This window comes from Carassius auratus, unplaced genomic scaffold (assembly GCF_003368295.1).
Source record: "Carassius auratus strain Wakin unplaced genomic scaffold, ASM336829v1 scaf_tig00217086, whole genome shotgun sequence".
NCBI lineage: Eukaryota > Metazoa > Chordata > Actinopteri > Cypriniformes > Cyprinidae > Carassius > Carassius auratus.
Genome location: NW_020528888.1, coordinates 1 through 59,346, shown reverse-complemented (window position 1 = coordinate 59,346; position 59,346 = coordinate 1). Strand labels below are relative to the sequence as shown.

Below are 59,346 nucleotides of genomic sequence, written 5' to 3'. Positions count from 1 at the left end.
GTCAGGACTGCCATGGTTTTAATGGCATGTGGCATCCTCTAAAATGGGCATCTGTTAGTTTAGAAAAGACGGAGGGGACCGCGTGAGTTGCTTTGGCCTATAATAACCGCACATTTAGAAGCCTTCTTTATATTGGCTGATCCATTATTTTCTTCACTATTTTAATTTTTGCTCTTAATGAATCTCTAGAACCCCTTTACCAATTTTAGCATGGCAAGAGTCATGATGGATTTGAACAAGATGTGTTCAGCATGCGCTAATCATCCCGAGCCATTTTCGATGGGTCCATCACCAGGTGTGGTGTCAGAATGTTCTGACCTTCCACTAACGACACGTTCTTGATGTAATTATAACACCAACTGTCCACACCACCACTTGTTACTGTCATTCTGAGCCTCCGTGTCCCTGCTGGTTACCGCTTGGTCTGTTCATTCCCACTCTGTATTGAGCTTTTCTAATCCTGTTCTGCTCACCGACCGTGTGGAAAGTACTGGATCATTACACCTCTTTAGAACAAACTTGCGATGTGGGCTGGGTGACCTGTCTATTTCTCCAGGTCTTTCATTCAAAAGTGACGTTATCGCAATGAGGGATGGTGGGTATTTTCTTTTCTTTTTTCTTCGCATTACACAAATATCCAGCATTGGGCAGGTGACTTCAGTGGAGAATTACCTCTTGATAGTCCCCCCTAGGTGGTTATTTTTTGTGGTAGTAGTAGACATCAACAGGTATGCACACACATGCACTGACCACACACACACACAGAAGGGTTTGGTGTGAAGCTCCAATGGAAATGTCTGTGGCCTTTCGAAGGACTTAGCAAGATACCTTTGGAAAGACACAATCTACTTAATTTTGGGTCTTTTAATTGATGACCTGGATTCTTGAGTAAACACTGCTTTGATTTACAGCTATTTTTGAAAAAATGTCTGATGACACTGGAGCCAGAGGTACTAAACTGTTCTGAGTTTCTGAAGAAATGCTGACCTAGCGCTGCCCCCCATCCGACAATCAGTCAGGAACAGCGGGCATGCTGAAGGAGGCTGGCAGCAAAGCCCCGAGCAGCCGTCTTGCGCATTCAAAAACTCATACGACAGCCATCCCAGCACCCCCCACCCCCCAACATACACACCTCCTCTTGAGTTTCAGCCAAAACCATGCTGGCGAGAATCAAAACTTTCAGTTATTGACTTTTGCCATGGTTTGTTGAATATGTACATATACACCCACCCCACACAAATTTCCAATGGAAGTCATACGTTTTCATAAAATAAGCAGCCTGAACCCTGAACCTATGCAAATAGGCATGTAAAAAGCACTAACTTAGGTGATCTATGTGCGAGTTAGATATCAGAAGAAAATGATTACTGCAAATGGCTACGTGGATTCCTTCACAATGCCGTTATTTCCTGCAGCGTATTATGAGAGATAATATGCTCAGGAGGCCATGAAAGGTCTCTGTGCTCCGTTTATGTGGGGCGTGCTGTGCTCTTAACAATTGATTTGCAGTATCTTTGGGGTTTCAAAATCTGCAACATGGTGTGGTTTATAACCCAGGGAATGAGCTGTGAGACTACTCTGAACCGAGGCACTTACTGTATTACGAAAAATGCATGAAAATCCGAATTTCACATGGAAATGTGCCAACTTGGCTGATTGATTTCTTTATAGATCCATTAGAGGTGATGATTTATGTGCGTCTAGGAAGATCCCACAAATTATTATAATTTTTTTTTTTGCCATGGACAACTGATAAATTAATATTCAAAGTAATAAAACAACAACAAATAATGTTTATTTAATATTGGCAACCTGATGAAATCAAATGCAAGTGCCAAGGTTGTCCCGCGGGACAACTGCATACTATTCTGGGTAAAGTGAATTGAAATTAGCGCATGAAGCTGGGCTCTTGCTAAAGGCAGCTATTCTCCTTCAGCAGCACCGTAGATGACAGAAGGAAGTAGTATCAGGAGCAGACACTTGTCAATGCAAAGAAACCCTGACACTGCCTCCAATCAAAGCGAGAGGAAAAGTCATACTTAGCATGGACGGATTTGTCCCGTTTTCCACAAATCCCGCGGCAGCGTAACGTAAATTGAAAACAGGGGTGGATAATCAGTGAAACAACTCTGTTGAAAAGCTAATTGATCTCATATGCAAACAGAATTAAGTTAAAAGCTGTTGGGCTATGTCTGGTGCTCTGTTACCCTCTGAGCCTTCACTTTCTCACTTTTCCAGAGAGAGACGCAAGGAAACATTGAAAGTTCTGGATGAGGGACAGAGGAGATGGAGGAACGGGGAAAGGCTGAATGGATGCAAAAGGAGAGAGAGGTAAATCCACCCCAAATGATACATTTATTCAATTTAAGATTTCAAAAAGCTTGAAGAAATTGGCAGAGGTTGGGGGGGACTCATAATAGAATCACTTCATCAGGAACTCAAGTACTTGAACGCATCCATCTGTTCAGTGTTTCGTCTGATTCCCCCTCCTATCAACCTCCTCCTTCTCTTTTCCTCCCTCACCTCCCATTTGTACCATGTAGGCCTGGTTTGTCAAAAATTGGCTCACAGGTATGTGTGTGTGTTTTTCTTAACAGAACTGAGGGAACGTATAACTGTGTTTCATTACCGCAGTAAGAGACGTTAAGATAATCATTCAAATCGCTCAGAGTCGAACCCCACCCGGCTGCTAATTCAATCTGCCCACAGCAAAACATGCCAAACAACATCCATTATGGTCACACAGTTAATTGGCAGAGGGTGGGGGCTCAGGCTTGAGTCACGGGGGAAGCGTTGCAGCGGACAAAAGCAATCTTGTCTTTTCGCTGATTTGAGATGGCAGAACACCAATGCTCTTGCAGTGCTTCGTATTGTCATTGGACAATAGACAAAGACACACAGGACAATAATATAAACAGCTGGTGGGATGATGTTAGACAGAAATATGTTTGAACCGTTCATTTCTCTGTTTCTGTTCTACAGCAATAGTTCAAATATACATGACTGAATAATTCCAGGCTCTGTGAAGCAATGCATTTTTAGAATGATAAATGTAGGCTAGTTATATATATATATTAGGTTTTATTTTAATTATTTATATAATTTTCTATATTTCAATTTTTATTATTCAGATTAGTAAACATTATAATTGTGCTTCTAAAATATTACTTTGCAGCTTTTAAAGTTAATATAAGTGTTTATAATTAAGATTGTAAATCATTAATTTAAAAGCCATTGCTTTTGAGCCAGATAAATACTATTCTGGTTTTAAAAATGTATTATATTATCTAATCTATCTTATTTTAAATAGTCTTCAAAGTTGTTCGCTAGTTCTTGTGCATAGCTCTCAAATTTGTGAAAGACACTTAGAAATGAAATACTTTTAAAAACTGACTGTATATTCATGACTATAAGAAACGGGCAAAATGTAAAAAGTCTTCATAGAACTTTCAAAATAAACTGTTATGCTTGTATATTTGACTAAAAATTTACTTTAATTGAATGCATGGAGATGGAAATTCTTGTGTTCCTGGAAGTTTATGTTCAGAATGGTTCATTATTTATTTAATCTGTGTGTGTGTGTGTGTTTTACACTATCTGACCCTCAAGCACACAGCACATGCTGCAGGTTTCCATCGCTGTTTGATCCCGGGCACATGGCCAGCTCTCTCCTAGGTCCACAGCTAAAAACAAACAAACCTCAGTGTGCCATACACAGCTACAAGCAGCCGCCACCACAACCTGTTCGCCTTCCCCACCATGAAGTCTAGTGTGCTCCAGCCCTGTCAAAACTTCCTGCTTTTAATTGCCATCCAACACTCTAAATTCAATCAGTCTTCTGATTTCTGCTCTTTTTCTTCTCACTTCCCCACCCTCTCGTGCATCGGAGTGACAAAGGCCTTTGAACGAGGTTCTTAAATGTGAAACACTCCGTCATACAAAGTCAGTGAGGAAAAGGCTGTGTAATGCAGGGACAGTTGTAACGAGCAGACCGGGGGTGACAATTAAGACCAAACAAAAATAAAAATAGTGTCACTGCTGCCATGGTATTACAAACGGTGACATTTACAGACCTGTATTTAATTACCAGCTCACGCTGTTCGCCAGGTACCCCATTACACCATGTGATAAATCTTTTATAGCTGGAAGTGTATGTGTGTGTTGGGTCGGGTGGTGTTATACACTGATGAATGTATATAGGCATTGATCAGCAAAATAAATACATGTATAGAAAGAAAGAAAGACAAATATTTGGGCAAGGAGCAGGGAGCCTCTTGAAAGGTGCATGAATGCTGAGTGTGTGTAAGAGCATTTGTTTTTGCATGGTGGTGTTGCCTATTGAGGGACTGCAGCTAGCAGCCATTAGCTGTCAGCAGACTTTCTGTAGATGCATCTTTTCAGCATTGTAGTTCTCAATGGAAGTGGAGTGGATCTAGCCTCCACAATTTTTTTGTACGTGAGCCAAAAGCATGGAGAACATTTGAAGCGTGTTCATAGGCTATCATCACCCATATGCTTGTGGTCTTGAATGACACAAGCATGTCAGCTGTGGCAAGTGCTGGAAATCATTCAAGCTCCTCCGCATTTGTGTATCTTGCTCAGGACGACAGATGGAAAAAGTATACGGAAATTAAATGCACCCAATTCTCTCTCATTGCTTTCATTTTGCTAAATGGAAGATCTAAAATCTTTTTTTTATTTTTTATTTTTATAAAATATTGTATGCCTGATTTCCATGCAGAGCACCTGATTTCCATTATTAAATGAGCAGATGTTCTTGTAAAACATAAAGTTGTGAAAAATAAGTCATTATTACTTAAGAAAATCTCGGTAGCACTTTATTTTACAGTCCTGTTCCGCATGTACATACTATGTACTTATTATAGTAATTACAATAACTATGTAATAACTAGGTACTAACCCTGAACCTACCCCTAAACCTAACCCTACCCCATGCAGTTACTGTACCTTGTATTACCAGAACATTCTTAAAGTGCACCCAAAATCTCTATTTTCCTTTTTATTTATCATTTTATAGATCCATGATACAAATAAAACCTTTAACCAAAACACACACACACACACACACACACACACACACAGACACATGTACATCATTTACACTATGGAAGAGGTCTCAGAGTATAAATAAAATGAGCTAATTGTGAGTTCAAAATTAAACATAAAATTACAATTGAGATATAAAGTCACAATTACAAGAAATAGAGCTAAAATGATCTTTTTCTGATATAATTAAAACCTTTAACCAAATAAAATATTTTCAATAATGTGAAAAACTTTGCTTCAATCATGCATGCAAATGAAGAAAAAAAAAGAAAAGAAAAAAAAAGCTGGTTAATTTCTGTGCATTATTTCGTCTTTTATCACCCTTTTTCCTCATAATTATCTGCTGGATTCTTAGGCAGCGTCCCTCCTGCTGTACCCACCTGCCCCCCTGCATATGCCGGGAAAATGAGAATAGATTGGCCCATCCATGGATGATGCCAGGTGGCATTTAGACCCCTATGAAGATATGAGTGTAGTCTATCTACCTCACAGTGACAGACGTTGGGCCTGGAGAGAGAGGAAAAGAGAAAAGGAAGCAAGTCGGAAAGGATGAAAATGTAGGAGGGGGAAAGCAGAAAAACCCTAGTAAATCCAGGCAAATGTGTTGTCCTGCTGAAGGCATGCTTGTTTTTTGTCATTATCTTAAGCTGCTCTTGCACAGTGAACCAGATGTACATGTGGGAGTACGCAAACAGGCTAGTGACAATAGGGATGTGCTTTTCTGCATTGCCATGTAATCTTAGCCTTTTTCCTTGTTCTGAAACTGTACTTGAGCTGTACCAATTGGATTCAAAATCCTGTTATATGGATTAGTGAACACTTAAACTTTCCCAAATAATAAAAAAGGAGCACAGATGGGATTTTGGAACACACATGCTTAAAGGAAGATTCCAGTTTTAATACAAGTTATGTTGAAAAAAAAAATGTTTTGACTAGTACATAATTTTTGAATAATAATAATAATATATACTATATATATAGAAATATAAAAATATAAAAATATAATATAATTAAATGCCGTCAGAAAATGAGAGGATTTAAAGTCAGGAGTATGAATGTATTGTAATTTTATAAAAGCCCTTTCATCAATTTTTCTGTAAAAACTTGAGTTTTATTTGAGCTGCAGAACTATTTAGATTATAGTTTTTAGCATCACCTTGGTCATGGCAAAAAAGTTTAAACTATGATTGCATATAACTTCTATAACAAAGAAAAGGTTAGTGAGCAAGTTTCCATACTAAAATATTGTTACTGTGCATATTGGTTATATCTTGAGGATATACTTTTGAATTAGCAAATATTGTAATGTTATGTATTTACGTGTTACATTGATTTTCATGGTAATCAAGGTCATGCCACAATGGCTGTCATTGTACTGTACTGTACCCGGAATATTCCTTGAATTCTGATGCTTTGTCAACAGGACAGCATTGGAAGTCCTTCTACATTCTGAGCATGTCAGCTCTTGCAATGTGTGTTGCAAAAGAATATTAATCATGAAAAGAGGATGGTGAAATGGTGTCATGTCATTGTTTCCATTGTTGGGAAATACCTGTTTTCCGTGTTCTGCGATCCGTTTTCCTCATTCAGAGCAAAAGCCATGACTTCCTGCCATCTGGGTAAGCAGTTTTTATTGTTTTCGAGCATGAAAACAAGAACTCTAATTATAGCACTGGGATTGTGCTAAAGTATGCCAATGACCATGATACCCCTGGCACAGGAGCTGTTTCTATGGGTGCAGAATGACTCTTTAGTGGCTAATGTTGTATGAGGCTTTTTCAGGGTGATTAATGAAAAGGATGGGGAGGACAAGAGATAGGGAGATAGAAAGAGAGGGAATGGGGGAAGGGTGATCGTGACAAATCGTTTGGGGTTCTCCAAAACAACACTGGGAGATAGATGGCAGCAGTGTTTGTCTTTCATTATTAGTGACCCCCTGTTCAATCAATGCCAGAGAAAGACGCCCACAGTCCAGAGAACAGGGCTACAGGACAAAGTATCATCTCATTATCACTCAAGTCCCCCTCTCTTAACACACACACACACACACACACATATCTTCACAAACACTCGCCTCTACCCCTCAAACGACCCCACACACATGATGAGATGTAAGGGTTCTGACCCCAGACTGGATATGCCCTCTTCCTCCTCAGGACCCAAAGAAAGTGCGCCATCCATGCAGGTGCCATGGTAACACCGTCATGGCAGGTCGAGTCTCATGAACGATGGTGTTGGTGATGTCATCAACCCCTGTAAGAGGAGCATCCCATCAGTTTTCCCATAATCACCAGCTGCCTGTTTTTATCTGCATTCAACATAATTTTTATTGGTTTAATTCCTACCGTAATTACAATGTTTTTCTTTTTTTCTTTTTTAATGTTTTTCTTTTTTTTTCATTTTTCATTTCACTTTCATTCTCTGATCTACTATAATAGTGAAACCTTATCAAGTCCCTTATGGTGTTTCTGTAACAATATTTCACTGTACTGAGCTTTACTTTACTTTTACTTTGGCTTACATTTTTAAGTATAATCAGATTGGCTGTACATATTATTTGAAATTTATCATATTAAATTACATTAAACTGACTTTAAAAAAATGTAGTTAAATTTTGCTTTATCTAGTTTTAAAGTCTGCAAGATGGGTTATATTTAAGAGAAAATAAATTTAATAATAGCAATAATAAGTGCATTTTTGTATTACGTTCTGTTTTCTGTAGACTCCGCTTTCGAAAAATTATTATTATTATCATCAAAATTATTTTATATAGCTGACAGCCCTAGTTTTTAACAGAAGCCTCCTCCAATATATATATTTTTAAGTTGAATACATTACTCTTATAGTGGGTAGAGAAATTATACTATCAGCCTAATACAAGAAAAATATGTTCCAGATAATGTTAATATGAATACAATATTTACTTTGGCTTCAGAACAGTGTCAACATAAAAGCCAACTATTTAATAAATATCCTTATATTATGCTTAACATTTATCTCAGAGACGATATAAATAGGTGTGTGTTTAAACGAGTGTGTGAGTGTGTGTGTGTGATGTTGCTAGCAAAAATAATTTCATAAATAGATTTTATTTATCAATTATGTGCCACAGTTCTTCTCAGAAGAACTTCAGATTTCAGAAAAAAAATATATCCAGGCCCTGGTACCAAAAAGTTTGAAAATTACTGTTTTAATAAACCAAGATGAGAAAGAACAAGCGATGAAGAAAAAAAACTGATAAGGGGGGAAGGGTAGGAGGGCCTCGGATGTCATTATCACCAGCCTCAGTTGGGCACACTGAAGCTGATAGGACGGTTGATTTCACAGTCAGATTTTTGTGGTGAACCTTTTGCTTGGCTAAATATAAATTAATATTAAAAGAGCTTACATTAGCAATGCACACTTCGTGGAGCAAGGGCCAAATAGTGGAAATGGTTTAAGGCGGAAAACACACACAAACAGGCATGGGAGGAGGAGAACATTTGTGGGCTAGCGCAGACTAGATATGGTGATAGATTAAGCACTGTGCCACCCTCTGAAGCAGGTATCATCATTCAGAAAGGCAGCCATTCTGTGAGCGCTATAGGACTACCTGCTGAGGATCCTGCAGTAATACAGCTGCTCCACATAATCATAATCTACACAACAGCACTAAAACAGGCAAAGAAAAGAACAAAATACATTGAGAACAGAAGAAAGCGTTTGTCAGACAAAATGGAACATCCTAAAAATTAGGGACTACATTGAACAAACACCAAAATTGTACCAATCTGGTGTAACATAATTTCAAGAGGGAAAAATGTACGAGAGGAGAAAGATGGTGCTCTCTTCCTCTCAATCTCATAGCGAAGCTGTGAAACAGATGCTAGCAGAAGCTTTAACAAAAGAGCGGAGCTTCTGACCGCGAGCCCCCACGCTTGGCAAGTCCTAGAGGTAATAATGGTTAGCAACCTGAAAAATGTTCTTATCTGAAAAAAGCCCCAGACAGTAATAAATGAAATAATTGTACTAAACACATTAATCCATGTCGGTGGCCCCAGGAGGAGGGTCTGTGAGTGTTAGAGGTAGTGAATGGCACTAACCTGCCAACAAAAAGAGTCTCTCTCTCTCATTCTCTCTCCCTTTCCTTTCTCGACCCTCTGCAAACAGTGTATTTTTTGCCCTGCCTTTCGGGAGGCAGGGGTCGTTATTAATCTTGCTGGCTTGCTTAGCTTCAGGCATCACAGCAGGGCAGCATCTGGGAGTGTGTGTGTGTGCGAGTGTGTGTGTGATGAGAGTGTCTGAGCCAGGATATGGATAATGCATGGGCAAAGGCTGTGTATGTGTTTATGTGTGTGTGCACTAGTCTGAGTCAGAATGAGACAGACCAAGCATCTTAAGTCATGTGTATCTCTTAATGGATGTGTTTAAATGTAAATTACACCAGTATGCATACATTCTCATTAGTGTTACGGTGTGCAAGTCACAGGATCGTGCATGCGAGTGAAAAAGAATACAATTCAGGACATTTGACTATGATGAATTGTAGAATCAATTCTTATTGCATACATACTTGCTTAGGAAAGTCAGGTAAACTGAAAAAGAGAAGGGGTGTAGATTCAAATGAATGCATTTGAATGTGACAGAGAAATAATCAAATGTGCTGCATCTGCAGCAAGGTCCATTTTCACTGGGTAGACGTGATGTAAAGCCTGGTACCCAGTGGTTACTTGTAAGAAAAGAACATGATCACCACGGCAACCATCACAGGAAACATTGCCATGCACTGTGGACCTTAGTACAATGCATCCCACCAGTAGTACAAGTGTAATTTTCTCATTTTTGGAAGCTGGAGTGGACACTATAATGGACAGGAGTTTAAGGGAAAACTATAAGGCCCTGTAGAAATAGAACAATAGTAAACAAAGGTGTTTTCACTATTTAACTACTAAAAAAAAAAAAAAAACTTTTGGCCATTTACTTTAACCCCATTAAAAATGCATGTGACAATATTGTATTTTTTATATACATTTATCCTGTGCATTAGTGAAATACCATTTAAAAGTTTAAAAAAAATTATGTTTGTTCCAGTATTTCATATATGTTTGTTTTTCATTTTACATGATTAGCAGATATTTTATTTTTTTATGTGTGAAATAAAAATTTTCTTGTATGTTGCTTTAGAACAGTGCCATTTTTTTTTTTTTTTTTTGCTCTATATTTGTTACATGGCAAGTTCAGTTGATTTGTGTAAAGAAAAAGAAAAAAAAACTGTCAATTTTTATCATGAGAAATGCATACATAGTGTCAATGCATATGGCCCTAGATGCATTTACACTTTTCTGATTTGTGTCTCAGACTGATCAGTGGTCAGACTGCTATCAGGCTGAAATGCAAATGCATTGGGTATTTACACTGGTTGTCAAGACAGGGAAAAATATGCAATAAGTAACCATGTGTAAATACCCCCTAAAAGGCACTTTTCCGCTTCTTATCTGATCAAACTACTTTATATGGCCAACGTGTAATTGCAGTCGCACGTCTGTTGGATGCATTCCATAATGTCCAATCTAATTTGTTATGTTGCCAATAAAATATATCCTGTAATTGGCCGACAATGACAGGATTCATGAGATTAACACTGAGAGAGAGAATCTGAATTCAGTAATTCCTCATGAAATAAAACACCCCGTGCTTCACGTAAGGTTTTTCCAGACAGGCAAAGGCGGAAAATATAGAGTTAAATATCATATCTAATAATCATGTTTTTAAAGGAAATTATATTAAGGTTGCCAAGAGGTACGGCACCAAATGTCAGAACAGTGTTGGTTTCACGCGCTCTCTGACAGACGCGAAGCGACGAGCCGAAGGCGCTCGCGCTGACTCCCAACTCGTGCAGGGGTATTTCCGCAGACGGAGAACAAGAGAGGGAGAGAAGTGTGAAGCCAATCACGTGGCTCCGCAAGGGTAACGCGACCCACGTGGGCCAGGAACCTTGTACTTATCAGCGAACATGCATTGAATCCGCTCTAGCCAATCATCTGGGTCCGAAGTGTTAATCTCAATACGGATTGGCTGGCAGTTTCATACAGCTCTTTATTCATCTCCGTTGTTAACTCATTCCTGCCACAAGGTTTTTGTGTGTGTGTGTGTGTGTGTGTGTGTGTGTGTGTGTGTGTGTGTGTGTGTGTGTGTGACTGCCTCATGAAGCATTTCTCATCCAAGTCCCTTTTTGGGAAGCATTTTCTTGTCAGCAAAATAAATTGCCCGAAGTTTAGGTGCAAATTGTATATAAAACATCCATCTTCTTTTTATAATCTGCATCCATTAGGCCATAAACCATTAGCTTGATTACATTAGGATGAAATTTACATGGGTCCTGTTGATAGGGATGTGTCAATTAGCCCACACACAAAACGAAATGTTCTTAAATAAACTGCCTGATTGAATAGACGGATGTGAAATCTAAAAATACCTCACTACTGAGGGGGAAGCATAGGTCTATTCTCGGTTGTAATAATAAGGCAACAGACCAAATTGTTGAGGGCAATATTTAGCGCCAAGCCTCCCTAGCGTTTTGACTATAAATTCAACAGAGTCATGGGAAAATGACCACTGATTATAAAAGCGTCCGAAGGGACATGTAATAGCCTACACTGATATCTTTTAAAGGTGCATCCAGTAAATTCACATTCACAATTATTTTTAGCGTCACAACCAAAATTAAACATTTAACTTTATATATACTGACACCTATTGGCCTGGATGCCTGATGTTTGCTTATTAAATGTGGCCACTTCATGCTGTGTTGTTTAATTTTATCTGTTGGAAGTTTTATTTTTATTTGTTTCTTAAGCACTAGATTAATTCTCTATATAAAGTCAACACAATATTATTAGTTGTAGTAGTAGGAGGAGTAATCTATTCAAGTTGCATGACACAATTTGTTGGTAAGTAACCCACTGCATCTTTAATAGCTGTTAAGATGTATAAACCGCTCGACTCCTCTTTCATACCTTTTTTTGTTTTTTGTTTTTTACTGGAAGGTCCCGTTTGCAGAGGGGGGCTATAAAACAAAGATTAAAAATAGTCAAGTGAGTATAATCCTATCATGCTCAGTCACAGAGGCACCACGTCTGACAAACCGACAATTAATCTCTTATTTTCTTAAGGGACCCTGGAGAGCCTTATAAGTCAACGTGCAAAGCAATAGTGACACCTAGAGGTCAGTTCGAGGACTGCGTTTGCTAAGGTGCTCTTTCCCGTTTATCCTTTATGAATAATGCAGCAGACAGACATACAATTTAGCTGCTCCTGTGGTGGATGAGGAGGTCACACACAGCCCCATAGCTGTAAGCTAAAGCTCTGGTGGCATCTTTAGCCACCAACCCTGTGCTGATCTGGTCTGGATATCTCCATCTTTGTTCAGATGACTTATGCTAAAAGAAGAAATAGAATACATTAAATTTACATTTTTCATTTACCATACATTTTATCCAAAGTGAATTATAAAAGTGAATAATAAAGCAGAAGGGAGAAAGCAATTACAAGCAGATACCACAAAAATTGAAATGACTCTGCGTGAGTGAAAATAAAAAAATAAAGAGAAATTACATTTAAAATTAATTCATTTCAGAGAAGGTTTTTTTAAATCAAAACATAAAAAAACAATAATACAAGCAGAGGCAGTTAATTCAATGGAGGTAATACAAGTACAAGTAATTCTAAAATACCTAATTTCAGTTAAGTATCCTGCTAGTGTAGATCATTTGTATTTATTTTTTAACACAACCTACCCCAGCCACAATTTTATTGAAACATAGAATTGCTGTTCTGATAGGATAAAATAAGGTTACAGAACCAAAAGACACAGAATTCAGAGTTGAGCAGATGAGGGTGGGAAAATTTGAGCATGGGGTGTGGAAAGGGAGAGACGAAGGGAAAGAGAAGATCACAGGTTGAGAGGAGTAAAGGATAAAAATGAAAGGGATGATGAAGAGGCCGGGGAGAGTGAGAGACAGAAGAAGAAGGAGAGCAAGAAAGAAGGGTGTTATGTATATTGGTGGTATTGGGGATGACAGGGTTGCTCCCGACAGAGCAGGGGAATAGCAACATTGCAGTTAATAGGGTAGAAAAAAAAAGCTGGGGGGCTGTTAACTCTGAAATGTTCATTTTTTTTACTCTAGCTTTTTTCTCCTTCCACCCCCTCCCCTCTTTTCTCTCTCTCTCTCTCTCCCTGACAATCGTGCTCCCTCCCCAGGCTGCGTAGTAATGATAGCTATTTGACTGCCATCAGAGGAGCTGGTTAATGGTCTCTAAAGAACCATTTCAGACTCAACCTGGCAACGCTGGCCTCCCAAAAACATCTGCTTGCTTATCAAGAGGTAGCACCGCACCAAACACACTACACACACGTAAGCACACTCATGTACACACTCATGCGTGAACGCACAATATTGTGTTGCATAGAGTCATGCCTGACTTAGGTAATTCACCACGGGAATACATTTGTGAGCTGAATACCAACAAAAATAAAAGAGGTGGTAGTTTTGTTGTGGTTAGGGTAGGTGAATGATGAAGGGGGCCGACAAATCTTGTAGTAATTAAATGCAAAAAATTACACTAAAGGGCCCAAACATTGATTTCAGGGTATTATTAACCAGACATTTCTGGGTTGAACTGTGTGAGAGAAAGAAAAAAAATCTGATTACTGTAGAAAACCTTGTAATGTTAAACTTTCCTAATGTCTCTGGTAAATTTCTGCTACTCCGCTTCCCTCTGGTGGCACACTCTAGTAAATTATTTTCATTCAGATAGTTTCGGTAGGTAGGTTTTGTGAAACTTGTGCTTTCCAAATTAGCAATATTGTCCACCATATTAGGCATATTGTCATCATTACATGTTCATATGCCTGGAGACCTCCTAATCCTTCAGCCTTCATTCGTGCTTTCATTCAGACATGTGGAAAAAGATACGGTCAGTGATGTAAACTTCAGCATCACTTTATTTGCAGGCAGGAGAATTAAACTGGCTCACAGGTCGTGATAGTTTGCCTCTTTGAAAGTGCAAAGCTCCAAACTGTCAGTTAGGCTGTTAAGGGGATTGCTTGCTATTGACAAGCTCTCAGCCCACTGAAGAAAGCCTAAGTGAAGAGAGATTTGATTATGGCAACAAGGTTAAAGAAGATTCCCACCATTCGGCTTTTACTTAGTACCTAATGGGATATTATTTTTGACTCTCAAAGGCATCATACAGTGATTTACAAGTACTCCACTGACAGCACATCAGTGTTATGCTTGACTGGATTTTGCAGTTAAATCCTTAGCTGCTCACTGTAATATAATTAATGCATTTTTTTTTTACTTTGTTTTATTATATCAAAGCATTTGGCAACAACATAAAAGTGTAAATACAAATGTAAGTGTCATAATGCATGTATAAGGTTAACATCTCTGCTTAGAGGTTCTTTAACAAATGTAAACAAAGGATATATTTGTCTTATTGTTCCTGTGCTTAGAAGAATATGTGTGTGTGTGTGTGTGTGTGTGTGTGTGCGCGTATGTGTGTGTGTGTGTGTGTGTGTGGTTCAGGCTTACCCGTCCCACACGTGGTCAGTCCCTGACAGATGGAAGGTTCTGTGTCCAAGACGCGTCAAAGGAGAAGAGGAGGGGTTTGGGGCTGCTGTGGATTAGATTGGACTAATAAAGTAGTTGAATCATTAGCCCCTTTCACACTGCCATTCCGGCAAATACAGGGGTAAAGTGTTCCTGTAATTGTTCCCTGGTCGCTAGATTTGGCACTTTCACACTGCCAGTGATGACCCGGTATATGTGCGTGCTTTCACACACAACCCTTGAAGATCCCGTAACGACACGTGACATCAGCGCGTGACGTGTAATGTACGAGTCGACAACGCTTGGCACGTTATACTTTAACTGAAGCAAGCAAACGATCTCGGCGTCAGCGCGGAAAGTGGGGAACTAACTGATCTCTGCTTCATTACAGTTTGCACATATGTTTTTGTCGTGAATGTTGGTCTTCCTTCAAAACAGCCGGTAAAAGAGTCGCGCGATAACGCGCGTCATCATTTCGATACGGAATTAGATCTGGCTTTTGTTCACACATCGCTCATTCCGGATCGATTACCGCAATGTTACTAGGTCCCCTACCCGGGTTCAATTCGGTAATCAATTCCGGGACGTGGTTGCTTTCACACAGAAGGCGACCAGGCAATGTTACGGGAATATTGCGGGTCCGACGTGCAGTGTGAAAGGGGCTATTGAGAAGCAGATTAGAGGCCTGTGGAGGAGGCTGTTTTTGGAACAAACATGCTTTGGATTCGAAATGGATTGACAATATGTGTAGCATTACGCAAACATGAGGCAACACGACTAGTGAAATAAGAAACAAACAACTGGAAATGAGCTAGAGAGATGTGTTCACTCACAGTAAATTGGTCTTCAGTGGCTACATGTCAGGCATCTTTGAATAAGCATCTGTTCATTACCTCCAAGTACCCATGCACACATTGCCGTAATAAAGATGAACCACCAAACTCGGAATCAGAGAAGTCATGTAACTGTATCTTGAGTGTACACTAGAAAGCCGATCCCCCTCTAAAGCCACTACCACTGGTGCTGGGGGAGGGCTCTGGTTACCCAGCTTTGTGTCAAAACGCCATCAGCAAAGAGTTAGAGACTGAGGAGGAGGACAAAAGCAGAAGCAATATAGAACGAGTGGATTACTGAGCCTCTATAAAGGGTCTCTAGTGTAAGAATACATCTAATATAGTGAGACAGGAGAAAGGACGTAGAAAAAGATAGGCGGAAAGGACAACAGGTGAAAGGGAGGTAGAAAAGCTGTTGAAGTCAACCTGAAAAGCTGTACTTCAGGTGGCGTTTGTTGACATGGCACAAGCTGGCCTGGCATCTTAGTGGGCACCTTGCACACAGACATGCTGCTATTTTTCGAGGTCTCGGAAAAGAAAAAAAATTCTATTTAAGGGACATACAAGTTCTAAGGATGTGACTCAAGTGAAATTACTTTTTTTTAGGACAAGGAGGAGACAAATCAGATGTCAATCTGAAGGACTGAGACAAGTAAAGCATCGAGAAGAAGTCAAACTGTGTGACTCGGTCTTGAGCGTCTCTTTGAGAGATTAGTAGTCCCACAATCCCAAAGGCAGCCACTGGAGAAGACAGAAAATCACAGGTAAATTGAGAAGGAAAGGGAATGAGACAGAGGAAGCAAGTGAAAGAGGCACAGAGGAAAAGGAACCATTGGGATCAAGGTGACGTCAGGGGCTCTGAGGATTGAAGTGCTGAGTCCTCCTGATTATAATCTGATCTGATTAGGAAACACAGGGGGAAATAGCTCCAGAGCCTCTGCAAGCTCCCCGGGGAGCAAGACGCCGTTTTTACCAAGCAGAGAGGCCAAGGACCAAGAACAAATCCAAAAGAGGAACTTTGGAGCATCCTACTAAAGCAAGTTAAGGCCTGTATCTTAATCAGGACAAGAAGTGGAGCTAACATTGCTGTTCAGCTTCTTCTCTGGACTTTCAACACTCTCTGGCATCCATCTGGGTTGTAAGCCAGGATGCCCTCCAATGGCAGTAAAGCCCTCAAGCTACAATTCGGACTTATTAATTATGAGAATCGCTATCTAACAGCAGAGGCCTTTGGCTTCAAGGTGAACGCTTCAGCTCCAAGTCTAAAAAAGAAGCAGATCTGGACTCTGGAGCAGGATGAGCAGGACGGTCAGGTGGTTTACCTGCGCAGTCACCTGGGCCGCTACCTGGCTTCCGACAAAGATGGCAAGGTAAGCTGTGAAGCTGAAGCCAAAGAGAATGACTGCCGCTTTCTGATTGTAGCACAGTCGGACGGGCGCTGGGCCCTGCAGTCCGAGCAATATCTGCGCTTCTTCGGAGGTTCAGAGGACTACTTATCCTGCTTTGCTCAGACCATTGGTGAGGCAGAACTATGGGCCATGCACCTGGCTCTGCACCCACAAGCAAATCTGCTTAGTGTGGCCCGCAAACGCTACGCCCACCTAGCATCTCCAGAAGGAGAGATTGCTGTGAACGGCAACATCCCCTGGGGTGTGGATGCTCTTCTAACTCTTGTGTACATGGATGGCAAATATTGTCTTAAGACCAGTGACAGCCGCTTTCTGAGCAATGATGGGAAATTGTCCTCTGAAAATGGTCGTGGGACAGGCTACACTTTGGAACTGAAATCAGGCAAGTTGGCCTTCAAGGACTGTGAGGGGAAATACTTGACCCCCATGGGGCCCACTGGAACGCTGCGCTCTGGACGCTGTTCCAAACCTGGCAAAGATGAGCTGTTTGATCTTGAGGAAAGCCATCCACAAGTGGTGTTTCAGGCCTCCAACAACAGATTTGTTTCTATCAGACAAGGTAAGTGTGCTAGTTTAATTTCTTTTGACCTTTCCCCTACAGGAGAACCACATGCTTCAGCGACTAGCCTCATTTTTGCTGTAGAATTGGGTCTTTATTTACTGTTGTTTCCAAATCTGTATGGCTAAGTCTTTGTGTTTTTTCTGTACAATGATTTTCAGTAGGGTCTAATGTTGTTTTGGACAATATTGAGTTTTGTTGTATGGACAAAACAGTTGTAACGTTCTTCAAAATATCGTCTTTTACATTCCACAAGAAGGCATACAGGTTTGGAATGACATGAGAGTATAAACGATGGCAGAATTTAGATTGTTTTTAGATCAACTATCCCTTCAAAAATGATTCAAGGGAACTCTCAAAATAAGGTTTGTCCCATTCCCTAAGCACTCCTGTGGCGTCTTCTGTAACAGATGTGAGACTTCATTACATCTATTAAGTAAGCTACCTCTAATACCTGTTGGATAACCAGAAATAGAAATCTAGAGTATCAAGCATGTAAATGTCAATTGTAATGGAAAGATTCAGTGTTAAGTGAAATTTTCAGACTAAATAATAAAAATATGATTATAGTAGTCTAAGCATGAGTTACATTGTTGTGCTATCAGTTTCGGTCAACATTAGTGTTATGCAAGCAGACCAGAGAATGAGTTTTGCATTGCAAACTATGCACAAAGTCAAATCTATGGAAACTAGCCTAGAGAGCAGGTGAACACGCCCATGAGCGTGACCTCACAGAAATAATATACGCCAGCTGTCTTTTAAGCTGAGTAGGCCAATATGAATCTGCCAGACATGGCCAAATTTTAATTTGCTGGCCATGTGCTCTGCTAACAAACACGCTGCATAATTCTAGTTTCCTGTCTTGACTGAGCAACTAAGTTCTATAATGTAAATCTTGCATGCTAGAACATTATCCATTATCTCCAGCACAGAGCTCTTGGTAAGCATTTTGAGCCACCTGCAATAGATAAATTACTGGAGAAACTGAATGGCTTTGAATATTCACCATTGGAAGCCGGGTCACTAACAGATCCTGTCCTCTCCGGTACACTCATCCATCTCTCTCTCCCTTAGAGTTACGCTCATTCTCACAGATGTACAAATATTTGTGCATAATTTTTTATCAAGTGATACACTTTTAGTCAGTATTCTTATATAAAAGATAAAACTATGCTCTGATATACTCACGTGCACATGTCCACATGCATGCACACACTAGTGGCAAGGTGTGATAAATAATTGAGTGGATGGGGCATTTCAATGATGGTGGAGTCTGCTTTCAGAAACACAAGACTTCCACCACATTTCTTTATCTGGGGACCATGCAATGCACTGGGCTACAATGGGGAAGCAAATCAGAGAGTCCTCGGGGAGCAGGTTTTGGTCCGACCGGCAAAAAAACCCAATGGGGGAAAAGAGGCAATAAAAAGTGTGAAAGTATACAGCAGAAAAGGGAAGAAGACAGGCAGGCACAAAATCACAATGAATAGAGACATAATGCTTTATGGGTGTGGACAGGTGAACGTTATGGCTTTTTTCTCATTGTCACTGTTAAAAGATCATAAATCAAAGATTTCAGCTGCAGTTGCCTAAAGAGGACATGTTGTATTGTCAGTTTAGTTTACCAGTCATTTAACACCAGTTGAAAAGTTTGTTTGAGGTAGAAAAGCATGTGCACCAGGAACCAATTGAGAGCACAACAAATATAATTGAATTTTACCAGTTAAATAGGTTGCAAGGCAGCTATTATACAAATCCTCCAATAAATTTTGAGGTCTTAAATGTAAGCAGCTGACGCCATAGTCAAACACTCTGGTTTGATCGTTATCAAAATTAAGAGGTTAGATGTTTGAGACACACATTATGACTCTTGTTGAGTTCTGCATGGTGTGTTTCTCTTCCTTCAAATGGTACAGTGTCGATTCAACATTTGGAAACATCAAGTATCGACATATTACCAAAAACTTTAGGCATTTCATTATGGGTGAAAAAAGACATGGAAAATGACACAGGCCAGATGGAACATTTGTTCTTAATGACCGAGAAGCATCACTCCCCATCTATTGCAAATTCAGTCTGTGCAAAAAGCAATTAGGTAAAGTAATTTTGCTAATGGATGAAGCAGTTCATTTCTTTTAGAGAGTCTCTACATGATGAAGGGAACCAGAGATGACTTCAGACAGAACTGCCAATCAGCTCTGCAGGTCTGACGTTCATTAAGCCCCAGGCCTCTTACCCTGAGATGCAACACAAACTCACAGATGATCTTTAAATCAATAATGAGTAGTGACATTGCATAGTAGTATTTCAAAAATATTGCTATTATTGGCTGAGGCTTATTAGTTTGCTTTTTCGTGGTGTACATTTTCTGCAGCAGGATTTCTATGGAGCATGTTGTGTGGCACACAAACTTGAGTCGGAAAGATGGCATCCATTCAGACTGGTGGATCTGTTACCATGTTCTTCATCACCTCCACAGTGTTCCCTGGAGCATTCTAATCCGGCCCGGAAGGTGAAAAGAAGATGAGCACAAAGGAAGAGATATTTAGAATGCAAGCAAGAAAGAAAGAAAATGAGAGACAGTAGATTGTGGCATCACTTTCCCATTAAAAATTAATCTCAGAGTGACTGTCTTGGTACATTTGGAGATCACAGCTTTCATTTTGGGCCAAATATTTCTAAGTAGACATTTTCACACAGAATGGGATCCAACTGTCTGGGACTACTAGTGGAAATGCTTGTATTTCACATTTTTATAGTTGAATAAAATCAACTATATACTTATATCAACCAGAGTGAAAGTTGAAAAACTTTAATTTGTTTCAAAATCTCTTTAGTTTTTTATTTATACGTTTCTGCTTTTGTGACACCAGCACTTGAGCTGCATGCATACCAGATTTTTTTTTTTTTTTTTTTTCATTGTAGCCCCAGACTTTTGAACCCCACTGTATACATGCATGTTAAACCAAAACCTATGCATTCTGCAGCGTTCTCCCATATATATTTTTTGTGTTCTCCAATTGGTATTTGACCTGGTACGCATGCAGCAATCTACTTGCCCCAGTTTAGAGAAGGCCCTCTCACTGTCTCTGGGTACTGTTACCATTTCACAGAAATGGGTTGGTAAATTGAGAGGGAGCATTTTGTGATGGGAGTGAGGTCATTTGCAGGAGTCCAGGATTGAGCTCAGTAATCACAATGCCGTGGATGAGGAATGATCAACAAAGGAGATAGAGTGTCCTGCCCCAGCTGGCCTCTCTTTTTCTATCTTTGGTGCTACTAAACTAAACTAAAGCAGAGTCAGACGTGAAATTGGAAAATAAAGTGTAACGGGCCGCAGAAATGAAAACCTGAGAACCTAATTTGAGAAAGAGAAACATGTGAAACTGTTTCTTTTTGGTTATCCCTGATTTTGTCTTGATTAGAAGCTAGACTTTGTTTTTGGTGGCTTTGGCTGGTAGTTGTTCTCTGGTTCCAACAAAAAACAATGCACTAACACTGTGTTGTCTTAATCCTGCATACCACATATTTCTATCACTTAAAGTCATTAAACAGATTATAGAACTCAATTGCAAAGTAAGAGCTGGTAGTGTCTATTGATAGGCCAAGATGATTTGTAAAAATAGTGCATGCAGTATGAAAGAAAATGACTGGTGTAGAGAGAAACACGAGCACATAGCCTAAATCATAGCAAAAAAAGCATTCCACGGTTGAGTGATCGATGGCGGCAGATTCTGCTGATAGGTCTGGTTTCTTTCCCAGCATGTCTCAGGCACCCTGCAGAGTCCCGTCGAAACAATAGTATTACTTCAGCCTCCCGACTGGTTTTCCTCGGAGGTGGAGGATTGCACATACGCTACTCCCAAAAGCTGCTTACTGGGCCCTACAGTGCAGCTTTGTGTCTCTTTGCATGCTGAGAATTAGGAAAGGTTACAGAATTAGAAGGGGAGGGGCAGGAAGGATGACAGTGTGGAGGGAGAAGTGGGTAAGGTGCAGGATCTGGCCTGTTAAAGCCTTAAGAAAATGATCAAGGGATATTTTCGGATACATCCACTTTGAGCCTTAGCCACGACAATCTGATTTGATGCATCTTGAACGATTCTGTCGGTTTTGTTTGATCATAAAGTTGAAACATTTATTTGCCCTAAATAAGTTTGGACACACTTTTTTTTCTTATTTTTCAAATGCATTTGAAGACCTCATAAAATTGGTTACCATCTTTAAAGAAGCTCAATGCAATAATTTATTTATCAATATTTACGATACTTAATTTTTAAAATTGTTTTATAATTTTTAAATACTCACACTACCAACATTTTTTTATAATTATGCAAGAAGTCTCTTATGATCACCAATACTGCATTTATTTGGTAAAAAATACATTCAAGTTATATTTTGAAATTAAATCAGATAATTAAATTGTACCACCTTAATCCAATATATTATACTGCTATTATACAAAGTTCAATATAAAACAGCATTTATTTAAAATAGAAATCTTTTATAACATTATTAATGTTTTTGATCAATTTAATTCGTCCTTGATGGACAAAAGTATTAATTTCTTCTTCTTCTTTTTTTTTAGTCTTACTTAGCTTTTTGAATGGTAGTGCATCACAGTTTCCACCAAATTATTAAGCAAAAGTTGTTTTAACATTAATAATAAGTATAAGATGTTTCTTAAGCACCAAATCAGCATGTTTAAATGATTTCTGAAGGATCATGGAGTAGTGATGCTGTAAATTCAGCATTGCCATCCCAGGAATAAATTACATTTTGAAGTATAGTCAAATTAAAACAGTTACTTTTAATTCGAATTATAATGTTTTTACTTTATTTATCTTTTTAGTGGTCATAAGAGACTTTTTTCAAAAACATTATAAAATCTAAATCATTCCAAACATTTGAACAGTAATGTGCTTACATGTATGTCAAATTTTAAATAATAATTTTAATAAATAGCAAATAACATTTAAAACTCACTACAGTCTCGTAGTTTCTTAGAATAAACAACATTTTAATTGACTGACTAGACTTTTGCCACTTACAAATAAACAAGCATTCTCATGTATAACTTGGTCCTTCTGTGTCCTGTTTTTAAGATGTTTCTTGAACACAGCTATGCTTTAAATTCTGGACTAATAAATGCCATGACAAAGTCCCTACCCAATAGCTTATTCAAGATCAATGGCTTAAAAAAAATGTTACAAATAATACAGTGATTTGGAATGTCTCTGTCATCGTTACTGAATGAGTAAACCTACTCATTTCAAAACATCAGTGATCTTGCATTGAAATAAAGGATGCTTATAGACAGCAGAGCGACATGTTTGGGCTCCATCAGTCTTAAATAAACATGGTCGGCTGTAGACGTTGCACCAAAATAGGGCTCAGAGTCAGGTTGATGCCTGTCGTGCGTGGCAGGGAAGTTAATCTGCCTTCAGGATTCCAAACTAGGGGAAAGATCAGGACAAACAGACGCTATCTTGTTTAAGCGGATACATTTTAGCGGATTGTTTAGCGGATACAACAGACAAGGCTGGGTTTGCTGTTGTTTTGAACTGTACATTTATCAGAGAGTCCTCTTTTTTAGCATATTGGAATGATTTCTGAAGGATCGTGTGACACTGAAGACTGGAGTAATGGCTGCTGAATTCAGCTCTGCCATCACAGCAATAAAGTATATTTTTAATTTATTTTAAACTAAAATGACATTTCATAATAATCACTGCCTTTTTCGATCACAAAAGTAGCATCAGTGAGCATAATAGACTTCTTTCAAATTCATTAGAAAAAATTGAATACAAATTACTTTTAAGTTATAGGGCTTACTGCCTTACTGTATGTCCTTTTTGTTTCTCTGTGTGTTTCAACAGGAGTGAGTGTCTCAGCCAATCAGGACGATGAGACAGACATGGAGACTTTTCAAATGGAAATTGATAAAGACACAAGAAAGTGCAAATTCAGAACTAACGAAGGGAATTACTGGACGCTTGTCGCTCATGGAGGCATCCAGTCAACAGCCACAGAAGTGTAAGATTTAACTTAAAACTTTCTGTTATGAAAAATCTTTATTTTCCACTTAAATGAAATGTGACATGAGGGCAAGCAACAGCCCTGTTCTGTAACAATCAGTAAATGCAACCATAACAAAATAACAGACTGTAAATCCATTTAATTTACTTCTCTTCTCAGTGGGTGTATATGTTTTATGTTTTTCACTTATACGTACAATCTTCCACTGCGTGCAGCGGTGCCAACACCATGTTTGACATAGTGTGGCTCGGTCGACGGGTGGCACTGCGAGCCAGCAATGGAAAATATGTATGCACTAAGAAAAATGGCCAGCTTGCTGCAGTCAGTGACTCTGTGGGTGAGTTCATTCGTGATACTACCCACAAACCAAATCAAAACACCTAAATCAAATCAAATTTTATTAGAAAAATGTATAATAAGACAATATGTCACCCTGGTTTTTCCTCCAGGTGAGGATGAGCGGCTGATTCTGAAGCTGATCAATAGGCCCATTCTGATCCTGAGGGGAGAGAATGGATATGTTTGCCACCACAAGAACTCTAATACACTGGATGCCAATCGTTCAGTCTATGATATATTTGCACTGCAGTTCAACGATGGTGCATACCACATTAAAGGTGAGTTATAATCCAGCCACATTGTCTATTATATTAATCTGTATGTAGTAACTCCTAAACAGAAACTGGAAAGCAATTAACAGCTTTTAATTCCTGGAAATGTATTTAAGGTCAAAAATAGCTTCTGGCATATTTAAAAAAAATTTATTGGTCTTACATATTGTACAACATTATTATACATACCAAATGACAGATGATAAAAAAGAGAGCTTTTTTAGGTATTGTATTTAGGTACAGTTATACAATGACTGTGAGCTTGTATTTAAAGTGAACCTGATTTGATTAAGTCATTATCGAATGTAATCAGTGTCAGAAATGTCCAAATATTTTATTAATTAACCAGGTGGAACTGATTTACCTATAGTACATATAGTATTTTCTCATAACCATAAAAGTAGAATACAAAATTATGAAATATACCAAATGTTAGATTACAAAATATAAATCTGAAACACATTTTTTTTAATGTAATTTTGGCATACACTTTGGCAGTTTTGTCTTGTGCTAATGAACAGATATTAACCAGGACTCAAGTCGTTTATGTTAAGAAGCTGACCCGCATTGTTTTCCTAGGTGCTGGTGGAAAATATTGGTATGTTTCCACCAGTGGCTTGGTGTGCACTGATGGAGACACACCTGAAGATTTCTGCTTTGAGTTCTTAGAGCATGGACGGATAGCTATAAGGGGCAAAAACAGCAAATATCTGCGTGGAGACCAAGGAGGCAATCTAAAAGGAGATGGAGAGAATGCAGAAAGCTCTTCCCTCTGGGAATACTGACACCATCTGGACATTTAAGGAACTGTCACTCACCTGTGTTAAACTCTTGGATTTACATATATGAGAAAAATAAACTGATACAAATAAGGTTTAATAATTCAACATCTTTTTTCCCATCAGTTAGCATTTGATGTAGAGTCAGTATTCAGCATTACGTATGTATTATTTACCATTTCTGGTTTATAGTCCTATACAAAATGACTGAGCCTGTATAAAAAGAAATCCGACATGAGAATAATTTATTATATCAGCTCACTTTGTCACACTGTTAGGAAAAATGTTTGAGGTTATCAATTTGCAAAGTATGCTATTGCTGTGGCAAATCACTTCTAACATCTCTGTTCAACTTCAAATTGACACATTACAAATCATTACAGCTGTTTTTACTTTAATGACCCATTATTGTCCTGCTATTATTTATTATCATGCCAATGTTTGTCAGTTCCAGTAAAGCTTGTTTTATTCTCTGGGGTTACAGACTGCTGTGTTTGTAATACATGGAAATACATGGTATTTAAATATATTTAGGTCTGTCAAATGAACTCTCCTTGTTGTTTCTTTAAGTTTACTAGCAACTGACAGAGAAGCCAAGCAACCAAGAATAGAAAAGGCAATTACTCTGTCTCGCCGAAATGAAAGGTACTAGGATTCAATTTATTTTACTCCATACTGTGATTTATTTACTTTCTCTTTCTTAAGACCATCTGGAAAGGTTTTAGAATTATTACAATAAAATTATTTCTCTTAATTCTGGAGAAATTAAACTCATTTACCGTAACCTGGGTTTAGATAAAACAAATGGGTTGTTCTGCTCTGAATTTAATTGGCTGCCGAGGAATCAGAATTGAATCCTATGCAGTATTTGCTGTTCCTGTGTTTTTTACACCGTTCACATTACCACCGACCGAGATGACCCAGAATTGTTTGTGAAGACTTGCATGTCTTGCTTCAAAAATAAACTACTGGTAGCTGCAGGCAATAAGAAAAAAAAAAGAAACTAAATAATAATTACTTTACGCTATTACGCTATTGTTAACTAGTTTCAAAACAAAAACCTTACAGTGAAATTGTCTATGGTAACCAGTTTCCAATTAAATACTGTAACTGACATAGGATTCCCACTTACAAAGTTAGTGCACTATCATGTGTCTATTTACAACGAATAAAAACGTTTTGGTGAAGATTAAAAAAAAAAGGAAAAAAAAATCAGTATTGTGAACAGTTAAAACCATTAAAAGGTCTCATCTGCCTTAAAAATTTGTAAATATTATGAGCTAGACACAAAAACATATTGGCAAATTCACCAAAGAGCTCCAATACACCACAGTCGCTCTCTGTGCAGAAAATAGAGAGAGAGAAAATTACATGTTTCATAAAATTAAAGTTAATTTATTAATAATCTTATTGTAGTATTAATAAATTTATAAAGTTACATATAATAATGCTAATGTATATACGTACAGTTACGTATGATAGTCTCTCTGTATGCGCATGCGTGGTAGTTACATCCTTTAGCCAATCATAACTCGCGCTCTAAATTTTAAACTTTAACCGGAAGAAAAGACAACAACTAGCAAGCAAGCAAGACACTCGAGTATCTCGGTCTTCTCTCTTATTATTTTAATATTACCTCTCCATATTCAAGAAAATGGATCTTAGTAGTGACGACCAGACTAAAATGTACTTTTATGAGAACAGACTTCAAACGTTCGTTGGTTGGCCGTTTGAAGAAGGCTGCATTTGCACTCCAGAAAACGTGAGTAACGTTAACCCCTTCGATCCGTCAACACAGAAAAATTGTTCTGTATGTGCTGAAATGCATTTTTTTGGTTCTGTAGATGGCCAAAGCAGGATTTATTCACACCCCGTCGGACAATAGTCCAGATATAGCGCAGTGTTTCTTCTGTTTGAAAGAGCTGGAGGGATGGGAACCTGAGGATGACCCTGAGTGAGTCCATGTCTGTTCAACTTTCCGTTGTTGCGTTATAGAGCTGAGAGAGGCTTTGTGTCTGTAATGCAATAAGACGCGGATTTCAAGTCAGGGTTATTTGATTTATTCAATTCCTCTGGTTATTTAGCATTTTGTTCTGATGTGCTTTGGTGTTCTTGTATTATCAGGAAAGAGCATAAAACACATTCTCCTACCTGTGATTTTATCTCGCTGAAGAAGACTGTGGACAGTCTGACTGTGGAGGAGTTTCTGAAACTTCAGAAAGAGAGACAGAAGTTTATCATTGTAAGTATGAGCTTGCTGACACAAAATGTCAAGCCACATTTATTTATATAGAACTTTATACAATACAAACTGTTTCAGTGCAGCTTCTCATTCATAAACAGGAAAATAAAAGTTTGTCTTGTAGAATAAATTTTTTTCTAAAACAAATAATATTTCAGCTGTAAAGCAGATCCTCGGAAGATAATTGTGTCATTGTTCAGCTCAGATTAATTTGTTTCACTTCAGGTGAATATGTTTCAATGCAGAGTTTTATAGAAAACTAAAACCATTAAGTTATTTTTGTTACTTGAAATAATCATAAAATTCATATAATAGTATCTCAATGATACTAATATAGCCTGTGTCAATTTAGCAAAATTCATCAAACAAGTTAAATTAAACTATAAGCACCCCTGCAGGAGACAATGGTGTCATTTATTCAGCTCAAAGTTCAATGTGTTGCAACGTGTAGTTATTCAGCCTAATTCACTTCACATTTTGTTCTCATCTGGTAGTATCAATGCAGTTAAATCAATAATATTACTGAATATTAATTGTCTTAAACTCCCAACTCAGCAAGCCAAAATTGACTAAGGAATCAAAAGTTCATCAGGCGACAGTATTGGACGAGATTTTAAATGTGCATATATATATATATATATATATATATATATATATATATATATATATATATATATATATATATTTATTTATTTATTTATTTTTACAATATTAACCAAAATAATCGTGATTATGACTTATGCCATAATCAGGCAGGCCTAAACGTGTGTTATATATAATATATACACACACATACATCCATTATTTATTTATATATATATATATATATATATATATATATATATATATACATACATACATACATACATACATATGACACACACGTTTAGGCCTACTATGAGAAGGCCACATGACTAAAACTTTAAAGTTCTACATAACAAAATGTATTTTCCGTAAATAAGGTTGCTATAACACAATTCTCAATACCACAGCAAAATACTAGGGTAACTCGTAAGTAAAAACAGTCCTCATTATTGAAAAATAATGTAAAAGTATTCCGCTTAAAAGCCTTATACAGAAATTTAATAATGGAATGTAAAATTAAACCGCATAGTCTTCACTGTAAGATTTAAGTTTGCTTTGTTTTTTGTTAAAGCTACCATGCTCCTACAGTCAAAAGCAGGGAGTGATTTTCTTTGTCATTTGCTGTCGGCTCGGCAGCAGGACTTTCAGCCTGTTGTCACTTTAAGAGCTGCATTTTCAACTGTTTGCATTCACTTAAGACATAACTGATGAGGGTTTCTGTGAATAATCACTAGGCACTGCATTTAGACACATTTTTGCATGTATTTGACAGTTTAGGCATGCACGGTCAGCTAAAAGGTGACTTTACATGTTTGTATTTTCTTTCTCGCTTTTAAAAACACAAATAAATCTAATAAACTTAAATAAATCAAGCATTTTGTGAAAGTCACTTTACCTGATTTTACTGATCTGCACATAAAAATTGGGATTTTATGGAGGAATGAAAGCACACCGCTGGAAAGGGGGCGGAACAGGGCACAATAATAGTTTTATCTCATTTACTGTATTTTTATAATCGTTGGAGGCTAAATCGAAACTATTTCAATTAATTGTACAGCTTGAATACTAAATATAGTGTAAAAACTTCTTTTGTTAGCATTTTGTATACTCTGTGCTTTAGTTTTATAAACTTACCCCTCTTATTGGACATTTAACTTATACTTAAAAAATATATTTCTAGGGATTTCCTTGAACCTTATGTAAACAACTTTTAGACATGTTGTTTTAAATGCCTCTTGACATTTCTTTTAAATTTCCCTAATAGTTGACGAATGAGTAATCTAGATAGTTGTATTTGATTTATATTTTCTTTGTGACAAACTTCATCTTATTTGGAATGTTTTTACAAAAGAACTGCATCTTCCAAGTTTCCATACCTGAACATTAGTATATGATCTTGATTTAGTCCATGTTAAGAGTAAGAATGAAGTAATGTTTTTTGATATCTTTCAGAAAAAAAGGTGTAACCAGGCGATTGATAAATTTGAAGAGGCAGTGAAGATCAAGAGAGCCCAGATCATCCAAACTGCGATGGGGGAGGAGTAGAGTTTCATTTTGCTATGGTCTGATTTTGGTCTGATTCTTAGTGTTCTTCTTTTCTTTCCTTTGTATGTCATGGAACTATGTATGTTCTTTTTAAAATGTTACCTGTGATGAATTGTGTGTCACGCCACCTGTTGAAATTTATATACCTACTTCCTTCTTCTATAGTATTTATTTTAAAATGAGCTTAATAAAAAGACTCTACCATGGCCTCTGTAAAATGTTATAGGGAGATTTTTCAGCCTTATTTCTTGTTCTTGGAGTCTTTTTGTTTGTTTGTCTGTTCAGTATAAAAACTTAAATAAAAAAAAAAATAAAAAAAACTTTTATCTGTAACGAGTTGTCTCTCTTGGGAATGGGAAATCCTGGAAATATCCGGAAATATTCAGGTCAGAATGGAGTCAGAAGATTTGAGAATTAAGAAATTAGATAATGGCAGCTCAGCTCTAAAATATTAGTCTAAATTGCTCATAGTGAGACTTATTTCTTGTAAAAAAAAAATCTTAGGAATTCAGTGTGGAGAGACTTGTTAATAAACACGTACATTCTTGCATGTTTGTTGAATACTTCATAGGTATTTTTGTTTTATGATTATGAAAAGGATGGATGGGTGGTCGGTTGGATAATGTCATGAATGGTGTTGGTTATGAACTGTACGTCATGTTACCTCTGTGCCAATCACGCGTAATCTTGCGCTCCGTGTTAGTTGGACACGGACTGCACACACCGGTGAGGAATAAATGTCCAGGCAACCCAACCTTGCCTTTTAACACCACACAACTTTTTTAGTAATAATACCTTGCATGTCATCTTATTTTGTTTGGCATCTTGCATGGACAATCAACATCACTTATTCCAGCTGTTGGGCAGCGCGTGAGATTTATTCCATGAGCTCCTGGAACACAAGTTAGGAATCTGATCGCGTCTCATAGACAAATGGTAGTTTCAGCGTAGTTTTTGGCTTGTCCTGAATCGGAATCGCATATATTCTGACCGACATGAAAATTACATACGGTTTCGTGGTCATCAGCGGTGGTTTAACGGGTGTTCTCAGTTTCAGCTCTTTAGCGCTCGCCATTGGAACGGAATACTGGTACATCATCGAGGACAAGCGCGCGAACCACACTGACCCCGCGCGCATCAACTCTGGACTTTGGGGAGTGACAGATGGTATGTCGACCTTCATTTTCATTCTCATGTTTTCACCGTGTGGAGCTGTTGCCTTTGATCATAGTCAGATTGTTATTATTTTGAATTGGTTCGTTTTGTAATATCTTGGGCTTTAACTTGTGGTGCAGTTCATTTGACCAATGGATTTCCAGGACTTTACCTTGAATAGTTGTATAAAAATAAATAATTTAATAGAGACTGCACCCACCATACAACATCTAGCCCAATAATTAGTTTAAAACTGAGCATTAAAAAAATTATAATAATTAGTGTCCATGTCTTAATTTCTGTAACTTTCTTGGCGCATTGAAGATTCGTCTTCAAAATGTCTTTTAGCGTCTTCTCAACTCTCTGAAACACTTTTTTCTTCTTTCTTTTTCAGTTTCAGCAACCAAACGCTAGCTAATCAGTTATGTTGTAATGTGTAATTTTTGTCTATATAAGATGTTATAGTCAGCGATAGAGCAGCTGTTGCTATGGTTACCTCCTAAAGTAAAATCTAATTCTGTTCATTCTACGCAGAAATGTAGCGTTATGTAGAATTTTCCTTTTTTTTCTTTTTTTTTTTTTTTTGGTCTTACTGTTGTGGGCACTGAAACGTTTGAAAACGCTGTTAAACAGTCTGTATTAATAAGGTTCGAGCCTTACAAGGGCAGCCATATTTTGCACCCTGTTGATTTGCTTTGTGTTTTTCTGACTGTAGATGTCCAAAGTCATACGGAGGACACTGGATATTCAGAATCAGAGAGGCAGATGGAAAGTAAGCTTGTAAAACCTTTTCATAAACACAATAACTTTAACTCCCTCTAAAAACTGCTTATTGTACTGCAGTGCTGTGTCATTAAATATAATTTCTGAGTGGCTTAACAGATCTAATTTACCTCATTCAGTCATGCATAGCGTGATTGCCATCTTACTGCCCTTGAGTCTGGTGATGCTGGTGTTTGGAGGTATTTGTGGCCTCGTCAGTTCCCTAGCAAGAAGCCGGACACTCCTGATCGGATCCGCTTCATATTTCCTCCTGTGCAGTAAGTCTTACCCATTGAACTCAGAAAGCCTCTACTTTTGTAAACTTAAAGGTACTCCGTTTGTATACTGCTTGCAAAAACAATCTCATGCAAAATAAACTTGTGTCTGCAGACTCATGGGGTACAACATAGATACACAAAGTTCAAGTTCATACAGTTGGCTCTGCAGTTCTTTGAATGTCATTCAGAAACCGGAAGGCTGAAGGCATTACTCACCTAGAATTATTGTAATGTCAGAGTCTTATGGGACTGAAGTTATTGCAGTTTATCGTTTCCTCTCATGAAATTGATAGGATAATAGAGAACATTCCCCCAGATATTTCTATGATTGAAATGGGCAATCTTAAGGTGAAAGAGAAAGAATAATATCTGGGTAGATTTATGTAAGGAATGATAGAGCCCACAGTAACTCTGATCATGCATCAGTCTCTCATTCAAATATTATTGCTTTTGTTCTTCATTGAATGCATGCATGAGCAAAGTAAAATAAAGTAAACTAATAATCCATGCTGAATACAACCAGAGTTCATTTCATGAGACCCCTGTAAGAAATCCCAAAGCAACTTAAGTATCACAGGCAATTTTGCTTTGGTCTTTGAACATACACTCATTGTTGAGACATTGCTGGCTTTAGCCTGACACCAAACAGCATTTCAAAGCCTGTATCTTGAGAGTGTCAACTCACTATGTAGCCTGAAGACATATGACTTGAATAAAGGTTTCTTTAAAAGAGCCAGCCAATGAACCCAGCACTTCAGAGGATGTTGATTGTTAAATGTTTGAACTGAATCATTTATCACCGTGGAAATAAGGACCGCATGGCAAGTGTTTAACACAGTGAAGCTTGGAATATTTTGGCATCAGTCTTGTTACTTACATTGTCTTTATTTGTTGGATTGTTTACAAGAATGTATAGCAAAATAACAAAAATGCAAGTTTGGTCCACATGGACTGCTTTCTCTCATACGATGATGCTTTTAAAGTAACAGTTCATCGAAAAATGAAAATCTGCTCAAAATTAACTTACACGCAGGCCATCCAAGATGTAGATGAGTTGGTTTCTTCATAAGACAGATATTGGGAAATTTAGCTCTTGCTTAATCACTTTACCAGCGGATCCTCTGCAGTGAATGGGTGTTGTCAAAGAGAGTCCAAACAGCTGATTTAAACGTCACAATAATCCACAAACTTCCACATGACTTCATTTCAACAATTATCGTCTGGTGAAGTGAAAAGCTGTTTGTTTGTAATGAATTCATCATTTAAAGGGGGGGTGAAATGCTCATTTTCACTCAATCTCCTGTTAATCTTGAGTACCTATAGAGTAGTACTGCATCCTTCATATCTCCAAAAAGTCTTTAGTTTTATTATATTTATAAGAGAAAAATAGTCTGTGCCAATTTTTTTCGGAAAAACACGAGCTACTGGAGGCGTGATGTGTGGGCGGAGCTAAAGAATCACGAGCGCGAGTAGGCTTTTGCGTTGAAAGCATTTGGAAGCTGTGACACCATGAGGACAAAACCAACCAAAACAAACCATGGCTAACAGTCAGATTCAGCCGTTTATTTATGATCCAGAATCAGATCCCGAGGCTGAAACTGAACGAGAGTAACCCCTCTCTCCCGGGTCCTTTCTGACGCTCCTCGCACTCGCTCCGAGCGGGGCTCGAACCCGGGTCTCCTCTAACAAGAAGGCTAAATGGCTACAGCCACTAGCGTCTGTTGCTAGTGCGTCTCTTGAGATCGGGGAGGTTTACCTGCACAGCACTACTCGCTGGCCTCCGTTACACTTAGCGGTTTTGGAAAATGACTAAGTTCCACTTTATGTCGTCTTTTTTTTCTTTCTTTAAAGGTGTACAAGAGGTTTACTTGATGTGCTTACGCGCCGATAGCTAAGTTAACAACACAGAGATATTTGAAGCAGTTTTACTCACCGCCTGCGGTTCCAACACACGATCGTGACCCTTTTTCGTTGGGACTGCATTATCCTTAAGAAATAAACGATACGCAAATCCGGCGTCAAACTGGGCCTTGTTTGTAAAACAAGCATCTTCGAAACGCAGGGGAACAAACACAAACACTTGCACAACTCCGTCCATGCTCTGTAAAAATAAACTCCGGCCACTGGTCCCTTGATGTTTTTTTTTTTTTTTTGGTAATCTGTGCAGGGTTGTCTTGCCCTCGCAACCAAAAACACACTTCTTTTGTGACAATTCGGTCTCTCGCTCTGATCAGTGAATGTCTGTTGTGCTCTCAGTGCTCTGCTATAAGGGAGCGCGCGCTCTTCCGGCAGACGTGCCCTTAGGACTCATATAAGGAAATTCCGCTCCATCTAACGTCACACAGACCCATACTCGATAAAAACTTTCCGAAACTTGTGACAAAACGGAAGGAGTATTTTTGGAACAGAAATACTCCTTCAAACGTACAACTTAATTTTTGAAACTTTGTCCATGTTTAGCATGGGAATCCAACTCTTTAACAGTGTAAAAAACTCAGTATGCATGAAATAGCATTTCACCCCGCCTTTAAGATATATTTATAAGAAACATGCAGTGTTTCACTTCAGAGGATGATGATCGTTAAATGTTTGAACTGCCATCTTGATGCTGTACCATTCATTGCAGAGGATCCACTGAGTAAGTGATGTCTTGCTAAAATCCTCCAAATCTGTTTCAATGAAGTACATTTTCAGCAAATGTTCATTTTTTGGTGAACTGTTCCTTTAAGGAAAATCAGGCTGTGATTTGTTATACATACACACAGTGCTGTATAAAAATAATCCGTAGTTCCTGGATTGTACAGACTGTTTGTTCTAAATGAACCGGCAAATGTAAGATCAGAAACAAGTCAGTTTGTTCCTGTCTAGATTCTCGGCCATACTAATTAAAAACTGTGTTACACTCTCTGTTTATTGGCTCTTAATTTTATGTGCATATTATGGCTGATGTGGAAATCCATTCTCATTTTGTCAGTGATTTTAAACTGCTGCTGTTTATCCACATCAGCTCATTCTGTTTTAATGAAGATTTGGTAATAATGTCTCACGTCTTGGAATCATCAGACGCACCAGGGGGCCACAGGAAGCTACAAACTACTACCCTGTAGTTTAACTTCCTTCCTGTTTAAATCGCTGATGCTAATGCTTCTCTTAATTCTGAGAGCGGATGCTATAGTCTTGTGTGTTAATGGCTCTCTGCGCTGAGCAGTGTTTAGGGAGACAAGCTCTGTGCGTCTGGAAGGAGAATGTTTTTGTATTCAGGTCTGGTTCAGTTGATTACTGAAAAAGTCAAATCATTTCTGGCATCTTAAAATATGGGCTTATTAAAATAAATCCCTTAGATATTGCAAACATCAAGTTAGGAGGTTTAGCAGTAAAATATGAGATTAAAAAAATGGGAATAAGATCACTGGATGCAGGCAATTTTGAACAGTTGCAAAAATTTTTACAGGCGTTTACAACTGAAGCAAAAGCTTACTGTTTAAGACCTGAAGTCACCGTCAAGCAATCCAAGATGTAAACGAGTTTATTGCTTCATCAAAACAGATTTGGATAAATTTAGCATTAAATATTGCTCACCAATGGATCCTGTGCAGTCAATTAATGAATTAGTGTTTTGTAAAGCAAAAAACTGCATGTTCGTAATGAACAAATGGATCAAGGAATTTTTACATTAAACCATCACTGCTGGCCAAAGTACCATAATCTGTAATTACACTTTCTACAGTGAAAACGTCCATCCCCTGTTGACCTCTCACATCAAAATCTACCTACTTATTTGTTTAGAATTGTCTTATCACTTGTACACAGGGCTTGATCTGTGTATATTTCTCACCTGATTCAGCCGAGATTATACTTTTTCACTGGAAAAAGCAATATTGTGGAATGAGGACTCATATTTTAGAAGTAATTGTTTGAAGTTAAAATCGCTTGATGGATTTGATTCTTACCAACACACAGCTTTTCACAAGACTTTAATTGATGGACTAGAGTCATGTGGATTACTTGTGGATCATTGGGATGTTTTTATCAGCTGTTTAGACTCTCATTTTGACAGAACCCATTCAATGCAAAGGATCCGCTGGTAAAGAAGTGCTGTAATGCTAAATTTCTCTATATCTGTTCCAATGTAGAAGCAAACTCATCAACATCTTGGGTGGCACCTAAGCGGCATTTAATAATATTTGTATTTCAATTCATTTCAAGGTCAGAGCATTTCTCATTCCTTCTTAAAGAGGCTGTTTGATTTAGTTTACCATGTTAGTTTAAATGTTAATTAATGCATTAACTATCAAGCATGTACTTACATGTAGTTAAGGCTGTCAGTATTCATGCCTGAATCCATATGACTGCAGTTATAGTTAAGGATAGCTCTTCACTAGTTTGTGATTAGTTAACACCATTAGTATATGATGAATTAAGCATTAATTTAGGCATTTGTACATGATTATATATGCACCCTTATTGTTAAGTGTTATTGATATGATTGTGGCATTGAAGACATTAAAACCACCACAGCCCACCCACATCAAATGTTCATTCAAGTACTTGTCATTGATTAAAAGAAATTGATAAACATAATAAAGCGACTAAATTTTAAGATCTGCTGATTTAAGACTAATTGCAATTTTTAGCCCACATCTAAATATGTAACTGTTTTTTTTTCTACTGTACACCACAGAGTGAGAACGACAAGGTGTAAAGATAAAGGATGCTTAATTGGTTTTATTTGTCTGTGTGCATTCATGTGTGCTTGTGCATGTGTTTTCTCAGGTCTTCTCACTCTCTCTGGGGTGAGTCTGTACATCAGGTACTCTCAGAAGGCTCTGGAAGAAACTGAAAGGCGGATGGGCCATGAGCAAATGGCTCAAGTGCACACATCATTCGGCTGGTCTATGGGCATGGCCTGGATCTCCTTTATTCTGGAGGTGATCACTGGTCTTCTCCTACTGCTGGCTGTCAGGCTGGTGCCCTTAACCCAGTATGAGGAGTCTGTTGCTCCCATATAGAGACTCGCCACCTGCTTGAACCATACATTTCCATTTCAGGCAAGGTAGTCAGTATTTGTAAAGGTAAGGTCTCCTCTTTGCTTACATTGTTAGCAAAAATGCAGATGAACATTATTGGTCCAAAGTTTTGACACATCTATTAATTTCCATTATGATTGTTTTCCACATTTTAGAATAATAGTAAAGTCATCAAAACCATAAAATAACACAAATGGAAGTAAATTGAAATGGGAAAAAAAATTTGTTGTAAAGATATTCATACAAAAGCATGTTTTGTATTCAAAAATAATTTTACACGCTTAAGATCACGAGAAACATTACTTGATGAGTAGTGCAGAGCTGGACAACCAAATTGCACTTTGCAATATAGTATAACTCTGTTATGTAAAATATGTAAAAAAAAAAAAAAAAAAAAAAAAAAAAAAAAAAGGCCAACTGTCTGGCTCTTCTTTTGTTGAAAATAGCTACTGTAATTGCTAGTGAGTTTCATTTGTTAGTGTTTCTGTAATGTTATTTTCTTCTTTGCTGGGCTCCTGCTTGCCAGTATTTGTGTTTCTGTTTTTCTCTTGCTGTCATTATCCTTGATTTTACATTATGAACAGAGCATGTAACAGGAAGCGTAACTGTATATTTTTTCAGCCATCTATTGTCATTAAATATGTGTAGTTTATGAAAAAGAAATAAAGGATATTTCTGAAAGAAATTATTTTTAATTCTGCAATTTGATTTGCTTTACAGTGGGTGTGGAAAAGAATCCTTTAAAATAAATCCCCCTTTAAAATAATCATATTTTGTTGCTTTGTAGCCTGAAATGAAGACGGACAGTTTTGTTTTATCCAACTGTATTTACTCAGTGCTATTTTTAACAACCACGGGACAGATATAACACCAACGTGTCAGAAAACCCCCCCGAAAAAAAAAGATGACTGATTTGGAAAAAGGATCATCCCCTTGTGTCAGCCTTTTTTGAAAGGCATATTTGCCCACTCTTCTTTGCAGAACTGCTCAAGTTCAGTTAAATTTGATGGTGAACGTTAGTGGACTACAGTTTTTCAGTGGAGTTTAAGTCTGGGCTCTGACTGGGCCATGCAAGGACATTCACCTTTTTCTCCTTCAACCACTGTGTGTGCTCAGGTTTGCTGTGTGCTTTGGGTCATTGTCATGTTGGACAGAGGACAGCAGATTTTCCTCAAGAATTTGACTGTATTTTTCCCCATACATTTTCCCTTCTATCCTGCTCCAGTCCTCCAGTCCCTGCTGCAGAGAAACACCCCATAACAGGACATTACCACCTCCATGCTTTACTGTAGGAATGCTGTTATTTCGAAGATGAGCTGTATTGGATTTCTGCCAGATATATTGTTTGGTGTTGAGGCCAAATAAAAAAATGTTTGTGTCATCTGCCTCAGAATCTTCAAGTTGCATTTTGGCAAAGCTCAGTCGTGACTGCATGTGGCCTGACCTGAGGAGTGGCTTTTTTCTTACAACCCTCCCATAATGCCACATTTGTGGAGAATTTGTGATGTTGTTGTCACATGCACACAATGTCCACTCTTTGTCATAAATTCCTGCAACTCTCTAACCAGTTTCCTCCGAGCTCTTTCATTCAGTTTGGAGTGACGTCCTGATCCAGGGAGGGTCTATGTTGTACCAAATACCTTCCACTTCTTAATAGACTTGACTGTGCTTCTAGGAATTAATAAAGCCTTTAAAAAAAATTGAAATATGCCTGTCCACAACTTTATCCCGGAGATCTTTTGACAGTGTCTTACTACCCATAGTTGATTGTTTGCTTCATTTGCACTACCAAGGACTGAAATGCTCCAGGAAAGCTCTTTTCATGCTAAGCTAATCAAAATGACCACCGCTGATCACAGTTGAAAGTCAAAAGCTTTAGGCGTTTCTCAATGTCAAGGATACTTCCTTGGTAGGACTGATCCTTCCAAGTCACTTCCTTCAGAGGCTAGGTGAGAGTCCTCTTTAGCATACGGAGAACACGTAAATGGAACAGGCTAGCAAGTGCACATAATTGCGTCATTACGTCAGTGAAAAGGTCCATTTGAATAACGCTGTGAATGGTATCATTAAATTACTTTGGACAACTTAACTAGTTATTTATAAAATAAATGCCGTTGACGCAACCAATTGTTAAATGACAGGTCCGGTTCAGTAAACCATTTGTATTTGTATAATTTACTATATCAATACGGTAGTAATTTGTACTGGCATTTAAACGTCAAACTTTACTTAAATTTACTACAGTTATAACAAATGTTTGGTAACGTAAATAAAAACCGTTAACGCTCCGACTACGTTAATGTTCAACATTTTTTTATTTTTGAACTTATGTTAGATAGCAAAGGATTAGGATTGGATTAGGCATAGGATTGTGGGTGATTTGAGAGCGCGAAGGATACACATATGCATCCTTTCCTGTGTATGGCATATTCTTCGAATATTCTTCGGATGTCGATGACGTAGCATCCTCGAAATACTGGCTTCCGAGGATCCTTCCTTGACATTGAGAAACACCTTTTGTGTGCCATTGAGAAAGTGATTAGCTACACCTGATTGATCTTACAAGTAATTTTCGGCAGGAGGGTGATCCTTTTTCCAACTCAGTGACTTTTTTGTTGTTTCCAGATTTTTCCATGTTGGTGTTATGTCTTTCACTTGGATGTTATAAGTTGAGTAAATACAGCTGGATAAAACATCTTTATTTCGGCCTGCAAAGCAACAAGCTGTGTTTATTTTAAAGGGGGATGATACTTTTCTATAACCACTGTATATTTGATACCACTGTATATTTGATGTTTTATACTCAGAAGCTTCAGAAACTTCACTTTTCATTTGTGTGCTGTGAATTTTTTTTTTTTTTTTTTTACTTTGATCAGCAGATAAGTCCATTTAGAAAATATGTGCTAAGATGGATCATATCAAATGATAGTTATTTGTCGTCACATTTCTATCCATTTTACCTGTACAAGCAAATTTTATTTGGAATACCAATATAGAGACATCTCACAATCCCTGAGAAGCTGAATGTTTTTGAATGCTGTTGTTCTTAAAATACTGTTCTCGTAAACAATGTTTTGCTTTTAATAAAATCTTCCCATTTAAATGTATGTTTGAATGCTTTACACTTTAACATGATTCGTAGTTGATGTCATGTTGTTACTGCTTTCAGGGATTGAATTTACTCTAGTTGTTTAAAAAATTTTTTTTAAACTTTATTACAATTTTTATATCAATCTGATTTTGGTTTACGGCAACAGTGAGGAACATTATGCCTTTAGATATTCATCAAGATTAAAGCTTAACTGAATTGCCTGTATGTAAATTATTTATTTTTATTATTTTTTTTTTTTTTTACTTTAGGACACAGCTTTAACAAATCAACAACAGAAGAAGAAATGTGACTCACTGTAGTGACTCAAGGTGCTTTTGGCACACTTAGCTGAGTTTATGAATCATAAAGAATGTATTGTCTTAAATGAGTGCTCTGGTGGGTTTAATTTTTTCAGGCTTACAGTAGCCATAAATGTAAGGGGTCTGCTTTAACACTTTCAGAGGGTGACAAAGCTCTGGTGGAGGCAAGAAATCAGAATCGTTCCACTTCATTTTCAGGTGTGGAAGGAAAGCAGAATGAGATAGCCTTGTTTTGATTCAAGCAAAATATTGGTCTTGATGCTTCTTTCCAAAATGAAATTGATTATTGTTCATTTGCCTTATTATTTCTGTACATTACAGCCATTTCATTTAAACACAAGGCTGGTCTAAAAACTGAAAAAAAATCCAAATGCTGCATCCCAAATGAAAATGTTTTTTTTTTCTTGTTGTTGTTGAATTAATCACAAACTATAAATTGTGCTTTGTTGCCATCCCTATTTTATTTTTTTTTGAGTCAGAATTTGACGTAAACAGAATGAGAACATGGATCCATCATGCCTTGTTACCACTGTGCAGGCTGGTGGTGGTGGTGTAATGGTGTGGGGGATGTTTTATTGGCACACTTTAGGCCCCTTAGTGGTGCCAATTGGGCATCGTTTAAATGCCACAGCCTACCTGAGCATTGCTTCTGACCATGTCCATCCCTTTATGACCACCATGTACCCATCCTCTGATGGCTACTTCCAGCAGGATAATGCACCATGTCACACAGCTCAAATCATTTCAAATTGGTTTCTTGAACATGACAATGAGTTCACTGTACTAAAATAACCCCACAGTCACCAGATCTCAACCCAGTAGAGCATCTTTGGGATGTGGTGGAACGGGAGCTTCGTGCCCTGGATGCGCATCCCACAAATTTCCATCAACTGCAAGATGCTATCCTATCAATATGGGCCAACATCTCTAAAGAATGCTTTCAGCACCTTGTTGAATCAATGCCACGTAGCATTAAGGCAGTTCTGAAGGCGAAAGGGGGTCAAACACAGTATTAGTGTGGTGTTCCTAATAATCCTTTAGGTGAGTGTATGCATCTGTCTGTGTGCCTATTGATTCTAGGGCAGGGTTATTCAAATCTTGTCCTGGAGGGCCAATGCGCAGCAGAGTTTAGCTCCAACCCTGATCAATCACACCTGAGCATGCTAATCAGTGTCTTCAGGATTATTAGAAAATCACAGGTAGGTGAGTTTGATCAGGGTTGGAGCTAAACTCTTAGTTTAGCCCTCCAGGACATGATTTGAATAGGGGTATTCATACAACCACACGCAGCACACATTTTTCTTTATTAAAGAAACCATTAAAACTATTAATTAATTCCAAATGAGATACTATGTAAGTTTAAATATTTCTAAATTTTTTCATACTATAGTTTGATTTCATGTGCACGATTAAGGACTTCACACTCCAAAAATCCTAAAATGGCTTTGTTGGTGGTATAGGTACAGATTAATGCAAACAGGCCAATATCAATATCACTATTTCCATTATTGACAAATCTCTAACTGCACAGTAATTGTTTACTTTTTATTTTTCAAAACAACACTTTCAAATAAATTTTAATTTGCATCAATTGAAGGCAGTACAACTACATCCATGATGTATAAAATACCATTTTAATGTGAGAATTAAGAATGAGAATCTGTTTTGCATTACAGTGAGAATATGAAAAGCAGGTTTTGTAAGAATCACCCACACTCATATCGACGCTGTGTACAAGATTCTGTAAATTATGTACTTTTTTTTTTTTTTTTTGGAAGGCAAAACAAAGCTCTTGGCTTGTCAGCCATAACACTGTCTACCTTGTCTTAACTGTAAATTTCAAGGGCTGTTAATTGGTCTTTAAAGACAGAAAATAATCAACAGAATAAATGATATGCCTAAAACCAGTTTAAGGATATGTAATTAAAAAATACTGTAAATTCAGTCAATTCGTTTCTCCTGCATGCTATAGCAATAAAGTTATCGGTGTTCTCAACCAAAACTAGACCGTGGTCCTGAGCCCCTGATATCCACTGCAGTTAATCTCTGCTTAGTTGTCATGACGATCTGTCTCTACACGACTATGTCTTTTCCTTATGGGGAACTCTTATATAACACTCAATTATAAAACAATAAAAACTAGCCATAATGTGTCTTTTAAAAAGGCTTAAACCGCTTCTGCTGCTTAAAGTATGCATTTAAACAAGATTCAAATGTCAGTGACAATAGTTTATTGTGAGTAACCATTAAGTGTGTGTGTGATAGTGTGTGTACAGTATATACACACACCAAGTAGGCGTACTATACCTCTTACCACTAAATTAAGTGGGTAAGTCTTGGCTGTCCAACTGGAGTGCAAATTAGTTAATATAATTATGCTTCATTGTACAGTTTTACAGCTTTTAAATGGTCCCTGACACCGAAAAACTGGTGTAAGGACATCTCTGATTGGTCAAGGGCTCTTCTCATGCTGCCCTGGTAGACTTGAGCTTGTGCTGGTGGGCCACAAAATGAGCCTTCTGTATAGCCAGCTGAGTGTCTTCCTCGCTGATGCCCAGATGCCACACGGCCCTGACTGTTCCCCCAACATGGGGGAACATCAGAACCTGGACCCCCTGGCCCAGAGCCTTCACCTCTTCTTCATCTACGCCTGCCATCCGCTCGCAGAACTCGGCTGGGCTCATGTCAGCGTCCCGCAGATGGAACCTCAAAATGTTGCTTTCCACAGTGGTCAGATCCACCTGGTACATAGGAGGGTCACACTGTAACAACGCTACAAGAGAAAAGAAGAAAGACATTACATCAAACTCTTGTAATAGAACTTTTGATATTAAAATTTTTAAATTAGATTTTAAATATTCACTTTTTTTTTTCCACATCTTTTAAATAGCTACTTTCAATAAAATGAACAGAGACTGAAGCTTCAACAGCACTATAAAAGTATCACAACTGTAGTCCATAAGACTGGTACATTATATTCCCAGTCTTCTGGAGTCATAAAATTGCTTGTGTGAAAGAAATAATTTCAGTCCAATGGACAGATAACTGCTGCATTTTTTTGAGTGAGTGAATTGAACTCGAGGACTGAATTTGTCAACAGAATCATTAAAACAATGTTTTTTTTTTTTTTTGGCCCTTTGGAGCTTTAAAGTCTCTGTATGAAATTGAAAAGTGCAAAAAAAATAAAAAAAATAAAATAATAATCACCCTTTGTCTACCCTAAAAGGAAGAATTTTAAATTGGTTCCTAAGAACACGAGGGTGACTAAAATAATGACCTTTATTTTTGAGTGAACTGTTCCATTGGATGTATTTATTTAAACAGATTGATTTCTTACAGACTTGTGCTTTCTTTTGTTATGCTTTTAGTTTCTGATTTCTTAAAGAACACTGTGGTAAAAAATCAGGTTTTTATACAGCTTTTAATACACTTAAGGGCGGTTTCCCAGACAGAGATTAAGCCTAGTCCTAAACTAAAATAGCCCTTTAAAACAGATTAACAGAAATCTGCTTTCTCTGTCATGAAGGAGCAGGGAGTCTGAGCTGTTGTGACTGAGTGGAGGTGAGGACTAATTTGCATATTCATGGTGCATGTATAGGATGTAGAGCTACATTAAAGCAATTTTAAGGCATTTAGAAATTATTTAATGAGTTTTTTTTAATACCTTGTTTTCTTTAACAAAGATTAGTTTTAAGGGATGAATACAGTGACTGGGTGGGGTCTACATTCAGTCATACAGGTTTATTAATGAGCATAACTACTGTAGATGATTAACAAAACAGTGGTGGTAACTAACGAAGGGGCTATCTAATTCTAGCTACTGCATATAAGAGTATTTTACAAGCTTAATAATTCCTTTAATTAATTTATAATCATAATGGTCTAAGAAAAAGTCTTAGTCAAGCACAGGCTAACTAATGCAATAAGCCTACAGTGCTTGCAGCATTGTGCGGAGGGTTGAAGGAAATCTATAGGGTTCTATCACCTTGGGCAAAGCTTTTGGCATTCCTGTGGTCCTCCTCCAGTCTGCCAATCATGTCTGACAGGGCAATCTTACCAGCTGCTGCCAAGACACCCGACTGGCGCATTCCGCCGCCAAGTGCCTTGCGGGCACGAACGGCTCTCTGTATGAAATCTTTTGACCCACCTAACATGGTGCCCACAGGTGCCCCGAGTCCCTGCCAAAGAGCAAATCAGATCAGATTTTACAGCTCTTCACTTAGACAAAACAAAATAGTATCTATAAAAGAACACATTTAGTACAGCACAGTTCAGATATGATTATTGTATAGAACTATTGTATAGAATCTTTTTCTGTTAAATTCACCTAAAAGGATCATGACAGTGTTAAAATGTTATTTTCCTCCCTGAACCAGTGTTATTTAGTATATTTTATATACTATTACAATATTTATTAGTATATTTTAAATTGATTTAATTTGTCTTAAAGTTTTAGTAATTGTTTTATGTGCTTTTCTCTCTCTTTAGGTTTTTTTTTATAATTCCATTTCGTTTAATTCAGTTTTAATATCTCAGTTAGCTGATAAGGCTGCTTTTTAAAGTTTATTTATGTGACAAAAACAGTCCATTTAGTTTTTCATGATCATTTTCCACCCTCTGTATGAACTTTAAACTTAAACTGGCACTTTTTCAAATAAGTAACATTGGGTTGGTCATGTGACCTTAACATCTTAGCGCCTATAAGGCAACCTACTCCATGTTAAATAAAACCTTTCCCATCCCTTATGAAACTAAAATATATTGCAGTATATTGGAAAATATAATGTTATATATTAGGAATATATTCTTATATATATTTATATTGAAAGTGCCAATCATTTGTATATTTTGCTATATATTATATAATATATGTATCATCAATATATTATTAAATGTATTCAAATATATAAAATATTAGAAAATAAAAAGGGAAAATAATATATTACAATATATCACAATATATTTTAAGAAATATATTGGTAAATATATTTTCCTTTCCCAAGGGATATGAACACCCCTAAAATATCTTCGTCATATTTGCATTTATGAATAAAGTATAATGTATACTACACAGCATTAATGACAACCTACAAATCATTCAACTATATTCACTGAAGTACTAATGCATCAAGTATAATCAAACAGCTGCTTTAGTATATGAGCATATGAGCAACGTTTATAAAGGACACCTGGAATTATGATGGTTGCTTTTTCCTTGAACGTCTGTAGTCAGGACAGGCAGAAGTCATTTGATATTCAAAACAGTGGTCTTTATCTATAAGCCTAAATTACATTTTATGTCTTTCAGCGAGAAAAGAGGAAAATCAGTGACAGAGAGTAGCCGTCTTCCAGCTAGATGCAAACTAGTTCTGTAATTAAAATGCAAATACGTTTCTTGACATCTACTCCAAGGATTTTTCTGAGAGTGGAGAATCATTAGGTTTTACTTCAGGGTCTCTTCAATCGACTTTGTGTGTATGTGATGATCTGAGCTGTGATGTTGAGTTCATTCTGTGGGAAGTAATGAGGAGGATATTTTCAAATCCTAGACGATACAATCTGATTAGAGGTGTGTTATCAGAGGAAAGTACCATCAATCTTTGATGATGCGATAAGACTAAAATATCGAAAATAAGACTTGATCATCTGGATGTGTGAGACACCTTCAGGTTATAAAGCATAGGAGCACTGACTTTACAAGGTCATTTTCAATGCCTCTCACTTAAACTGATTTCTCCTGCTTTTGGTGGAAGACTACAGATTCTGTTTCTCACTGCCTGGGGTTGTTTTGTTAAAAATGACTGAAATAACTTTCCTGGAAAATAACTTTCTACAGAACGAAAACTACTGCTAGCTTATAATAAGTACATTTTTCATATTATGAAAATCTCACTACTGTGTTCAAGGTTAGGGGTTGCTGCATTTACTATACAGTTTCAATTTTCAAATTATGTTCTCCCTTTCTCTCACATAAAGATTGTATTTGCCTGCTGGCAGCTACATTAAAACAACCTACATTTTGCTGAAATAAAGACTATCTATTCACAAAAAATTATCAAAATAAACACACACACATTTTTGTTAAGAATTTTGGAGTCAGGCTTCTTTTTGAAAGAAGACTCAAAGGTTAGTAATACTTAATATAACTCTTTTCTATTCTAATAAATGTAATTTATTCCTGTGATAGCTAAGCTGAATTTTTTGCAGTCTTCAGTGTTACATGATCTTTCAGAAATCATTCTAACATGCTAATTTTGTTCTTAATCATTTTTTCAGGATTCTTAAGTAGAAAGTTCAGAAGAACAGCTTTTATAACTATGTAAAAGTTTTGTAACTTTACTGTCAGTTTAATGCCTGCTTGCTGAATACATTTCTTTAAAAAAACACTGACCCCAAACCTTTGAAAACTTGTGTTATTTAAATTAATCTATGTTTAAATACTTATCTATACTAAATTGAACATGTTTAAATAACATCTGTCCTATAAATATTTTATTTAAATTCATATCAAACATAATTGTTCTGAATGTAATATGTAGCTATATGAGCTTCAAATATGTGTTCCTGTAGCTCAATTGGTAGAGCACAAGCGCAAGGTTGGGGGTTCGATTCCCCGGGAACAAATGATAAAAATTGATAGCCTGAATGCACTGTAAGTCGCTTTGGATAAAAGCGTCTGCTAAATGCATAAATTTAATTTAATTTAATTTAAATATAAAATAGCTATAAAAAAAAATTGTATTATAGTACTGTATTATAAGTGAACCCTAAGAGAAAGTGAGTGCTTACCTTGGACAGACACACACTGACAGAATGGCAGTGCTGTATTATAGCAGAAGGTTGGACACCCAGGGCCACAGCTGCATTCATCACCCTCGCTCCATCCATATGCACAGTCAAACCAAAATTATCAGCCACAGAGCGAAGCTTTGGGCGAACAAATAAAACACACAGTTACGCATGTTTAAGGCTTCTACATTTTTTGTAACTTTAAACATAAAATTGTAACGTGTATGTGCTTCATTTGTCAAATCTGAGGCAATGCATGAAACATATTCGTATCAGAGTGCTGAGTAAATCCGTCTTTGATTGATCACTCATTTACTAGATGAACATCACTAGGGAGTGTAAATGAAGGGATTGTGTCCCATTGTTCAAAGTTTAGCACAAGGTGTCTGGCTGCCTTAACATATTCTCATTCTCTCACATACACACGTTTAATGAACCAATGTATAACCATTATCTAACCTCTTGCAGGAAGGAGAGTGGGAGGACGCGGCCTCCCTGAATATTGTGTGTGTTTTCCACACAAACCAGGCGGGAGCGTGGGTAGTGTGGGTCAGGGTAACCGTGACGGATCTTGGAGATCAGCTGGTCTAGGTCAAAGGTGCCATCGCTGAGGGTAGTGACTGCTGCAGAATGGACGCCTGCAAGCTATGAACAAACAGAAGCACATTTAATGTTGTATATTGTTGTTTCTTCAACTATGGGCACATCTGGAATTTTTTTTTTTTTTAAGAAACTCACTTAACCCCTTATTTATATAATCTCTTACTGACCACAAACTTTTGAGCAGTAGTGTATATTTACAGTTGAACTTTGTTGGTACAGTAAGAAATGAAGATTTCTAAGATTTAAAATGACAGGAAAATATATTTAAATATTTCTGTTTCAATTTTTTTCTTGAACACCAAATCAGGACTGCAAATTCAGCTTTACCATCACAGGAATAAATGAAATTTTAAAATATACTAACAAAGACAACCGTAATTTTAAATGATTGTAATATTTCTAATATTGCTTTTTTTTTTTTTTTTTATCAAATGAAGCATGCCTTGGTAACTCAAAAACAAAATAAAAATCTTACTAAAAAAATCTAACTGACCCTAACCTTTGGAATGGAAATTCACATGCATCTCAAAACAAATTATTTTTTCTAAAACATCCTGATAATTTCAACATCTTCACATTATCATTGTGTTTAATAGCATTCTGTGCTGGAAATATTTTGGAATACATTGGCAGACTCCTTTATGTGCTACATAAGTCATGTAGTTGTCATGCATTATTTCCTTAAAAAATTATTTGATAAAAGATTACGGAAATAATAAATTGAATAAAATGAGAGACAAAGAACAAATTAAGCCTATGCCAGAGACAAATACTGTACATCCCCCATTTGTTCATACCTGTGCACTTCCTCCCTGTTCGTAAACATACATATGAGAGAGATCCCCTACTATCATCTCATCCCCCCTCTCTCTGCAGTGCACCATAACTGAGACACAGAAAGAGAAAAGAAACATGAGGGCAAAATATGTGTTAGGAAGAACAGCTCCATGTTACTGCATCTGGTCCCTAACAAGAACAAAATTCCAAGAATAGTGAGCTATTTCTGTGAGCTAAAGCGCAAATCAATATCAGTTTTGAAATATCAGATTTTAATAGCCAGAAGCAGCTCTCAGGCTGAAACACTGGAAAACAGCATTATATGTGTCCAATTTACCTCAAAGTGACAACTGTGAACCAGTTTTATTAATAGCCCTGGGCACCATCCTGCAATCTCACCTGCAATCAGGTTACTCATGGTTCCAGTGGGGACATACAAAGCCGCTTCCATGCCAAACATATCAGCAGCTATTTTCTGTAGTTCTATAGAAAGAATTGGGGGAGAACATATGTAAACTATTGCATATTTGATAATAAAAATTCTGAACATGCAAACTCACTGTTTAAAATATATTTAATAGTACAGTGAGCAGAACTATGAATAAAAACAAATTATGTATGGAAAATTATTTATTGTCAAAATAAATAAATAAAGCAAATGATCTTATATTTTATTGTATTCAAAGCAGAATACAATATTTATTTGTATATCATGAGGTGAGCTGCTTTCAGTCTCATTCGTCCAAGTTTAAACATTATCCTTTAGGACACATTTTATTGGAAACCTTTGACCCTCCCACCCAGACACACACACACTTGCATATTTTTTATGGTTTTAACAGATGGAATCATAATTGAACACCACTGAAACCTTTAAATTTTTCAGAATAAGAGTCTGACGTTACAGAAGCACGCAACTGACTGTGTTTCAACATCTAACCATTAACCGTAGGGTCTTCTCCGAACACATCGTCTCCGACCTCTGCCTCGGCCATTGCTCGACGCATGGCCGCTCCGGGTTTGGTGACGGTATCGCTGCGGAGGTCCACGGTGCGAACGGCTGATCCCGTGACCACCTGCGGGGACCCATAGTACAGTCGTACCGGATCCGCGTAAAAAACACGACGAGGTTTGTGGAAGCAATAGCGGAGTAAACGAGCTGGAGTCGTTAGTGTTCTGGAGCTCATGTCTTCTCTTTTGCACGGTAATATAACGGTAACAGTGCATCAATTCACAGGACTGTACTGAACTTTGGTTTACTGTATTCGATAATCATTGATTAAGCGGCCTGCCTTAAACTTACAGACATGAATAATGGAACACTTAGACATCGATCAGTTCACAGCAATCCTCTCAAAAGTACAAAAACCTTTCGAGGTTTTCAAACCTACAGAAGGCAACCATTTCCATGGTACAGTATGAGATGTAATATTGATCCTGGTGCTGTAGCCTGGCCAATACTGAATGATGGCCAGAAAGAAAAAGAAAAAACACAATTATGCCTTTATTTAATAAGTTGACTGAAGTATTAACTTTGTCCACTTGTGGGCGCTCACATATAATATATGTGGAGGGTTAGCCCTATCAGCAGTTATTGAGGACTAAACTTTAGTTTTGTGATTTTGAACGTGTCTGAACTGCGTTTTGTAGTAATATATTATATTTTCTTTGCTCATCATATTATACTTATCATACAGTTACCTCAAAGTGTTTGGCCACATAATCCACACTCAAAATAGCACTGCATTAAATGTAAAGTGGCATTTATTAGCACAAGCACATCTTTTAGTCAGCAAATTGTGTGGAACATATTTAAGATTAATGTGATGTACTACATCTATGTTTTTTTTTTACACCTCTGTGTAATCGTGAGGACCATGAGGAAACTAACATAGTTCTGAGAAAAGCTCTTGCTTCATTTGTTTGCAGATGCCATAATGTGATATTTTGTATCTAATGACGTTTAAATGTGACTTTTGAAATATATATATATATATATATATATATATATATATATATATATATATATATATATATATATATATATATATTAATGCTCACCAAGGTTGCATTTTACAGTGAAAACAGTAATACTATGAAATATTATTACATTTTAAAATGTAATTCATTCCTGTGATTGCAACCATTTTCATATAAAAATGAATTTATTCCAAACATTTGATAGTGTGTCTATCTATCTATCTAGATAGATAGATATAATGTTTTCAACAAGTTTACTGTATAATACTGTTTAAACAATTTACTGTTTAAAATAATAAAAATTTTAGTTTAAAAAAAAGTTTATTGTTTAACATTAGAATATAATTTGAACATAATCCATAACATATTTGAACATAATACAATTAATACACACAAGACAGGGACAGATCTTAGACGCCTTGATGCTATATCATGCTTCTAACTCATGTGTAACTAGAAACAGTTTGACTGATAATTGCAAATCAAAAAATAACATCACAACTGGTATGTCAGCATGGCTCCTCATTCCGCTTGATACTTGAGCGTCAAGCTCGCATGCTCAGTGCCGTGAGTAACACGATCATATTTACACTCGCTGCACTCAGACCTGAAAGGCCCGTCCAGCCCGCTGCAGTGATGTCATACGGTCAGCAGCGGAGGTTTCCTGGCCTTCACTGGCTGTGTTTCCAGCAGCTGAGCTCTGCCAGGCCGGCTCTAATAAAACCCTGCGGGAGGTGTCAGGAGAGGTTGTGAAAGTGAGTCGAGCAGCTGTCAGGGTTTCCAGTAAGAGGCAGGAGGGTGGGGGCAGGTGAGGGCTGGGGTGTGCCAGATGGCACCCGATTCTTACATTGTATTCAAATGAGTGCATTTGTCATCCATCCCGGGTCAGACGTCTCTGGCTGTAGGGCATGACTTGGTGTGCAGCAGAGAGATCTGTGTGTTGCGAGAAAACTCCCATCATGTGCATTCTGTATGTTTCAATTACTTCTCAGTTTGAGTTCACATAACCGTTGAGGTTAGAAAAGGGATTCTTGACATATGAGGAGATTGTTTGGAGAGTTCCAACCCTGTTGTGGTCCATGGGCTGATGTATTGTTGTTTGATGGCGGTAAAAATTTATGTCATATATTACAGTGTCCATTTAAAAGTGCTAAGTAAACATGCAAAGTTGGATAGTTTTTAGGCGCAGCACGTTCTACCTTAATGTATCAGCATGTGTCTATATATTTGTCTTTTACTGCAGCTGCTTGATAAGTGCCCGTAAATGAGCTGCATATGATTTTTTTTCCTTGGTGTGTCCGAAGAAACAGCTCCCTGTTGTGAGAGAAACTGTTGCAGTAAGAGGAGGGTTTACTGGAAGTCAGTTTGAAAGAGTTCCCTTCATTCTTCAGTTTTTTTTTTTTCTTACCATGCTAAGATTCTCCTGCTGATTTCATTGCATATTTCCCCGACCAGAACTATGCACGCAAAGACTGTATGTTATTGTAAATGCTGCATAATTACTCTAGTGGAGTGGGCTGGGAAAACGTTCTCTCAGGAAAACTCATGCAAGTGTTCCGAACAGCAATTTGTGTATTTAATCATTTTCATTTACAGTACATGTTCTGGGGTTTTCGTGGCCATTATCAGTTCAGTGCTGATAAGCTCTGTGCATGCTGGCATTAGCTTTGTGTAAATATTGAAATGGTTTCCTTTTTGGAGTAGATGCCAGCTTTTCTGGATCTTTCATAACAAGGTCTGTCAGGAGAATGTTGTTGCTGTTGTTGTAGTTGTTTTTCAAATAAATTGTAATTTTAATACAATTAAAATTTGCTCTTTGGTTGATTTTGATTGCTTCCATTGTCCTCATTTGTAAGTCGCTTTGGATGACTAAATGTAAATGTAATGTACCAATAAATAATATTTTAAAATATTGCTAGGTTTTTCTGTATGTTCTGTTTTTCTGTCAGTAGTTTTCAACTTCTTTTTTAGTTTACAATAATAATAAAGTACACCATTTTGTTTTTAAATGCAGCTAATTTTGGCTAGTTTGTAATAGTGTTTGACCATACAGCTTTGACAGCTTGACACGTAGCTGTCATCAGATCCATCACTAAACCTAAAAAGGACAAAGCCAGACACTGCCTAGGGCTCATCATTTCCCGGTTTGAGCCTTAAATGAAGGCACTAGCTAAACAGAGCCAGGATTTAGCACAATCATCACAGTACTGGGACATCACAGACCCTGGGATCTGTGGCTCTATTTTGGTGGTGTTTACAGCAACAGTACAGACAGACAAAACACAAGCTGTACATGCTGGTCAAGTGGAACACCAAAACCAGAAGACCTGATTCAGATTCCCCTTGGATTCAAAACCATTGTCCCTCCTCTTCTGTTTGGAGTTATTATGTCCTAAAGTGCTTTGTCAAGTTACAAATATTTCGTACTGACCATGAAACTCTATTTTGCATAATTTATTTATTTATTAAAAATATATTTTTTATGACCTTATGTTATGGGATATTTTGGTTGCTCTGTAGAAGTACCTGTCCTGGAATAAAAAGCCAAACTGTAATGTTTTTTTGTTTTTTTTTTCCTATATTTATTTATTTATTTATTTTAAAAAATCTGTGAAATTTGTCCAAAAGTCTGCTGCCATGGTTGCAAGAAATTGCCAGAATATGGTAAAAAACAAACAAAAATGTGACCGATTTTTAACCGTTATGATATACTGAAAACCATGGTGGTAAAATAAAAGCCAAGTGTCGACTCAGAGTTCAACACAATTACGTCCTATTCCACAAGATAGTGGGATATTAATGAATATTGAATAATGAATATTAATATATAGAAGGTGTCCAGTGTCATGCAAATACAAAAAATTACCATGTTATCAGACGACACCGAAATAATGTAATCAACATTTATTTTACAACATATGATTTAACATAAAAGCCTAATGTACATAACTGATAAAAAAAAAATCTTAGAAGAAACATAGTTTATTTAAATGGAAAATCATATAATGTGATCTATCACAGATTTCTGTGAATGTCAATTAATGTCAATTAAAGTTTTTTCATTTTAAAAAGTCCACTTTTTAAAAACTGTACATTTAACAGTATTTTACTGTAAAAAAATTTAAAATGTCCCAAAATGTCTACCACAAATTTCCACCATGTATAAGAAACCAATGAACAGGTTTTTAAGCAGCAATTTTAGTCTTTAGTCTTTTGTGTTGAACCCTGCTTTTTTTTACAGTTTATGTATTTATCTTTTTTTATTTTTTACTTCCCACGAGTGATAATGTAAAATAGAACACTAAAATGTTTTTAATATATACTTCAAATGATTTAACGAATGTTATCCCATACTAGTTTAGGATTAACTATTCATGTAAGACTTTATAAAGTACATAATGATAGATGATTATACTTAAGCTTCCCACTTTACCAGTTGTACTCACCCTATATCATGTCACTACCAGTAAAAGCAATGCACCCACATACTGATTTTATAACTTTCACCACTTCTGTTTCTTCAAACTGTTGTTTTATCGTTTACGCATTTATGTGTGTGTGGGTTTAAATACCATCGCTTCCTTCCTTGAAGAGTGTGGAATCCTAGAGCAGGTATTCCAGTAAAAGCTGAACGGATCACATGTCACAGACTGTTTTGTTGAAACTGCATTGAATGTCTCACGAGTACAGGTGACTGTAATTCAGAGTCACCCTGTAATCCATTATTGTTAATCTGGTTTTTATTGCCAGAACAATCAGAAGGGAAATGCTGTTCTCTGTAATTTTACTGGAATTGTGATTTGTGTGTGTGTGTGTGTGTGGAGGTGTGGAGGTGTGTTTGTTTGTACAGGCTGCGAGAGAGATGAAAGCGAGCATGTCATTTGATCTGGTGTGGTACCATACGTGATAAGGACATGGGACATGATTTTTCCATTCCCTCCCAGATCCTTTGGTCTCATCTGCATAATACCGATACAGGGATGTGATGCGACCGTCACAAATGCTCTTGCAGCTGCTGCATCCTGCTTCTGAGTGCAGGAACTCAGGAAAACAAAACTGCAGCGACAGACAATAGAAGCAACAATTAAAAAGAATTGCCTGTCAACCTGCATTTGCTCTCAGCTGAGGAGGCACAGCTGCTGTGAGTGTGTGTGCACGCGCGCACATGTGTATATATGCACTGCCTTATGTGTCTTAGAAATATGCCATTCCACTCTCAGCTGGACCGTTTTTTTCTGACATTAAATTGGATTAGCTGTGAATGGAGGGAGAGACAGAGAAATATTGACTCCTTCTCGGAAAGGAGAGAGAGGGCAACGCCTTTCCAATAACCATAAACCCTGGGGCTGAAAATAGACCATACAAATGTGTATATCACAAATGAGCTTCTGTTGTTTGCAGACGGTGGGTGGTGTTCTTCCACTTTCTCTTACAAGGGTGCAATCAGTCTCTCTTAAGTCAACACACTCTTAGTAATGACCTCCATCAAAAGAGAATGCGGTAAATGAGGTGTTACTCTCATGTCTTGGCACCAGAACAATGTTTGCAACATGCACCTACAATAAAGTCCACTCTTATCTTTGGAATTGCCATGTGGCCTGATATCTGTTATGATCTGTGGATGGCCTTGTGGATTTCCTAATTAGTCAGATGATGCATGTGGTCAGAGGTCAGGCTTTCTTGTTAAACTCCATCATATGCAAGCAGAAGCACAATTCAATAATAAATATACACAATTACTCAAAAGTTTGAGTTCAGTAGTTTTGTATGGAATAAATACTTTTATTCAGCAAGAATGCATTAAATTGATAAAACGATTTATAATTTCTACCAAAGATTTCCATTTCAAATAAATGATGTTTATTTACATGTTTGTTAAATGCCGCTAATTACATTTTAATATATACAGTACAGACCAAAAGTTTGGACACACCTTCTCATTTCTTTATTTTCATGACTATGAAAATTGTAGAGTCACACTGAAGGCATCAAGGGCTATTTGACCAAGGAGGAGAGTGATGGGGTGCTGCGCCAGATGACCTGGCCTCCACAGTCACCGGACCTGAACCCAATCGAGATGGTTTAGGGGTGAGCTGGACCGCAGACAGAAGACAAAAGGGCCAACAAGTGCTAAGCATCTGTCGGGGAACTCCTTCAAGACTGTTGGAAACCATTTCAGGTGACTACCTCTTGAAGATCATCAAGAGAATGCCAAGAGTGTACTTCCTCAGAGCTGGTCTGAAACTAGGCCGGCAATACAATGCTGGTCGCCTTCGAAATGCTCTAGAGTCTGAAAAGCACTGCTAAAACTGGCTTTATGTATGGATTACATAAACATTGACAATCCAGTAAAAATGGCAAAAGTAACTCTGATGTAGCAGAATTTTTATTACCTTATAAAGTTTGCAGACTGCAATTTGCTAAGTGAGCCACATAGATTGTGCAATACATATATGTTCTTGTTTTTTCTGCAAAATAGCTTCCATAGAAAGTGAATAAACACCCTCTATACATCCTCTTTTTTTTTTTTTTTTTTGGTTCTTCACATTTTATATGAAATGCATGCATTTAGCAGACGCTTTTATCCAAAGCAGTAATCAAAGCAAAAGGTGGCTACTTTGAAGACCCTAGAATATCACATATTTTCAGTTGTTTCACACTTTTTTGTTATGTATATAATTCCATATATAATTCCACATGTGTTAATTCATAGTTTTGATGCCTTCAGTGTGAATCTACAATTTCCATAGTCATGAAAATAAAGAAAACTCTTTGAATGAGAAGGTGTGTCCAAACTTTTGGTCTGTACTGTATATATTATAGAAAATAGTTATTTATAATATTTCAAAATACGACTTTTTTATTAAATATATGCAACCATTGTTAGCATAAGAGACATCTCTAAAAAAAATATATTTTTTTATTATATTAATCTATCACATTATTCAGTGTTTTTCATATTAAAGCTTAAGTGTGTATTTTCTGTTGCACTAATGCAACCAATGAACAAACAAGAGGTTAACCTAAAAAAATATGTATTAATAGGAAACAGTTAATATTAACTTTAAAAAAGTTATTTTCATCAGAAATATGACCATTTTTGTTTCAGTGTCCTCATAAGTGTAGGTGTTTATGGGAATTATTATGTGGGAAGTCTTTTAATATATCATGCTTTTCAAAATCCCATTCTGAATCCAAATAAAATCCTAAATCTAATTGCTGTTTGGGTAGTTTTAAGTATTGAAAGACTCCACTGTGTTTGCATTTATAAAAACGAACCACCTACATTAGTCTAGAAACAATTCAGTCTACCCAGGATCAACTTTGTGACCTCACGTCCATCACAGACGCACATCCTGAAGCTTGTGGTATCTTTGTTTTCAGTTCCACAGAGGAAGTCAGATCTCAAGGATTTCGGTAAGGTTTCGAAAATGCTATTGTTTTGCTCACTCTTTTACGGTTAGGACATTCTGTCGAGAAACTGCGATTATGGCCCGCCTACAGTCATGTGACTTCTTGGCTAATGAATGTTTGTTGCGCACGAGTACAGTATTTTTGCAACAGACCAGAGACTGTGATGTAAAGCTCCTTCATATATTCCCTATAGTGACTAATATTTTGAGGTTCGAACGAAACTGCTCGCAAATAATCTATGAGGCTGACTTGGCGTTTTGATAAACTGTCAAAACAGATTTGTAGTATGTGCCAAATTTCACCAAGTTTGCTGACTAATTCCAACCTAAAGGGACAATGTGATGGGATTGTGCTATTTCCTTAGTTTTCGTAAACATGTTTTCTCAAGGCTATGCCACAAAGTTCATTTTACTTCCTCAGAGCTGGTCTGAAACTAGGCCGGCAATACAATGCTTGTCGCCTTTGAAACGCTCTAGAGTCTGAAAAGCACTGCTAAAACTAGCTTTATGTATGGATTACATAAACATTGACAATCCAGTAAAAATGGCAAAAGTTACTCTGATATAGCAGAATTTTTATTACCTTATAAAGTTTGCAGACTGCAATTTGCTAAGTGAACCACATAGATTGTGCAATTCATATATGTTCTTGTTTTTTCTGCAAAATAGCTTCCATAGAAAGTGAATAAACACCCTCTATACATCCTCTTTTTTTTTTTTTTTTTTTTTGGTTCTTCACAATTTTATAAGAAATGCATGCATTTAGCAGACGCTTTTATCCAAAGCGACTTACAGTGCATTCATGCTATACCTTTTTACCTATCATGTGTTCCCGGGGAATTGAACCCCCAACCTTGCACTTGGTAACAACAATGCTCTACCAATTGAGCTACAGGAACACTATAATCAGATTCTTTCTTATGAATTGGGAAGGGGATAAAGCACACTTCTCTGAATCCATGTTTCTGCCTTTCCAAATTCGTTTCTCAATGCATTCCACTCTACGAAACCTCAAACTTGCAAATCCAAACAAATGAAATGAAAAACAGGTGAGTACAAACATGCAAACTAGATGGTTGGGTCATTTGGTATAGGAGGCACCACGTAAATCGCAAATGATACCTAGTGATAACATAACGTATGTTTACTTTGCATAATAACTTGAACAACAACAACTTAATTTAAACTATACAAACAGGGAACTTAATGGGTCTTTATAATGTGCAAGATGTGTTATTCTAGCTTGTATGGCTTTGCTTAGTGAGTTTGGGATTTCTGGATCAAGTTTAATATATATATATATATATATATATATATATATATATATATTATATATATATATATATATCTTACATTCTCATTTAGAGGTTCTCTACCCTGTTTTACTCAGACTTTTATGTGTACTCCTTTTATTCTTACCTTTTTCCGCTCATGTGTTCTTTGCCAAGAAATCCATCTTCAGATATTCCTTTCTGACCCTATTCCTCTTGACCCTCCCCACTGTTTTTCTCCTTCTCCCTCCCCCTTTTCTCTCTCCCCCTCTCTGGAAAGTCACATGGTTTCCCTGAAGTGGAGCACCATAAAGCGTGGAGCGCAGGGGGGCTCACTGCCCTCATTTATTTTCATGCTCTGCATGAGCAGTCCCTCCATTGGTTCAGACAATGTCATGTGACATTTTGTGCCTGCCTGAGGTAAAATTACCAGGTGCATCTGTATCACAATGCAGATTATTTTGGCATTAAATGGAGGGTACTGCAATTTCACGAGATGTGTGTGGCAGGTAACTCGGGCATTGCAGAATTGTTAGTGATATGATTGCTGATGAGGAAGAGAAAGTTATGTAGGGGTGTTAGTATTCAATAGCATGCAGTTTTGTTGTCTATAACAGCAAGTAGCCTGTATTCTAGGAATCAAAATATACATCACAAATGCAATAAAATGGACATTCCAGGCATCTTGCCAACAATCCTGCCATAGAGTAGAGATAAAAACCAGTTTCTGTTCAGCCTGTAAAGACTGTCATTATGCTCTTTGTGCCACTGATTGTCGCTTGACTCACTCCTGCTTATTGCTTCTCAGAAAAATAGTTCTAGTTTTCTCATGCTAATTATGAAATTCAAAGGAATCGTGCCGTTAAAATAATTATCTTTTCTTTGAACACTGGAAACCTAAGAAACTTAATACAAAGGGAGTGTAAATGAACTTGGGAAAAAAATCTTATGAAGGGAGAGTTACAAAGGCAGGTTTCTGTTGCCTCAGTATATCCTGCTGATAAGTATTGACAGGCCATAGGCTGTGGTTTTGTGATGAGGTATCATTTTACAACATGGAAGTCTGGTTTTGGCTCAGCGTTTACGAACCTTCCGGCATACGCTCCTCAGATGGAACTGCATTGCAACAGCAAACCAAATTGCTTGAGTGGATTTTTTTTTCCCACACTTACTCATATTTTTATTCCTCCCTTCTTCTCATCTGTCATGGTCAGTGAGTGGTATTCTGATTTTCTTCCAGGAATCCTTAAATATTCGGTGTTGGGTAATGTTGTTATTCATCTTTACTTCTGTGTGCACTATTGGCTTTATCACATCATTTGGAAAATACCAGATATATTTAAACATTATATAATACAGACCCTGAAGCTGTGTAGACGATATTATGATAAAGTCACAGGCGATCGTCTGGCATGTGTACAAGTACAGCTAAATCCTTCAAGCTTTTTAAATTCCTGTGTAGTGAATTGTTATTCTCCTAAGGGATTCAGGCGATATGCCTAGGGATTCCTGTAAAGACAGAAATAAAATGTTGGTAAAATCCAAACTGTGTCTAATAGGTTATGGACCAAGAAGAATATTTGTCCAAAACAATGTTAAAAACAACCAAATTCAGAATCAA

The 59,346-nt window shown here is 37.3% G+C and overlaps 4 protein-coding genes across 4 annotated transcripts; 3 read left to right on the top strand and 1 right to left on the bottom strand.

Moving 5' to 3' along the window:
- The first annotated feature begins 16,499 nt into the window (after positions 1-16,499).
- On the top strand, positions 16,500-24,893 carry LOC113099921 (fascin-2-like). The gene is made up of 5 exons (XM_026264835.1): positions 16,500-17,461; positions 23,338-23,494; positions 23,713-23,846; positions 23,902-24,114; positions 24,688-24,893. The coding sequence occupies exons 1-5, from the start codon at positions 16,642-16,644 to the stop codon at positions 24,891-24,893; spliced, it is 1,530 nt and encodes a 509-aa protein (XP_026120620.1). The 5' UTR covers positions 16,500-16,641.
- A 1,556-nt stretch (positions 24,894-26,449) lies between these two features.
- Positions 26,450-29,547, top strand: LOC113099920 (baculoviral IAP repeat-containing protein 5.2-like). The gene is made up of 4 exons (XM_026264834.1): positions 26,450-26,649; positions 26,732-26,841; positions 27,012-27,129; positions 29,167-29,547. Exons 1-4 carry the CDS (start codon positions 26,542-26,544, stop codon positions 29,257-29,259), a joined length of 429 nt encoding a protein of 142 aa, XP_026120619.1. The 5' UTR covers positions 26,450-26,541; the 3' UTR covers positions 29,260-29,547.
- A 681-nt stretch (positions 29,548-30,228) lies between these two features.
- LOC113099925 (transmembrane protein 235-like) lies at positions 30,229-36,587 on the top strand. Its single transcript, XM_026264840.1, has 4 exons — positions 30,229-30,426; positions 31,130-31,186; positions 31,317-31,454; positions 36,228-36,587. Exons 1-4 carry the CDS (start codon positions 30,255-30,257, stop codon positions 36,461-36,463), a joined length of 603 nt encoding a protein of 200 aa, XP_026120625.1. The 5' UTR covers positions 30,229-30,254; the 3' UTR covers positions 36,464-36,587.
- Positions 36,588-41,507: 4,920 nt separating this feature from the next.
- Positions 41,508-49,443, bottom strand: LOC113099923 (probable low-specificity L-threonine aldolase 2). The gene is made up of 7 exons (XM_026264838.1): positions 49,002-49,443; positions 48,461-48,544; positions 48,082-48,170; positions 47,141-47,326; positions 46,682-46,819; positions 43,878-44,070; positions 41,508-42,665 (listed from the first exon to the last, which is right to left on the bottom strand). Exons 1-7 carry the CDS (start codon positions 49,246-49,248, stop codon positions 42,358-42,360), a joined length of 1,245 nt encoding a protein of 414 aa, XP_026120623.1. The 5' UTR covers positions 49,249-49,443; the 3' UTR covers positions 41,508-42,357.
- Positions 49,444-59,346: the final 9,903 nt, after the last annotated feature.

What these genes read in the sequence shown, in the direction of transcription:
- LOC113099925 (XM_026264840.1), top strand. Translation starts at nt 30,255, where the DNA reads ATGAAAATTACATACGGTTTCGTGGTCATCAGCGGTGGTTTAACGGGT. An exon ending in ACTTTGGGGAGTGACAGATG is followed by an intron (nt 30,427 to 31,129) that starts GTATGTCGACCT and finishes TTCTGACTGTAG; the next exon opens with ATGTCCAAAGTCATACGGAG. An exon ending in ATCAGAGAGGCAGATGGAAA is followed by an intron (nt 31,187 to 31,316) that starts GTAAGCTTGTAA and finishes TACCTCATTCAG; the next exon opens with TCATGCATAGCGTGATTGCC.
- LOC113099921 (XM_026264835.1), top strand. Translation starts at nt 16,642, where the DNA reads ATGCCCTCCAATGGCAGTAAAGCCCTCAAGCTACAATTCGGACTTATT. An exon ending in ATTTGTTTCTATCAGACAAG is followed by an intron (nt 17,462 to 23,337) that starts GTAAGTGTGCTA and finishes GTGTTTCAACAG; the next exon opens with GAGTGAGTGTCTCAGCCAAT. An exon ending in TGGTGCATACCACATTAAAG is followed by an intron (nt 24,115 to 24,687) that starts GTGAGTTATAAT and finishes TTGTTTTCCTAG; the next exon opens with GTGCTGGTGGAAAATATTGG.
- LOC113099923 (XM_026264838.1), bottom strand. Translation starts at nt 49,248, where the DNA reads ATGAGCTCCAGAACACTAACGACTCCAGCTCGTTTACTCCGCTATTGC. An exon ending in CATGAGTAACCTGATTGCAG is followed by an intron (nt 48,171 to 48,460) that starts GTGAGATTGCAG and finishes TCTGTGTCTCAG; the next exon opens with TTATGGTGCACTGCAGAGAG. An exon ending in TGCCAAAAGCTTTGCCCAAG is followed by an intron (nt 42,666 to 43,877) that starts GTGATAGAACCC and finishes TTTCTCTTGTAG; the next exon opens with CGTTGTTACAGTGTGACCCT.
- LOC113099920 (XM_026264834.1), top strand. Translation starts at nt 26,542, where the DNA reads ATGGATCTTAGTAGTGACGACCAGACTAAAATGTACTTTTATGAGAAC. An exon ending in GAACCTGAGGATGACCCTGA is followed by an intron (nt 26,842 to 27,011) that starts GTGAGTCCATGT and finishes TTGTATTATCAG; the next exon opens with GAAAGAGCATAAAACACATT. An exon ending in AGAGACAGAAGTTTATCATT is followed by an intron (nt 27,130 to 29,166) that starts GTAAGTATGAGC and finishes GATATCTTTCAG; the next exon opens with AAAAAAAGGTGTAACCAGGC.